Source organism: Mirounga leonina, unplaced genomic scaffold, assembly GCF_011800145.1.
Source record: "Mirounga leonina isolate KUSES-001 unplaced genomic scaffold, KU_Mleo_1.0 Mir_93, whole genome shotgun sequence".
Classification (NCBI taxonomy): domain Eukaryota; kingdom Metazoa; phylum Chordata; class Mammalia; order Carnivora; family Phocidae; genus Mirounga; species Mirounga leonina.
This window is the reverse complement of record NW_023270854.1, coordinates 12394524-12465415: the sequence shown is the minus strand read 5'-3', so window position 1 is coordinate 12465415 and position 70892 is coordinate 12394524. Positions and strand designations below refer to the sequence as shown.

The 70892-nt window shown below is 42.6% G+C and overlaps 3 protein-coding genes across 7 annotated transcripts; all 3 read left to right on the top strand.

Annotated features, from left to right (window-relative positions):
* The first annotated feature begins 118 nt into the window (after positions 1-118).
* SERPINB2 (serpin family B member 2) lies at positions 119-14935 on the top strand. Of its 2 annotated transcripts, none has more exons than XM_034995893.1 (8): positions 119-172; positions 4005-4181; positions 7124-7240; positions 8542-8670; positions 9193-9310; positions 12764-12906; positions 13514-13678; positions 14017-14935. In XM_034995893.1, exons 2-8 carry the CDS (start codon positions 4014-4016, stop codon positions 14425-14427), a joined length of 1251 nt encoding a protein of 416 aa, XP_034851784.1. In that variant the 5' UTR covers positions 119-172; positions 4005-4013; the 3' UTR covers positions 14428-14935. The 2 variants fall into 2 exon arrangements, with proteins under 2 accessions (XP_034851784.1, XP_034851785.1); XM_034995894.1 differs by lacking the exon at positions 119-172 and adding an exon at positions 3450-3568.
* Positions 14936-19319: 4384 nt separating this feature from the next.
* On the top strand, positions 19320-41071 carry SERPINB10 (serpin family B member 10). Its single transcript, XM_034995800.1, has 8 exons — positions 19320-19366; positions 23005-23181; positions 25282-25347; positions 25804-25941; positions 27831-27948; positions 35298-35440; positions 38474-38629; positions 40250-41071. Exons 2-8 carry the CDS (start codon positions 23014-23016, stop codon positions 40652-40654), a joined length of 1194 nt encoding a protein of 397 aa, XP_034851691.1. The 5' UTR covers positions 19320-19366; positions 23005-23013; the 3' UTR covers positions 40655-41071.
* Positions 41072-45865: 4794 nt separating this feature from the next.
* On the top strand, positions 45866-62076 carry LOC118004470 (serpin B8-like). 4 transcript variants are annotated; one of them, XM_034995822.1, is made up of 7 exons: positions 45866-45881; positions 52837-53014; positions 53993-54130; positions 56121-56238; positions 57978-58120; positions 59894-60046; positions 61554-62076. In XM_034995822.1, exons 2-7 carry the CDS (start codon positions 52847-52849, stop codon positions 61956-61958), a joined length of 1125 nt encoding a protein of 374 aa, XP_034851713.1. In that variant the 5' UTR covers positions 45866-45881; positions 52837-52846; the 3' UTR covers positions 61959-62076. The 4 variants fall into 4 exon arrangements, with proteins under 4 accessions (XP_034851713.1, XP_034851714.1, XP_034851711.1 ...); XM_034995823.1 differs by lacking the exon at positions 45866-45881 and adding an exon at positions 47280-47481; XM_034995820.1 differs by lacking the exon at positions 45866-45881 and adding an exon at positions 48043-48421.
* The last annotated feature ends 8816 nt before the right edge of the window (positions 62077-70892 follow it).

Here is a 70892-nt window from a genome sequence, read left to right as displayed (position 1 = left end):
TCTTTCTGAGTAAAATGTTGAATCACTCAAAGGATACAGATTAGAAAGAGAGCGAGAAAAAAAATGCTCTGTGGGAGGGGCAGAGCTTTATAAAACCAGTCTTCTTCCTGCATGCACTACGATAGTTCTCTGAGGAAGGTTTCTTGTCAGCAGCGCCTCCGGGAATAACCAGGTATTTCAGTGATTTCTGTGGCCATGGAAACAGGCTTTCATTTTTTTCCTCCTCTTCCTTTGTACTGGGATTATTGATAATGAAAATTAAGGTGTGGGATGTCTTTAGAAGATGAGTAAAAATGTCAAGGTGTTTTCTTGTTTAGATTTCTTTTAAGTGAAAATACTTTAGGTCAAGATTTGAATTAAATTTGTAGTAAGGCTTAATCTTGAATCTCAGAAGCCAGCAGATGCCCGTGTAACATTAGCTAAACTAAAGCGGCCAATCAAGTTGAGATGTTGATTTTATCGAACAGGTTAGAATATGTATATTCTTTACTAACTAGGGTTTTGACACTGAATTGGATGGAAATGGCTAGATCAATTAACAGACAGTAATTTAAGCAATGAAAGTAATCTATAGGTTGTATATAAATATAATAAAAATAAGAAAGATGAAAGTATCTAAAGCTATCAGAGATTACAGAAATTCAGCAGCAATCTGAGTTGGGTCTGTTCAACCCCACCTTATGTTTATTGAATTTAGTTCAATAATTGGTCAATTTAGTGGAAGAGAAAAATTTGCCAAACTAGTTGTTGGATTGACTGAAATTACTTCAGATTTACTTCAGGTTTAATAAATCATTTAATACCCATAAACAGACACTCATTCATTATGAAAATCATCAAATAACAGGAACTGCTTTTAATTTTGTTGGGGGAGAATGTGCTAAGTTTGGATGGGACGTTTCCTTGAAGGTACTATTTTCTCTTTGTTTTCATTGATTTTTGTGGTCAATTTCTAAATATTTGCACTATGTTGTCGCAAAAAGAAAAAATTGTTTTAAATGCCACAACAGACTCAAATCTAGCATCTAGCGCCAACAAGAAGAGGGCCGTAGTGGCCCCTGGGGGCACCTCCCAGCTTCCTGATGACATGTGCTGAGTTTTGGGGCACGTTTGTTAACTTGTGGGGCAGGAAGTGACAGATATCTTGGAGCCCAGCCCCACGTATGGTCTCCATTTATTCTTCCTCGTGATAATATTAAGCCTTAATTAGTAGCATGATATTCGGAAGTTAATGAAACAATTTTTAAAAATTTTAGTGGTAAGAAACTCACAACAGGTATCACCTGTTTTGGGCGATGATGCTATTTGACATCATTCTGTGACTTCAGTTGTACATTGTCTCAGGCAGATTCCCACCTAAAGGTAAGGCGTGGAGTTGTCTGAGAGGAAACTTGCCATATATGTGCCTTCATAGATTTCTAAGACTGCAAACTTCTCAGACCTCATGTGAAACTCACCAGACTTGGAATCAGAAAGCTGAGATTCAGTCTAAGCTCTGAAGCTAACTAGCTGTGCAATCTACATCTCCATATTTTTTGTAACAGGAAATTACTAGGTTTTCCTGGGCAGGTGATAACACAAATTAAACAAAAACAGTGCTGCTGAAGGAATTTGGTAACTGCAATATAGACATGAGATATTATTTTTCTATGTTGAATACAGTTATTTCACTGTATTTAAAGAATAAAAAGTAGACTATTTTTAAAAGAAGTAAACACATCTGGGACAATTTAATTCTGTCCTTATGTACTTTTTTCCTTTATAAAGTCACCAGAAATCTATCAAAAGCCTCTCTGATAGTTTGTTTTAACACTTACATTTTGTTAGAGTCAGGGTGACTGATATGCAGGATACTACTAAAGGATTCGGTCTAGGAGAAGCCTGCAGTTACTTTTCTGGTTCTGAGCCCTTATTTTCTTCACATGAGGATAGAGATATGTTTTATTTATGATATTGATTCTCAGTTTGTTTCCAAAATGTTACTGAGGTAATTTACAAAAATGATCTGCCCAGTAAGACTAATTAGTTTCAAGACCATTTTAAATCGGGAGAAGGAAGGGGAAACAAATGTGTGAACCATTAAAAACAAAACAAAACAAAACAAAACAAAAAAACCAAATGTGTGAGCCACCCAAGTTAACCTACTCTCAGTGATGAAGCGAGAAAAAAAAAAAAACACTAGCGGGGTTTATTTGTTTGTTTGTTTTCCTACTTAATACACCTTCTAGGAACATTACAGACTTGCTACCTTCCTATTTTTATTTCCTCTATCTAGCATTTCTCAAGCTAGTAAACTGCCTAAACTCTTACCCATAATAGTGAAGTTCACCACCAGCAGGAGAGGGAGTGTGAGGCAGTGTGGATTGAGTGGGTTCCTGAAGCAGACCTAGGCTCGAATCCCTGCACCACTGCATAGAAGCTCTGTGACCTTCTGCAAGTTACTTAACCTCTCTGAGTGTCAGGAGGTAACCTATAAAATGAAGACAACAGTATCTACTGCTTTAGATCCTGTGAGGATTGAATGAGAAGAGGTGATTTCAGGGACAAATTTTGCTTAATTTACAGTTTTGCATCAATAAAATACAATTGGGTGGTATTTCAAATGCGACATTTTGATACAAATTGCAATGATTTTCTTAAAAGAAGTGTTCATGAACCAAGTGTTCCCCTAAGACTGCCCTAGACTGGGGAGGGAAGGGAGTGCTGGCCCTTGCTGGAAGCCTGCTGAGCGAGCCAAGCCTACCGATGAGGACGTCCCTCACCTCGGGGCCTCCCTGCGCCCCTCCTCAGCTCTGGGAAGCCACTGTCACGAAGGTTCCTGTGGGATGAGCATCAGTGTCATTTGGTATATTTATGTATTTCGGTAATTATAGGGTGTGTTTTAAGCCACCCTGAAAGCATAACACACAGCCAGAAAAATGATCACTGGCCAGTACCAACAGATACCCGCACATACCTCGGGTGTGTCCATGCTTTCCACTTCACACGGAGACTTGGGTTATGGAAGGTGTGTCTGTCCTTTATCTTCAGGTGGTAATAGGGTGTGTGTGTGTGTCTGTTTTGTGTTCCTTGTACACAGTGCTACCTGAAATGGGTTTCCCTGCTGGGGGGTGGCGGGGCAGGAGAAGCAGGTGGCCATTCCAGCACCCGCCACGCGCCCCTCCCCCCGCCCCCGTACTGAACTCCTTAGCGTGGAAAGCTGTTTTATTGCAGGCTGTGGATGTAGGTGTGTGTGTAGGGGGAGAGGGGGTAAAGGAGGTAGGAGCTGGGTAAAAATACTAACCCTCAAATGATGAATCTAAGCCACTTCTAGAAATAGGGAATCTGAAAGAAGATGGACAATCTCAACTGGGGTCAAAAAGAATGTGTTTGAATATGCTTGTATTTGCCCATGTATGTGCTGGATATTTGCAGATGCAGCCCAGAGGTTGAAAACATGACCCTGGAGGCCACCCACCTGGCTTCCATGCCTTATAGTTGGGTGACACTGGTCACTTTCTTGATCCTCTGTGCTGTAGTTTCTTCCTTCATAAAACATGAATAACAATGCCTTTCTCATAGGGTTTTGGTAAGAATTAAATGGCTGGTAGGATGTTTAGAACAGCATCCATTATACAGTAAGAATCTAATAAATGCTATTCATTGTCATTGCTGTTATTATGATTATTATATGGAGCATCCCTACTCATCATTTAACTGTTTGTTGCATCTCAAGATCAGCTACAGGATCTAGTACAAAAGGAAAATGCAGGGCCCCTTGTTCAAAATTATTAAGAATTTTAAGTTGGTGACAGCAGAGCATCACTCGAAACCTGGAGCCCTGTGAGGCTGCACAGGTCACATGACCATGATGCCGTCTGGGCTCTAGTTCATGTTGTTCCATGAAGGAAGAACAGAGAGGGAATCCCTGTGCAGAGTATACCACGTACTACTCAGCCGACATCACCCAAAATGTTGAGTCATCTTTCAGAGCTGTTTTTCTTTCTTCCTCACTTTCCTTCCAGACTGAAACAATGGACGACCTTTATGTGGCCAACACAATCTTCGCCCTCAATTTTTTCAAGCATCTGGCAAATACTAGTGCCACCCCAAATCTCTTCTTCTCTCCATGGAGCATCTCGTCCACCATGGCCATGGTCTACCTGGGTGCTGGGGGCCACACTGCACATCAAATGGCCAAGGTGAGTGTCTGTTAAAACTCCAAACTAGGACTGGGTCCCTCCTGAATGGATTTATAGAATCACAATTTTATGCTTCAGGTAGCTTGACTTTACCAAGGTCAATAGTTGTCACATGCCATTACCACACAAGTTCCCCAGATTCAAATCTATAGAACAACTAAACCATGAAAACTCAACTGTAGACAGCGGAGAGTGTCATGAACAGCTGAGGTCACCACACTGCTGGTGATGTGAGGAGAGCGGTGTGACTTCGGAGGGCCTCAGCCGTATTATCACCCCCGTGAGTTCACGTCAACAAAATGGCGTCTGGCCTGATGGCCAGTTTTCAAAATCAGGGTGGACAGGGTGTGCGGGAGCATTGTGAGGTCTTTCTGTCAGGGCCCCTGGCTTCAGTCCTTGGTGAAGGGACACAAGGTCAGTCAGGGGACTCTTTCACTGAGCCTGGGGCCTTGGAAATCCACCATATACCACAGGGCTCCAGTGGGATGAATTCAACGCATTTAAAAAGCACCTGCTCCTGTTTTGTCCTAGGTCAGTGAGCTGGATGGGGTCATCATATAATTAAGATTCTTTCAGATTCACAGAGCCACAAATGTTGACATTGTATGCTTGAGCTACAGGCCCTGCTTTCTCACAAGCACGCACTGTGCTCTCAGTCACACCAAAATGCCTCCAGCTGCTTTGGGGTTTCCCAGGAGAGCCGCGCCTGAGCCTACAGATGTCCTTTGATGGTCCACGGTGACCCATTTACCGTGGGCCGGGTTTGAGGTGGTTCACAGGGAGGATTAGCCAATCTCAGTGCACGAGGTCAGGAGGTAAAAGGCATCCCTACCTGTGTGTGTGGCAGTTTAAACATCCAGGCTTACAACAAAACTCAGTTGCGCAACCCCGATACCAGCACTGTTTGGCAATTCTCCTTCCCCTTCCCTCTCTTCCCCTTGGGCAGGGGGAAACTTGAACTGCATGGCAAACTTCAGAAAACATCAGGGTCTTAACTTTTTAACTGTAAAGGGAGCAGAAGCAACATATTGTGAGGGAGAAGGAGAAATGAAGTACTCTAGGTTGTTAAAATTAAAAAAAAATAGATTTTCGACACCAGAGGCGAATGAACGTGCTGGTTGGTCACTCTGGGCACGGACAGCTTTTCTGTATCTAGAAAGCGCTTCAAGCATGTGGGTCTATGCAAAGATGTTATATTGTTTTCCTGTAACTCTGCTGCCTGTATTGATTTTACAGTTCGAAGGAAAAGGTGCTTAATTACCTACTAAAAAGAAGGAGAGGGGCTCTTTGGCTTGGAGGAAGAAGGGCAGACTTTGGGGACAGGCCAGGCTGGTGGAGTGGTGGCTTCGCCACTCTTCACTAGCTCTGTGAGGGAAGGCGCCAGAACTCTCGGAGCCTCAGCTTTCTCATCTCTACAATGGGAATGAAAACTGCCCAGCCTGGAGGACCCGTGTGAAGATTGGAGTTAACCCGCAGAGCGTCTGGGAGCTATATCTGTTCCAGCAGCTGGCGCTCCTCGGCACCTTAGCCAGGTGCCCTAGAGTGTTCTATGAATTTGCCCACATGCTGCACGACGCTATGAGCTGGGAGCTATGATTCCCATACTCATTTTACAGATGAGGAAGTGGGGCTGGGAGGAGGCCCCATGGCTGGGACTTGGTGTGACTGGTAAATTCACGGTGTTGTAGTGGGAAGGAAGGAAGACATGGAAGGCTCTTATGTTCAGGATGAAGCCCCAGGCCTGCCGGGGCTCCGCTGCCTGGCTGGGCAGTGTGCCTGCCTCTATTTACCCTGTGGCCTCCGCATGGCCCAGGGTCCCCTCCCATCCCCCATTTCTGTGGGGGCTTTTGCAGCGATTCAGCAAGTCTTTAGGGCTAGCCAGGAGACTCTTGATTTTTAAGGATCAACTTCCTTAGAAGGGACAAAAGCCAGTAAAGCTGTTTAAAGAAATATTCCTCCCTTCTGTGAGGGCAGAGTAGGGCCACTTCTTTTCAGAGTGTCAGATGGGACTTATGACATATAATCAGAAGAGCAGAGAAAGATCCCGTAGGCCCTAACACCTGTCCTGCCAACCCAGAAGCTCACGACCTGGCTGGACAAGCTTGCGTTTCCTTTGTCAGCAGAGTCCCCACTATCAATCCATTGACCAGATAAGTTCCTCCTCACCACGGGCCTCACAAGGGATATGACGCGGGCCCAACGGGACCCAAAGGATGTGGGAGGTTGGGGGGAGGCCTGGGTGCAGGGCCAGCCTGGGGGTGCTGAGACCGGAGAGGCCAGGCTAGAAAGCTGTCATGCTGGGAAGGATCCTGAGGCAGCTTCACAGGACCAGCCTTCACCTGCCAGGTTCACTGTGTTTTCTGGATCTGCCACTTACATCATCTGAACCCGGTCCCCTGTCTCCCACATGGATGTTGGTTTCTATGTGTAATGCAGCGTATGCCAATATTTTATGGGATCCCTGTTAATAGTGAGTAACCGTGTTTATGCTTAAACTAACTTGGACTTGTAGTTTTTGACAGATTAAAAGTGGATAATAGATAAGGCCATTGAAAAGACAGAGACATACAAGGTCGTGAATTAACCTTATTACTTTCTTCAAAATACTGGCATTTTTTTTTTATCAAGGCCATTTATGGGTTGGATGATAATTTAGATACTTTAGTGAAAAGGTTATAAATCATCTCATAATAACCAATTATTGTCAAAATGGCCAGGATATGGATTAGTATAAAATAACTCAAGCTGTTTCTTGTGAGGGAAATTTCAGTTGCAGACACTTACATATTATGTATAAAGAATATCTGTGCTTGATTCCAAGACACAAAGGCAGGGAAGTAGATAGGACCGCTAAGAGGTACCTGAGTGCCGTTGGTTTAAAGGTGAAGTAATCCAGCAGGAAAACATACTCATAAATATGTTCTCTCTAATTCCAAATGTAGGTGTTTCAGTTTGACAAAGTTGGAGCCCAGAAGATCCCAGTGACCCTGGAGAACCTCACAGGTTATGAACTCATGCAGCAGATCCAGAAGGGCACTTATCCTGAGGCTATTTTGCAGGTATCTGACTCACTGGTTCATCATTTCTTTTGCATTTTATTTCTAGAATCTTCTTGTCTAGTAGACAGGGAAGGAACCTAGTACAACTTCCCTCATTCATAGAAGGGAAACTAAGACTCAGAGCCCTTAAATAAATATCCTATGGGCACACAGATAAATATGGGCAGGGCCAGAATAGAATCTAGACTTCAGGACTTTTAGGTCAAAAACTGTTTCTAGATTTAATCATACCACTCTGTCATTAGTTGGGCATGTATAATTTATTCTGAAATCGTGGTAGCAACTCCTAGAATACACATGCATGGATGTAGATTTCTAGGTGGAAGAAGGTAAAGAGTGACAAGCAATTGAGGAATGGGGTAGGTCAGGCCCAATGACTTCATGAGAGACCACTGACCCTTAGATATCCCTCTCAACCCCTCTATTTATCTATTTATCACCTGTCCATGTATGTATGTATGTATGTATGTACATATCTATTCATCATCTATCTATCTCAGGTACTAATTACTATCTTTTCTCAGTATTTCCTTAAACATCAGCTCTCCAGCTAACTTATCGGATCTGGACATAGATGTAATCCTATTGATGAGCAACTTCCATAATACGCTCGTGGGTTAGGTAGGGGGAGATCTCCCATAGCTTCCTTCTTAGAATGCAGCTCCATCTGCCCGTTGCCCAGGGAATTATGGGCTGGAGGAGGTACAGAGGGCCCCATCAAGGTGGCGATCCAGCCAGGTCTCCTGTGACACCTGGAAGTCCATCTGCAGGGCTCTGTCCTCAGCTTCACCCGCTGCTGGCTGTTGCGTGACCGAGCCCTGTGTCTGTCATCATGCTTACAAACTCCGGGCTGAGGATTGGAATTCACCTACATTTTTCATGGCTTTCTAAAACCCAGATTCCCCACCATACAGATTACCCTTTAATGGGCACTTTCAGACATATGTTAACTTTTTCTAGAATATTTCTTTGGTAACGTTTTAATATAATAAAATCCCTTAGAGACCTTGAAGTTTAGGAAATTACAAAAGAAGCCTCACTTTCTTCTAGGACATTGGTTACTTCAAGGTTAAATACAATCTGTAGGTACAGCAAAATTTGAAACAAGTAAAACATTACCTTATGAGTTTAATGCACTAGATCAAAAGTATTTCCTCAGAGATTCCTCTAAAGTGTCCGAAAATTCTACGTGTGCATTAATACAGCATTTTATTGTTGCATTGAAAAAAATACATTTACTTGCGAAGTATGTTGTTTAGCCGTCCTGTGTTACATAAAGAGATCCCTCCTTTCTGTTTAAGGCACAAGCTGGAGCTGCAATCCATTCATCCTTCCGCTCTCTCAGCTCTGCGATCAATGCATCCACAGGGGAGTATTTATTGGAGAGCGTCAATAAGCTGTTTGGGGAGAAGTCTTCGAGATTCAAGGAAGTAAGTGAAACCTGCAGTTGAAATGGCAGGGCCCCCAGTGCGCAACGAGGTCGCCTTCAAAGCTTCTGTCTGTGACTCGCAAGGAGAGTCGGAATTCCACACCAGCTCCCTAAGGCTCCAAACGCCCTGGGTCACCGCTGCTGTTGCCCGTGGTCCTGTGGCTGGGAGCTCGCTCTCACGGCTGCAAAGGCCCCGTGTGCAGAGTGACTGCTAAAGCTGGGGGATCAGTGATTTCCAGAAACGCTACCCACGAGCCAGCTTTCACCCCCTACGCAGTGTCTATAATGCACAGTGCAGGAGGGCAAATGAGTGTGGGCAAGGGGATCAACGGAGCACTTTTAATCCACACTATTTCCTCTTTCAGCCTCCCAGCCCCCCATAGCCACCCTCCACCCCTTCCCCTACCTCAGCCCCTTAACACCCCCACCCCAAGTCTTGACAAGAAGCCCATGATTTACAATTACACCAAGTCTTTTTCAGTATATATTCTGTGTCACCTTTGGCCCGTTTCTTGCTTTAAAGGAATATATGCAACTCTCCAAGAAATACTACTCTACTGAACCCCAGGCCGTCGACTTCCTAGAATGTGCTGAAGAAACCAGAAAAAAGATTAATTCCTGGGTCAAGACTCAAACCAAAGGTAAAACCAAAGCAATATTTCCTGTTCTTCTCAGTTAGGAACACTTGATCTATTTTTTCAAAAAATCATTCCTGCACTTGGCCCTAACTCCCTTAAAATTCACCTCACCTTAATTATTTTGGTTAATGTAACCTGATTCTCGTTTAGCTGAGTGGTGTTTTAAGTGAGAAAAAATAGGTCTACTATAGGAAGACATGTGTTCAGTACTTAAATAATCTGATTTTGGATATTACCTTAGGATGGAAATATGAAAGCAGGCAGACCTGTCTTCCAATGTAGGAAATACCAGTATTGAAATAATTGTGCTCTGTATCCGCTGTGGACAAAAACAAAGAAAAAAGTCATGACCCTCCACTGAGTAACTGGAGTGAGACCCCTGGCAACAGAGAAGGAGGGATCAGAAACTTATTTTACCTGTTTTTCACCATTCCGAGCCTATCTGCTGTGAGGGTGTTTTGGTCCCTGCTAAACCACTTTCTACTATTGCAGCTCATGTCCCTAAATCTTTCATGGGCTCCTGCCTCGCTTTTGTTTTTTACCAGGACTCATACTTAACTAAATCATCCATTCACTGTTATTGAATTCAGTCCTTCAGTGAATAGTGGTTAATCCACCGTATATTTTGTGCCAGGCACTGTACACGTTCTGTAAATGAAACAGAACCGGACCCTGCCACCTAGAACTTACAGTATAGGGGAGGCGTTCAGTTCAGTTGGCGATGGCTGTCAGGTGGTCACAGGTGCTTTTATGGGGACATACAGGACACTGCATGGGAGCACGTGAGGAAGGCGCTTGCCTCTGGTGTCAGGATGGGAGGAGTCTCCCTGAAATAAGAAGTGTTTACATCATCATTAGGAGGATGGGCTGCAGCTGGGCAGGCTAAGGGCATGGTGCCTGGGGAGAGAGTTCTAGACACAGTGCACAGATGTGCCAAGATGCAGAGGTGAGAGAGCTTGGCCCCCTGGGGCAAGGAGTGCCGATTGGCTGGACTTGAGTGTAGAGCACAGGAGAGGGGATGAGACTGCAGAGGTGACTGAACTCACACACTTGTCCTGCTGTCCCCATGTCCCCACGTCCCCACACAGAAAGAGTGTCACTGCCCTCCAGCTGGCCTCTGCAGAAGATCTTACTCTTCGCTTTGACTTTTGAATTCTTAATAATCCAACAGACCGTGCTGGACGACTGCTGGCCCCTGAGCTCTCGGTTGCTACCTCCATAATTGCTTCTTATGCATTCCTTAATGTCAGAGTTTAATTTAAGGGGCAAACTGAAGTCCTAGCCTTTCCTAGAGGTATCTCCCAGCCACTCGTCTCTTCTCCACCCCTTTGGTGCTTTGTTAGCTTCATGACTCCTGTTAACGTTCACCTTATACAGCCTTCAACTGTGACTGAACTGATTTTATTTTGTTTGCTTTGCCATCCCATATAGACTAAAATTATTTGAGGATAGGGCCAATATGTCACCCTTCTCCTGGGTCCCCACAAAAATTAGCACAGTCTTTGGCTGATAATGAAAATCCTTCATTCTCCCAAATCTCCAGGTAGAATTATAGGTCGTAAATTGCTGGCTAGCAACATATAGATGGATTTCTAGGAAGAAAAACACAGAGATTATTACGAAGGTGAATTGTCCTGGTATTTCATAGATTTATGAGCTGTTAGGACCAGAAAGGTCCTTGGAGATAATTTATCCAAATTTGCCCCTTTATGGTTGTGGACTCGTGGTCCCTGAGGGGTTAACGACTTGTTCAAGATTCCACTACCAGTTAGTGGTGAAACTGGGGGTTCCTCTTCTTTGATCCTTAGTCTGAATTCTGAATTCTTTATTTGGGTGTTTAAAGAGTTTGTTTGATAATGTAGGCAAAAAGTAAATGCTCATGTAACTCCAATGTTTAGAACCTTGTTTCAAGGAATAGTTTGGTGTCTTATTTTCTTAGCTCCCATACTGGGAAAAAGCACACGAACCAAGTTCTGTAGAACTTATAAAATATTTTTGTTTCTCTGAAAATAGTTGTTCTACTTTTGTTCTTCATTTCTATAACCGATTTCGAAATTACTGTTCTAAAATACTGACAAGCCGCTGACACAGAGGAATCAGGGAAAGTGAAGTTTAACAGAAGTGAAAGTAAAAACTGACTGCAGAATTCAAGAGACATGTAGAAGTTCTGCTTTTCTGAGAACAGCACAAATTCGTTTTCTAAGCATTGTCTTCAGTGGCCGTGAATCAAGCAGTTGTGTTGCCAAAATGCCTTGTCGTCCTTTGGGCTGACTGCTTTACCAAATTTTGTAATAATTTGAGGGAATTGTCTGTTTTATTTATTATGATCACATGAATTCTGTCATTTACATCACAAAGTTAAGTAAAGCCGTAGCAATTTTCAATAGTAACCAAGAGTTTTAATTGCCTGGGGGATATATTGAATGGATATATGGAAGCTGGTCAGATTACAGTGACCTTTATATTAGTCCTGTGTCTGTCAGTAGGATACGGAGTGGGTGGAGGTTGACACAGAATCCTGACCATTTTACCACTTTGTGACCTTGAGGAGACTGCTAACCTTTCTCAGTGGGGGATCTTTTGGTGTAAAATGACACTAGGGATACCCCAATAGAATAGTTGTCAGGATTAAGAAAAATAATGTATTTGAGCAGTTGAAAAATTATAGAGCAGGTATTAACTGTAAATGGGCTATTTCTTAAGCCATTTTTTTTGTTAACTACCACATTTGGATGTTATAATTCCTGAGACCCTTTTTTTTTTTTTAAGATTTTATTTATTTATTCATGAGAGACAGAGAGAGAGAGGCAGAGGGAGAAGCAGGCTCCCAAGGAGCAGGGAGCCCGATGTGGGACCCGATCCCAGGACCCTGGGATCATGACCTGAGCCGAAGGCAGACGCTTAACCATCTGAGCCACCCAGGTGCCCTCCTGAGACCCTTCTTTCTCTGCACTGCCACAGTACTTTGCATTCTGCTACAGGATTTCTGACACATTGTTTCACTGCTGATTTTGAATACCTCTTCCAATATTCTCAGCCCGTCCAGGGCAGTTCTTCCTTTCTCCTACTGTAGGTCTAGCACGACTTAAAAAAAAAAGTTTTTGAATGAATCAGTGGGTCAGACCCATATATTGTCTGGATCAGATCTAGAAGGAGCGCAAAACTTTGAGAAAACAACACAAAAGGAGGTGAAAATCTTTCCATGTTTGATAGTCATTCTAAATTTTAAATGCATTACTTCTTCATTTTCTCTTGGACTTTGCAAACCTTCTGAGAAAGGTGGTCTGCTTTATTTATGCTTTAAATAAATTGTGAGAAGAACTCGAGCTTGAGATCATCACCTCTGCAGAATCTGACAAATGTAGATGCTGAGTTTGATGGTGACTCGAGATTCAAATCATAATAACATCACAGTTCTTGGTCACAAACCCTAAACATATGTCATGTTTTCTGTAGGCAAAATCCCAGACTTGTTACCTGAAGGTTCTGTAGATGGGGACACCAAGATGGTCCTGGTGAATGCTGTCTACTTCAAAGGAAAGTGGAAAACTCCATTTGAGAAGAAATTAAATAGGCTTTATCCTTTCCGTGTGAACGCGGTATGAGACAACAAGATGAATTTTCCTAGCATGTATTTTAGGACCTTGGCCAAGACAGAAGAAGAAAAGTTAGAGACCACTCATGTTCCTGCATGACTTGTTAGTCATAAATTATGCACATTGGACAGTTGGTTGACTCCTTCAAGCTACTGAGTATTGCTCAGTAATTTTCTGAGAGGCCATATGGGTGATGGTGAAGACCATGGCCTTTGTAATTACATAATTCTGGATGCAGTTGTAGGTTCTACCACTAAGGTTCTACTAGTAACCATCTATGACCTTATTTATCTTCTGGGAATTTCATTTTTTAATCAGTAAAACTTGGCTATTGTAAGGATTCAGTGAGATTTCACAGAGTTCTTGGCCCATGGCAGGTGCTGAACAAATATTCTCGTATTATTAAAATTATAATTGTTGTCCATCTTAATAGATGGAGTCATGATAAAGCTAATAAGAGCAACTGTAAGGTATAAATAATTTATTTTGTTGATTTTTAAGGACGTATTTCTTCAACACTAGAGCAGAATCTATTTCTCTTTTATGTCTAATTGTAAATCTCCTGACATCTTAGTATCAACTTTCATATTTTACTTCTTAATAATTTTAGACTCAGCACAAACCTGTACAGATGATGTACTTGCGTAAAGAGCTGAACATTGGGTACATAGGCGACCTAAAGACTCAGATTCTGGAACTCCCATATGCTGGAGGCGTCAGCATGTTCCTGTTGCTTCCGGATGAAATTGGTGATGTGTCCACTGGCTTGGAGTTGGTAAGCCATTCCAGCTTGGATTGTTTGAAACCTCTGGAGCTAAACTCACCTTTCATGATAAACATGTCTACAGGTCTAGAAAATGGCATGTAGCTCCTCACAGAAACATGTGAATTGGTTGATAATAAACGTTCATGTCTCACACTTGCAGAGCGTGAAAATATGTCACACATGCTACATTCTTGGAAATATTTTACCAGTGTATTACATTTTTATATCACCCACAATATGGCAAAGTTACAGTCATTGGTTGTTAACATGAGACTTATATGTTATTTGCCTTCTTTTCTGAGTACTTACGGGCTTTTTTTTTTTTTTTTTAAATTTTGGATTTGTAGTTGGAAAGTGAAATAACCTATGACAAGTTCATTAAGTGGACCAGTGAAGACATGCTAGCTGAAGATGATGTGGAGGTGTACCTCCCCCAGTTCAAATTAGAAGAGCGCTATGAACTCAGATCCATCCTCAGGAGCATGGGCATGGAGGAAGCCTTCAGCCAGAGCCAGGCTAACTTCTCAGGAATGTCTGACACCAATGACCTGTTTCTGTCCCAAGTGTTCCATCAAGCCACCGTGGACGTGAACGAGGAGGGCACGGAAGCAGCTGCCGGCACCGGGGCAGTTCTGTCGGGGAGGACTGGCCACGGAGGTCCACAGTTTGTGGCAGACCATCCTTTCCTCTTCTTTATCGTGCACAAAATCACCAAGAACATCCTCTTTTTTGGCCGGTTTATCTCACCCGAAAATTGACACAGGATTTCATAGTATGAGCTGTAAGCCTCCGTGAATTGCAATAAGTGCCAAAAATTTAGAGGCTTTTCCTACACATTTCTGCTTTTTTCTGAACAACTCCTACTACATACTAATGATAAGTACAGAAGTCACTAGACAGCTGTCCACCATAACGTTGCAAGCCTATTAATCATTTGGTCTCCTAAGCGGAATGATGCTCCAGTTAGGTCTTCCTTACTATCCGTTTATTGTATAGCATTTACTTTTACTGTATTATTTATTATTTTATAGAATGGCCTTAATTATTGTTCACTGTCAGTTTTATATAGCTGGTAGTTACAGAAGCAGATGATCAGTTATTTTTCTATCTAAAAAAGGGCATTTACTTGTTTGTATAATGAGGGATGAGTGGTTGTCCTTTCCATGCCCTTTTATAATAAATACCTAGAAGAAAGCATTGAACAACAGGAAAATGTTCTGTGCATTTCTAGCATTATGTATCACATAGATGTGTCTATAACTTATAAAATTATAAACTTATAAAATTACAACTACATAAAAAAAATAAACGTGTTTCCACACACCATTTGTTTGTTGTCATTCCATTGGGTCATTAGCTCATATGCCTTGTCATACCTTGATTCCCAGGGATCAGGCATCATGCCTCATTTTGTGGGGACCAAGAAAAAACAGAATAAAGGACATTAGAAGATATCTGCCCCTGCAGGGATCCCCAGTGTTGGGAGTGGGAGGGGGTTGTGTGTAAAATGGTTTGGAGTTGCCTTCTCATAGCAGGAAAAGGCATAGCAATTCGGAAAAGCTTGAGTCAAAGTCCTTTGGGGATCCTCATGGCTAAACCTCAAGGATATCAGGAATAAACACCAGGTCCAGTGGTTCAGACATAGAATCATGGTCAAGGTCATTGAGCTGAGGGTTCAGAAAGGGGAAGGTGGGCTGGGTGTAAGAGTAAGAGGGGAAACACAAATGTCTTCTTTCAGGGGTGTTTGCTTCAGATAGTGCTGAAAGCTTTGAGTGGGTCAGAGACAGAGCAGAACATAACTTAAGTCCTGAGAACTGAGGCTGGTCTTGTTTGGGGAGTCCGAGCTGGCTGCAGAGTCTGGCTGTAGGGGTGTGGCTGGACTCTGAGAATGTCTCCCAGGCAGCAGCCTCCCCTTGACGGAAGGCAGGGACAGATGACCCACTGGAATACGGTGGCTAAACAGGTAATATCAGGCCCTTGATTGTCAGCCCCTACAGCTCAGTTTTAGTCCTTATGAGTCATCTAACCATGGGCCAGGAAGGGTGCTTCTTTATGCTTCGGTTTTCAGTCTAGAAAAAGTAATGCTTTTCTCATAAGGTTGCCATGATGGTTAAATGAATTCATACATCATAAACAATTCAAAGAATGCTGAGCATGTACAGAGTTTAATAAGTACTAGTGCTGGTGTTTATTATCTTTGTCAGAAATAAAACTGTCTCACTGTCAGCTGGTCAAATGTAGAATCCTGGAAAATTACCAAAAAAATAGGTGTGTAAAGCTTGAATTGTGGTTTGTTTCCTCTACATCAGACATTCTTGAAAATTAAGTGTTCTTCTTGCATTCTCTTATGTTTAGATTCATTTTTCTATGAACTTCAATAATTTAGCAATTTGATAAGTGGCAGTGTTGGGAACAATTGAGTCTTTAGATATCCATATTTCTCACTCTCATTATTGAGTTAGAGGATGGGCATGGAATTTGAGGCTCAAAGCACTCTTCAAGACTTTAGTGGTATGATTTTATGGTCTTCTAGCACCAAAAATTGCTGATGGGAAAGTTGATGTCAGGATAATTCTTTCTCCTTGTAGTTTTCATGATTTTCTTTGTGTTCCTAATGATGTTTTTGATATTTCCTTGCATTAAGACTATTTTTTAGAAGTGTTCTGAAAAATTTGTCTTGCTCATCAGCAGATTTTTTCCATCTGGAAACTTGTATCTTGCTTCAGTTCTGGGAAACTCTCAGCCATTGCTGTGGACTGAATGTTTGTGTCCTTCTGCCCCATACGTATGTGAAAGCCCTCATTTCTTTTTTTTTTTTTTTAGCATTTTATTTATTTAGTTGTTTTTTTATTATTATGTTATGTTAATCACCACACATCATTAGTTTTTGATGTAGTGTTCCATGATTCGTTGTTTGTGTATAACACCCAGTGCTCCATGCAGAATGTGCCCTCTTTAATACCCATCACCAGGCTAACCCATCCTCCCACCCCCTCCCCTCTAGAACCCTCAGTTTTTCAGAGTCCATCGTCTCTCATGGTTCATCTCCCCCTCTGATTTCTCCCCCTTCATTCTTCCCCTCCTGCTATCTTCTTCTTCTTCTTTTTTTTTTTTTAACATATAATGTATTATTTGTTTCAGAGGTACAGATCTGTGATTCAACAGTCTTGCACAATTCACAGCGCTCACCATAGCACTACTGGGTATTTACCCCAAAGATACAAAAGTAGGGATCCGAAGGGGTACATGCACCCCAATATTTATAGCAGCAATGTCCACAATAGCCAAACTGTGGAAAGAGCCAAGATGTCCATCGACAGATGAATGGATAAAGAAGATGTGGAGATACACACACACACACACACACACACACGGAATATTATGCAGCCATCAAAAGGAATGAGGTCTTGCCATTTGCAACGACGTGGATGAAACTGGAGGGTGTCATGCTGAGCAAAATAAGTCAATCAGAGAAAGACAGGTATCATATGACCTCACTGATATGAGGAATTCTTAATCTCAGGAAACAAACTAAGGGTTGCTGGAGTGGTGGGGGGTGGGAGGGACGGGGTGGCTGGGTATGTGCTATGGAAAGCCCTCATTTCTAATGTGATGGTATTTGGAAATGGGGCCTTTGGGCAGTGGTTAGGGTTAGATTAAGTCATGAGGGTGGGGTCTTCATGATGTAATTGGTGCCCTGAGGAGGAGATAAGGAATCAGAGCTTCCTCTCTCCACCATATGAGGACACAGAGAGTAGGCAGCCTACTGTGAACCACGAAGAGAGCCCTCACCCAAAACCCAACCAGCCTGGCACCCTGATCTCAGATTTCCAGCCTCTAGAACTGTGAAAAAAATGTTTGTTGTTTAAACCACCCAGTCTCTGGTATTCTCTTATAGCAACCCATAGGAATAGGGCAACCATTATCTGCTCGTTGTCTCTTCCCACTCAATTTATACTCTTCTTCTGAATTCCTATGAGAATATTATTGATGCATCTAGAGTTCTCTCTGTCTTGGAAATTTTTGGAATACCTAATAAATTCATGTGGTCTAAACATCAATATCATAAAAAAGGCCAGAGCAAAAACTATCCCTCCCACCCCTGTTCCCCATTCATATAGTTCCTATCCCTATAGCCCTATTAGTAATGTCTGTACATATTGCCACATACACATAGGGCAGGCCATAAATGATGACAACAAACAAAACTGTATTGATAAAATTATGTTGTTAACTTAGGATACTAATACCTCTTTTTCTTTCCCTGCCCACCCTCAAACAGGCATCAAAATAATGCACAACCATGATTTTATCAACATAGGTAGTGTATCTATAAGAATTTTAATCAAGAGGTATGTGGGAAAGGAATCTGGAGAAGGTTCAGGGGAAACCAATGGGTAAAACTTAGTTTGTGACTTTAGAGAAGATGAAACCATTTCTTGGCCAGTTTGGCAGTTTCTGCATTGATGCATTTAATGCAATATAAATAACTGGAGCGTCACCATGCTGTGTATTGATGTAGCCCAAGTCACTTTCTGGTGAACTACTGCCAGTCAAGATGAACGGTCCCTCTATCTACATCCTCCATGTGATACTTTCAGCTAATAACAGTCTGGAGGCACCAGTAGATACTACTATCTGCTCAGCACACGGCAGGCAGGAGCAATAGAATTTCTTACACAAGTCACATTCCCTAGTGAAATCCAGAGAAACACTCTGCTCTGGGTTCCGCACTAACCTTCAAATGTTAAACTCTGAGCCAGTTTACCAGAAGACAAGTATGCCCCATGAAAGAGAAAAATGCAAAGTGCATGAAGAACATTCCAAATCTGCTATAAGTAGAGAGGCTCCTTCTCTCCCTCAATCTCTCTGGAATGTTCTCAATTCCATCCCTCTCCCCCCACGCCCCTCACCACTCCACCACGCACAGGCACTCAGCTGTAGAAAATAAAACAATAACTGTGGTTTTTCCTGTTGAAGAAGTCTGGGGGAGTGAGGGAACATTCATAGGAAGAAATAAAAGGAAAATTTAAAAATGATGAACTGGCATCTGACTCAGCAACTGTGTCTAAAACATTGGTCCAGACCCCTTGTTCCTGGGGTGGGAGAATGGACATGGGACTGGATGGAGTGGTTTCCTGGGTTCCATACCAACCCATCAAGGGAGAAGAGCACCAACATTTGTTGGATGCCTCTAGCACACGGCACCTTAAGAGCGGCTTTAACAATTTAACAGCAAATATTTCACCCATAATATTTTCTATTTTACTGCCCATTATTATTCCACTAATTTAGAGCTTTCTATTTTTTTTTTTTTTTAAGAAATACTACTGGGGAAAACTACTAGAATTGCTTCCGATTGGCAGACTACAGAAGAGTAAGCAAGGAAAGTGTGAGTTGTTAGAATGTGTCAGAGCTCAGGTTTCTACCTGTAGACAGACATGGAAAGTGTGGGTAATTAAGTCATTCAGGCAAAAAAAATTGTTGATCTCTGTCTTTTGATTTGAACTCCTGGCCAAGAGAAACATGAAAGGAAGAGTGCATGGGCTTGTAAAAGTGAATCAGAGGGTGGGGCCGAGAAAAGGGAGGTGCTAGAATTTTTAAAGATGATTCCTACAGTTAAAAGTTACTTAACTCAACCACAATCTCTTATTAAAGGAACCGGTTGCCAATTCTGCTCCAGCAGAAGAAAATAAGGTATCGTAAACATTTTTTTTGTTTAAAAATGTTTATTTATGCTTTCCTTCTTTATTGAAGTGTCTAGCTGAATAACAAATGATCAAGAGCTCCCAAAGACAGAAATAATAGGTAGAGCTTCATCTCCCCAAGAATTCTGTACAAGTCAGACAGATTTAACCCCAAGCTGGTTCAAAGTTCGTATGGGAAAGAGGGCAAAGGGGGAGAGAGAGCATTCATTTAAAGGGAGCTAGAGAAATGGTTTTACCAGGAATTGTGAAGTTGTGAATGGCATCTCCTCCAGCCACATTTCTAGATTGGCCACCTCTGTATCTGTCAACATAGGCAAAGAGAAATAGAATATTCTCTGAATAACTGAGGCCACCCCCTTCTGACCCTTCAGAAGAGCGGGCTTGGGAATATGAATTTGATTCCCATCATTAATGTGTGGAATTAATGGTTCGGCTCTCTTTCGCTGTCCCCACCCAACGTGGCCACCACTCCATGGGCTGTTAGGTTTCTTCTCTTCCATCGAGTAGCCTAAGCCCCAGCCTTCCACTATGTGCTCATTGTAAAACACCCCAAACTATTGCTTACCTCAGAAAATGGCTTTAGGTAAGTATAGAAGTGCTGAGGGGCGATGTCATCCTCTGGTAGACGCAGCTCCAAGAAGTAGGCACTATCATTAGTATGATAGTCATGGAGCCTTGGGTATCTTTTTATGGAAAACAGGGTGAGGTTCCTTCCCACTTCCTCCTCCTCCATACCATCCTCCCTCCTTTCTTCCTCCTCCTGTTCACCTTCTTTCCTCACCCAATTCCTCCATTTTACCATTAAAATCTTGAAGATAATGAGATGCAATGACAAAGGCGATTGTATTCAGAGTCCGGAGAATATGATTGCAGTGATAACTTCGCTCTTAGCTAGCTGTGCACCATTGGGCAGCACATTTAAACTCTCTGGGCCTTAGTTTCCTAGTAGATAAAACAAGGCAATTGGACTAGAGGGGACTCCAAGCTTCTTTGGGACTATGTGTGTCTATGATGTGACATTTTGATGAATGACAGTATCCTTTTATTACTTTCATAGTTCTCCAGTTTTTCCCCTAAGCCGTTGAGAGATTGAAATTTTACATATTTTACATATATATATATTTGTAGTATTACGTATATATATATATAAACTGACACATCTGTAACTCCTGAGAACTGCAAAGGACAATTTATTCTGAAAATGGCATAGTAGGTTTCTGATCTAGACATTTATAATCTTCTCTGAAAAAAAGCATTTCTAACTCTTGTATGGATAAATTATTTCCTGTAAAACATCATCCTAAAATTCTGCATCCTTCAGAAAGCACTTTTCACTCTTGGATTAAATTTTACCAATGGGTTAGCACTTCTATACATTTTTTGTAAAAAAAAAAAAAAAGGGCAGGAATTGTTCTTTTAAGTTCTGGGCAATACCTCATATATTAATGATGATATTAACAAGACAATGAAGCTGAAGATAACTGGATATTAACTTTCCACAAGTAATTAGCTCTTCCATTAGATAAAACTCTTGTTTTCAGGAATTTGTTATAAGTAATTAAACTCTAGAATAACCATAAACCATAGGTAGAAAGATAAAAATCTCAGGCCCTAAGATATTACTTTCTCCTCCCTTCATGGTTAGTGTGGTTTTGAGGAGCCAGGCATTTTCCATATGAATGCAATTCATGAATTCTAAAGAGATAAAGTTTAATATATAGGCAGTAAACAAGCATCATTTGAATGAATATAGCTGTAAAGAGATTAAGGAGGTTATTTCCAAGATGGCACTGGATCTATCAAGAAAAAATACATACTGGCAAGTTTCGAACATTTTGTGAGGGTGTAGACTGACTACAAAACTAGAGTTGTTTTTTCTTTAGTCAAATAATATTAGCCTAGGATTATCATCATCTTCAGCAATAGGCAGTAACTACAACTGAAGCAGGACTTAAAGGGGGAAGGTCTTTGACTAAGTGCAAGCCTATGGTTAGGAGGGATTTCAGCAGGATCACTGTTAATCCAGTTCATAATGAAACCAAAACTTGGGGGTGCCTGGGTGGCTCAGATGGTTAAGCGTCTGCCTTCGGCTCAGGTCATGATCCCGGGACCCTGGGATGGAGTCTGGCATCAGGCTTCCTGCTCAGCGGGGAACCTGCTTCTCCCTCTGCCTCTGCCTCTCTCTTTCTGTCTCTCATGAATAAATAAATAAAATCTTAAAAAAGAAAGAAACCAAAACTTGGCCTACACATGCCTCTCCCTTGATTCAACTATTTGACTAGAGAGAACTCCTGACCTTTCTAAAGCTCTGAGGGCCAGGTGATATCAGTATAAGATGAAGTTCTATACAACATTGGCACTAATGGGAAATTCTAGGTCTAGGAAGTTGATTTATTTTTAATCATTTAACCAGTCTGAGAGTTTATTTGGTGATATAAGGACATCAGTTTAAAGTAGTTATTTCTTTGATAGTAGTTACTTCTTTGATTTCTTTGATAGTAGTTATTTCTTTCTTCTATTGAAGTAGTTATTTCTTAAAAGACTGAAAATGTTGGGTAATTAGAGGTGAAATTTAGAGGTTGAATATAATTTTTTAAAATGAGTAAAACTGAGTTTTTTTGTTCAAGAAGACCAGTTTCAGAGGGTCCCAAGTGAGCGAGAATAAGGGCAAAGAGCCTTGACTTCCCTACTTCTCTATGAGCATTTCCCACTAAATTGTGTATGGTTTTAAGTTTAAGTAAATAAAAAATGGCAGCTGGAGCCCAAACAATGAACATTGTAAAAAAGCAATAAACAAGTATTTATAAGCATACATTTTGTGTAAAGTCCTGAACGAGGTGTTGTTGGAGATACAGAAAATTTTACTATCAAGAAACTTACCCTGGAGTTGGAAAGATATAAGCATATGAAGACAGACCTAGCAGTGGGATAAATGTAAATAGGGGGCAAAAATGATATTGTGGGACTTACTCCTCTGCACATAAGAGATCAGGAAAAGCTCCTAGAGAAAAACAGAAACTTGCACAGAATTGGATTTCAATAGAGTAAAGGAGGATCAAAGCATTCCAGGAACAAAGAATATCATAGCTAAAGGCATGAATGAATAAATAAGGTTAAAAAGTACAAAAATATGGGTGATAGATAAGTGAGAAAAAGCACAACGTTTCTTGAAAAAATGTCTAGTGATTTCTCATCTACTGTATAAACTCAGCAGTGCATTGAGAAGCACAGGGCTGACCTTGACGAGACCTGGTTCCACTGCCATGTTTATTGTGATTTTCTCAACAAGGAGCTGCCAACTGACTATCACCCAATTGTTCTCTGCTGTGCCTTATCACTAAAATTTGAGCAATTTCCTTAAACTCTCTGGACTTCAGTTTTCTAATATGTAAACTAATAATGTTGGTGTGGAATTTTCCCACAGTCTATTTGGCTGTTATGAATAGGTACACATATAAGGATGAATGGAAATATATACATTACATATATGCTATAAAATCGGATTAGATGATATAAATTTTGGTCATTTCAAGAAGGGGTGATTAAAGAAGATAGTTGTATCAGCCAAAAGTAAAATAAGTGGAAAGGATTATTAACAAGTTTCCATCTCTGCTTTATTTTTCTTAGGTTTTCCCAATGGACCCTCTAGCCAAATCAATCAACCAATTTGCCTTGGACTTCAGCAAAAAGCTGGCTGAATCGGCTGAGGGCAAAAATATTTTCTTTTCTCCCTGGGGCATCTCGACCTCGTTGGCTATGGTGTATTTGGGCACCGGAGGTACCACGGCCTCCCAGATGGCCCAGGTGAGCGGGAGAGGTCAAGCGTCTTCTGTGGCCTTTAAACAGAGGGCTCTCTTTAACTGTTAGTATCATTTGCTTCCTGAAGTCTGCATAGCTTACATTTTACAGCCATATCCTTCAAAACAAAAAATACACTTAAACATTTTTTTAGGCCATAAAAAGACGTCTGGGAAAGAGAATCAACTGGAAAAATCGCTGCTTAAAAAACCACCTAAGAGCCCATGTTCCCTAGCAAGATCAAATGGAGAGAAGATAAGGTTATCAAGTTTGGTTCAGCACCAAAAAAAAAAATTTAGTTTGATTATTAATACATCTCAAGAAGTAATGGCTCATACTTCATTTTATTTTTAAATTTTAATTCCAGTGAAGTTAACATACAGTGTTATATTAGTTTCAGGTGTACAATACAATGATTCAACACTTCTGTGGTTTACTCAGAGCTCATCACGATAAGTGAGCTCTTAATCCCCTTCATCTATTTCCCCCATCCCTCCACCCACCGCCCTTCTGGCTTCCCTCTCTTTGTTCTCTCTAGTCAAGAGTCCGCTTTTTCCCTTGCCTCGTTTTTCTTTGTTCATTTGTTTTGCTTCTTAAATTCCATGTATGAGTGATATCATATCGTTTTTGAATGGCTCATACTTTAAATAATAATTAGTCATCGTCTTTCCAATCTCAGAAGGATTTTCTTGAAGACACAAATAGAAAAATCAAGTGAATCCTGTTCTTTGTGCTTTCTGTGTTGTTTCTGTGTTCAATCTCTGGCTGTCTGGATGAATGTAAAGAACCCATTGAAAGCATTAAAATAACAAAACAATAGTACTGTATAAGCAATTATTGATTTGCTGTAAGCATCTTCAAAGCATTGTGCGTGTGCGTGCACACGCCCACGTGCACGTGAAAGTAGAACCATAGATAGCAAAATTATAGTCTAAAAAGCCATGTGTGTATGTGTGCATGTGTGCACACATATAAATGTATGTGTGTCTGTTTTAAAATAGAAATAGAAAAGAGTAAATCCAGCCCTAAATCATGCAATAATCAAAAGGCCAAGTATTAGAATTTCCACTCAAGGTGGTGCCCTTTGGGCAAAATACAGAAAACAGCACAGCCAGTAGTTCTGAATGAAATAGGCAGAATTTATCTTCTGTCAGCTTGGGCCTAGGATGTCACCCTTATTCTTTTAGTTCACAAGATATTGTATAGTTTCAAACAACAACAAAATCCTGGTTCACCCCTAGTTAATAACTGGTTAATTATAAAAGGCTTAACTGCTAATGTGATAGACAATCTTAGATGGATTCCAACTTGGGTCCATTTCATATAAATATATTGCTGTGTGTTCCTTGCCCTTGCTTTATTTAAATGCTATTTACATATCAATAGCAACACTGTGCAATGGAGACTGAGTTGCTCATGTACCCCTGTCTGTCACTGGGTGTCAGTCAGGACAAGCTTTGGTAAACCAGACTTTATTCCTCATTGTGAGGTGGGTCCAGGCTGTGGGAGATGGGATTATCACCTCATTTTCTACTGTTGCACAATTCAGGGGAAGCAAGCATGTCCACATCCTTCTTGTTAACTTCCAAATGAAATGCTGGGGTGAACACAAAGAATGTGTCTTTAACTGTCAAGTGGGGTAGACAATGAGACGTGAAACACTTAACTAGAATAAACAACTAAAATCCCTGAATTTTCTAGATAATTGGAGCAATAGTGGCTTATGCTTAAATCGTCTAAATGATGCTCTCAATTGAACACCTAGTTTTCAAAACAACCGTAGATAAAAAAAAAATAATACATGGAATACAAGAGATTTTTACCTCTAAGGATCTTCCCAACATCATCTCAAATGTCCTATAAAGAGTATAAGAATAAAGAGACCAGCTACTTAAACAGGAACTTAAAAAATTTATTTAAAGGTTGCTGTCAACTTACTCAATCCATCCAGTTAACACATCATTTAAGTGAAATCAGAACCCCTCTGGTAATTAATTATATGCTCTGTAGTGAAGTGAACAACTGACTTGTATTTGCTGATGAGTATTTCAGATGGTTACGTCTTCACAAAGTATGTTCACATATTGCCTTTTATTGAAATGACAGGTGCTTCAGTTTAGCAGAGACCAGCACATCAAATCTTGTCCTGAAAGTGAGAAGAAAAGAAAGACGGTATGTCTAATTTTGAATACACATTTGATAAGGAGAAAACACTTGCAGTATATGTATTTTAGTGGCTGATTTAAGCAAACTTTGATAGGGAACGTCTCTGAGAAAAAATATCATCAAACTATAGAAAATTTTTCAAAATACAAAAATGTGTATGCTTTTTGGAAGGGTCGTATTCTTTCCCTTTATCTCTCTCCATCTTTTCCTTCCCCTTCAAAACTGCCCCACCTTCAAACTTGTTCTTGCCTTTACAAACTAAATGTGAAGAAAACGATGCCCTAACAACTTGTAGATTCTTGCGCTGCTAACATTAAAGAAAACAGTTTTTGTCTACCATGCAATGGATTTCAGCTCTTGTTTGCAGTACACCAATCATTTCACTGAGATACAGGTTGTTCATTTATAGCTAGTTCTTGTTCAGTGTTTTTATTTGACTGACTAATCCCTTTTCTTTCAAAGGAATTCAGTTTGGGCAAGGTTGAAGAAATACACTCTCACTTCCAGACACTTATCTCAGAAATCAACAATCCCGGCAAGGCTTACATACTTAAAACAGCCAACAGGATATATGGAGAGAAAACCTACCCATTTCACACTGTAAGTGCAAACATGTCGTGTTAAGCTGATGGGAAAGAAAGAGGCATGTGAGACCAATCAGTAAACTCTTTGTACATTTCTCTAGAGATCCCAGGGACAATGTTCATGTATGGGGTCACCATTTCTGGTAAACAATCATTTAGACCACCAATAGGTGTCTAGTAAAGGAAACCAACAATGGGTCTCAAGCCAGACCTAGTGATCAGATCTTTATGCTCAGAATAAAGGGGTCCACCTCAGCCGGTAAACAGGTACAGACATGTGGTTTGCGTAGTCTCTGGGTTAGCATTTGTTTCACGGGGAATGGAGCAGAAGATGCAGAGTAACTCAGTAGGGTCAACGTGCAGGAGCAGGGGGCAGAGCTGGTCCTGTGAGTGCAGCTGGAGACTTGTACTCAAGAGCAAACCTGACTTTGGGATCAGACGAGTCATCTCACAGCATGACTTTAGAGACTTTAGGAAAGACCCTTAACATGGGATAATATCACCTTCTCCCCTTCTCGGATGGCTAAGACCCCACAATGCAGACCATGCTTTCATCCTCAGTTCAGATTCAAGGGCTCCTCAGAGTGGTCCACCCTGAACCAAGCCAAGCATTGACTTTCCCGTTAGTCCATCACATCTCATGTCATAAGAGAGCAGGAGGACCCAAGTGCCCAGTGGGCAAAGAGCAAGGAAATTGGATAGGGTAGAGGGACAGCCATAGAAAAGATAACGCTATCTTATGATATCAAGCAGTGCTGTCCCTGCCCATAGCCAGTGAATTTGGGGAGTTCAGGACTTGGGCTTGGCTATGACTAAAGGCAGAAAAGCATCCAAATGAGGCCTTAAAGACATTTCTATTACTGGTAGTCTTGTGCATTTGGGTTTGGTCCGGAAGTAGGAGGTATTTGAGTGGGGCGGGCACTTAGAGATGAGAAGGACACAGAGGTAGAAAATGAGACATCTTTTAAAATGTCCACAAGCCCTGAGAAGCCCTGGCTGTGCTCGGAGAGGTTGATCAGAACCCATGAGTCAACCCAGGGAATGGTGCCTGATGAATCTTTAAGCCTTCCTTTTTCACTGGATTATAATCTCTACAGAGCTTAGACTTCCTAGTCTTCAAACCACTGCCTGGAGGCTGAATTAACTCACCACGTTTTACTGCACACAATTCCTCCAGCAAGTAATAAACCGAAGGAGTACGACAGCTGTCCTGAGGGCGGCAGGTGCCCTCACAAGCCCACTTCTGATGACTGCCACCAGGAGGGACATCAAAGGGCTGGAGGACGAGGCCAGCTTTCTTCCCTCCGACAGCCATGCTTAGCAATCAGTTTTCAGGGCAGCGTATAGCTCTCCTCAGGGGCCCTCCACAGGTTCTTGGGTGCTTAGAGTCCACAGCAGGTGTCTCCTGGACCCATAGGCTTCACTTTGGTTCCAGCTCTGCTGGAGAAAGCCAAGTGCAACTGCCAACACATCTTAGTCACTGGAGACAGTCCTGGGACTCCTAGAGTTCTCTCCCTTTTCATTCCAGCCCCATTTCACAGGCATGAATAAACATAGGAGAGAGTAGGGGTGTTTGGGTGGCTCAGTCCATTCAGTGTCTGAGTCTTGGTCTCGGGGTTGTGAGTTCAAGCCCCGCTGGGTGTAGAGCCTACTTAAAAAAAATAGGGGAGGGTGTGGGAGCCCCAGAACTGTGGGAGACAGGCCTTCCTCCACACTTGGACTTCTGCACGGCTAGTCTGTGCCCAGTTAACTTTAAAGAGGGGAGTGTTTCATTTTTGACCAAAATGGGAGTATGAAAAAAACAGAAGGGGGCAACGGGGTGGGGGTTTGCAACTGTCCATCGATAGACTTGATTTCTCAGTTTTGGACACTCTACAAAAGGAGATTTTTACCTATATCTTCCAGAAATATTTAGAAGACACGAAAACATACTTTGGTGCAGAACCGCAGTCTGTTAACTTTGCGGGAGCTTCTGGACAAATCCGAAAGGAGATCAACTCTTGGGTTGAAAGTCAGACTGAGGGTAAGCTTTCACCAAGGTTCTCGGCAGAGTGTCTTCTCCAAGCATTGCTGTATTTTTTTGAATTTGCGTTGTATGTAAGTATGTGTATTTCTTAACTAGAACTATGGACACCTTCTAAATATTCAGAACATTTCTTTCTGTTCATGCTGATGATTTTCAGATCCACAGCTTTCCCAATAAGTCTTATCTAAAACATACAAGTCAAGATACCCACTTTACTAAGTGGACAAGAAAATTCTTATATCCCAATAATTCTAAAGAGGAGCCCAGGGGAAAAAAAGCAGGAAAGTGCAAAAGGAAAAGTTGAAATACTGCTACATTTGTGATTTCCAAAGAAAAATAGCTAGTAATTAATAACAAAATTGTGGCATTAAATGTGTTATATAATCTTAAGTAATTTTCAAAATCAGGTCAGGTATGAGAGTAGGGGGCTAAGCTGCCGTAGCAGAGAGACCTGGAATACAGTGGCTTGACGATAGGGTAGAAGTTTATTTTTTTCACATAATAGTCAAAAGGCAGATAAGCATTCTGTTTGCTGAGGCAATCCAGAGACCCAGACTGGTGGGCCAGCTCCGCCACCCTCAAAACATGGTTTTCGTATTTAAGTCTAAGATGATTCTTGCATGTGTCATTTTTAAAGTCACCAGAAAATGGGGAAGAGAAAGCCTCTTTGCATTTAAAGAGATGACCTGAAAGTTTCACACATCAATTGCACCCATATCCCAAACTCAGCTACATGGTGTGCTTTAGGCTCCAGGGACACACTTGTCGTGATTTACTTGGGACTTGCCTGGATTTTCCACCTGAAGGCCTCTCAGTCCCAGGCAAACCAGGATAGTTGGTCACCTGGACTTGCTGTAATAATGATCTATAAGATGCAGTTTGTAGTTACGTAGCCACACACTCACCTAAAAGTTGAGTGTTCTATTTCTTTTAAAATTTTTTTATTTTAATTTTTTTATTTTTTATTTAAATTCCAATTAACATATAGTGTAATATTAGTTTCAGGTTAAAATTTAGTGATTCAACACTAAAATTTACTGATTCAACCCGGTGCTCATCACAAGTCCCCTCAATCCTCATCACTTGTTTAGCCCATCCCCCTGCTCACCTCCCCTCTGGTGACCCTCAGTGTGTTCTCCGTAGTAAAGAGTCTGTTTCTTGGTTTTCCTCTCTCTTTTTTCCCCTATGATCATTTGTTTTGTTCTTAAATTCCACATGAGTGAAATCATATGCTATTTGTCTTTCTCTGACTGCCTTATTTCACTTAACATAATACCCTCTAGTTCCGTCCACATCATTGCAAATGGCAAGATTTCATTCTTTTTTATGACTGAGTAATATTCCACTGTATATATACACCACATCTTTTTTATCCCTTTATCAGTCGATGGACACTTGGGCTGTTTCCATAACTTGGCTATTGTTGGTAATGCTGCTATAAACTTCAGGGTACATGTATCCCTTCGAATTCGTATTTTTGTACCTTTGGGGAAATATCTACTAGTACAATTGCTGGGTGGTAGGGTACTTCTATTTTTAACTTTTCAAGGAACCTCCATACTGTTTTCCAGAGTGGCTGCACCAGTTTGCGTTCCCACCAAGAGTGCAAGAGGGTTCCCCTTTCTCCGCATTCTCGCCAGCACCTGTTGCTTCTTGTGTTGTTGATTTTAGCCATTCTAACAGTTGTGAGGTCATATCTCATTGTAGTTTTGATTTGCATTTCCCTGATGATCAGTGATGTTGAGCATCTTCTCATGTGTCTGTTGGCCATGTGGATGTCTTCTTTGGAAAAATGTCTATTCATGGCTTCTGCCCATTTCTTAAGTGGATTATTCATTTTGGGGATGTTGAATTTTGTAAGTTTTTTATTTATTTTGGATACTAACCCTTTATCAGATATGTCATTTGCAAATATCTTCTCCCATTCCATAGGCTGCCTTTTAGTTCTGTTGATTGTTTCCTTTGCAGTGCAGAAGCTTTTTATCTTGATGAAGTCCCAATAGTTTATTTCTGCCTCTCTCTTTGCTCACACAGCACTCAGTGTGAAAGTTCACTTTGACTTGCACCGCACTGTTATTGAAGTTAACTGCTGAAGCCTCCCCTACTAGACTCAAGAGCCCAAGGGCAATGATGCTGCCTGATGTGAGTTTCAGCTTTGAATCACTAACACACAGCAGGCCTGCTAATTGTCGTTGTTCAGAACATTAACGTTTACTGAAGTGCCCTAAGGAAGTTGGCAGCCCTGAATTCTCAGTTCCTTTTTCATTGAACTAGTGACTCAGCAGCCATGGTGAGGCAAGAGTGACCATTTTACTTAACTTACACCTGATTTGGATTCATTCAAAAGCAAGCCTGTTTTTAGAACCATAGATTAGCTAGCATTTACTGAGCACTTGTATGGTTTCAGTTAGCAGGAGGACCAAATGGGATTGTAAAGGCAAAAGTGTGTTGTAATATCCAACACAAATTCAACATGGCAGATGTAGCTGTAAGAATAGTCTGGGGCTGAACTAAATCTGAGGTCTCAAATTCCTGACCCAGTGTCTGCTGTGTTTTCTAGAAGAGAAGGGGGAGCCCTACAGATAGGGAAGAAAGAGTAGACTTCAGATTATAGTTACTATAGGGTCAAAATAAAGGATAGACACACTTGGATAAATCCTCCATTGTCACACTACTCGTGAAATGAGAGTTCCTCCAAAATAAACTAACCCAGGGCACGGTCAGAATCTTTTATTAAGCCCCTGTTGCCTGCATCCCATGACTTCATTGCTCCAGCTGGCAAGGCTGGCTCTATTTCTTAGAAGTGGAATCTTCTAAAGAGGAAGAAAGCTGTCGTTTCTGTATTTTCTCTTCACGTACTGAACACAAATATTGGCTATTTGAGGGCTATTCAACACCAAATAAGGTAAAGAATGAATCAGCTATTTAGGAACTTTGACTTTGTCAAGGCAGAGTTCTGCACATCCTTAAGGGAAGTTGCTAGAAACTCTTCAGCATGACTACGTTCCATCTGAACCACCTAAAAGAAGCTTCTTTCCTTCAGGTTTCAAATAGACCTTCTTTCAAGTAGCCATGTGGACTACTTGGACATACAGCATTCAGAGTCAAAGTCTCAATGATAGTGTCAGTTACATGTTCCAAATTTTTTTCTGGTTTGTCTTCTTTATAGTCTATAAGCTACTTAAAAGTGGGTGTTGGGGAAGGTTATTGTCTACATGTTCGTAATCTCAAAATCTATCATGTGCTTGGCACACTGGGCACTCTAGTGTCACATTAATAACTCTGTGCTCAGCAGGACTTACCCTGAATATCTTCGAAGATTGTCCTTCCCATGACCTCAAACTACCAAGGATGTATGCAATGAACCAGCCAGTAGGTGGCACTTTAGCTCTAAAGAGTATAGCAAAATCATGGTCGAATTTGGCTCTGTTAATTTGAAGTTGTATTTGACTACACTTTGTACATCCTTTATAAAATAATTATATTTTACATATCTTAACACAGCTGTGGGTTCAAGAGGCTGGTTTCTCTGAAAACATATGAACCCAGAGAATAATGCGACACAACTTCAATCATCTGGATCTCAACCAACTTGAGATAAGTCTGTGCAGAACTCAATCCTCGATATGTTCTCTATGTGCATATACAACTCTATCAAATGATAGAATACTTGATTAAAAATGACACAGAGCTTTTAAAGAATAAAACTTCTGTGCAAAAATAAAGATTAAAAAAATGATGTAGACGGCCTCGCCATGGTGAATCACCAAAGAAATTGTAAATTAAGTTGAACACACTGTCTTTAATAAGATACAAAAATGCATACTAAAATGATTTAGAAAGTTCTGATGTCAGCATTTAAAATCAAATTCAAATTTAATTGTTAAAACCAAAATGTTTGTTTCATAGGTGAGGGAGGGTTGTTTTGAATAGACACGTCCAAGTCATACCTCAGATCCACTGGAATCTCTAGAAGTGCTGCCCCCAGAACTTTTTAAAAAGCTGCCCAGCTGCTTCTGATGGGGTGAGGACAACTGCAGGCGGGCTGTGCCCTCGTGCAGTCAGGCTCAGGGAGCCCGTTGGCTGTGCGTGCGCGTGTCTTCCCAACCCCCCTTTCAGAGACTTCCGTGTTGGTAGCTTGAAATCAATATGGCGAAAATATTTACACCTCAGAAATAGGCTACAAATCAGGAGTCTCCCTTCTCCCCCACCCCTACCTGGAGCCAGTTTACCAGCAAACCCCTAGAAATGGAAAGCCAGGGCTCTGGATTTCATTTAATTGTTGTTTTATTATAGTTCACTTACCTACTATTGTTTTCCAAACCTACTTTTTGTTTGTAACAATAAAGGGAAATCGAGAAGTTAAATAGACCTAACTGTAGTTGTTCTTAATTATTTTTAAAAAGTTTTATTACGTGTGTTTATTACCCCACTGTGTCCTGACCCCATTGTGGCATGAGTGTCCTTGCTCAATGCAATAACCTGCAAGCGGACATATTTGCTACCCATTGTTGGCCCACAGAGGGGTATAAAGACCATTAGAGGGACGCCTGGGTGGCTCAGGCGGTTGAGTGGCTGCCTTCGGCTCAGGTCATGATCCCAGAGTTCTGGGATCGAGTCCCGCATCGGGCTCCCTGCTTGGCAGGAGGCCTGCTCTCCCTCTCCCACTCCGGCTGCTTGTGCTCCTGCTCTCACTATCTCTGTCTCTGTCAAATAAATAAATAAAGTCTTTTTTTTTTTAAAGATTTTATTTATTTATTTGAGAGAGAGAGAATGAGAGACAGAGAGCATGAGAGGGAGGGGGGTCAGAGGGAGAAGCAGACTCCCTGCTGAGCTGGGAGCCCGATGCGGGACTCGATCCCGGGACTCCAGGATCATGACCTGAGCCGAAGGCAGTTGCTTAACCGACTGAGCCACCCAGGCGCCCTAAATAAGTAAAGCCTTAAAAAAAAAAAAAGACCATTAGACCAAATGACTCCAAACCAGTGGCTCTCAGTCCTTGCTACACATGAAGCGAAGTTTACTAATTCCCAAGTCCAACCCCAGATGAATTAAACCCCAGATGAATTAATTCATATCTCTCAGAGTGAGGCTCAGGCATCAGTATTTCTAAATCCTCAGGTGATTCTAATTGATAGTCAGGGCTAAGAATAATTGCTGTAAATGGAATAATTCCCTCAATCCATTGACACGCCCCATTTCCAAGCTCCATTGTCATGGCCTTTGAGGTTCCAACTCCCTGGTAACACTTGGACTTGCTCAACAGTCCTCTGGTGTGTGTGTGTGTTCACGCTATGGTTTCACCTATCAGTCTAATCCATCTGTATTTTCTCTTCAAAATGTCTTTCAATAGCAACTTTTCTTGGTTTACGTTCCTGTTTCAGAATTATTCTTTTCAACAAATATTTGTTCTAGAAAAACAATATTTTAATTATATACTCTAAGACTTTAAAAAGAAAACTGTACACAAAGTTATCAAATTTGCTTTTCATAGGAGAATGGGTTAGCCCTTCTGAAACTATTTTATGTATATTCTAGGACTGAGCAAATAAGTAAATACATTGGAAATAATAAGGGCCAGGTTTTTCACTGACAGAGAAAGGAATTGACAATAAGGAAAAGCAGAGGTGAACATGAACCCCATGGTGCTGGATTGGAATAGGAGATACCAATATGACTTCCTCATCTTTAATATATAAGCAGACAGAGAATTAGATAGATATCGGAAATATTTACAGATGTGTGTATAATACATGTATTTTCTAGCTTTCTCTGCTGAGCAATGACACACCAGTAATAATGTGCATAGCTAACATCCACATCTTGATTTCTAAAAGCCATCCTTCAAAAAAAATAAAAATAAAAATAAACAGGGTTCCTAGAAGAAGAAATGCCAATTCTAGGGCTGGGACATGGAAAGCACCAGATAAACCTTAGGATACATTTTGGTACCAGAAAGTAGAGAAATGCTCAAAATATTTGAGAACATGTCAGAAGGACATAGGGGCCAACTTGAGGAGGTTTCCAATAACCAAATTTGGGACAATTTGAGCAGCAAAATAGATAATGATAGTAATAAATTATAACCCATAGGGTAAACAAATATCCATGAGTCTATACTGATATAAATTATTGAATACTTAAATGAAAGGAAGAGATGGGAAAGTTCTTCCTCATAGTAGAATTCAAGTTCATAAATGTAGAAGGAATAGTGGAAATTGAAAATCACCATTTGGCAAACACTACAGTCAACATCGCTTCAAGCAAGATCATCAATGAATGCTAAAATTGGTGGGCAAAAATTTGATGAGAAACAGGAACTTTATGTGGTCACCAAGTAGCTCCCCACATGATACTTATGAATTACAAAGGGAAAAGTCATCATTTTACAGTGAGAAGCCTATGGGAACCAAATCATCAAAGTTAACATCACCCATGGTGGGAAATAGGAACATAATTTATTTCCTAGTATGATTCATTGAGAGGCACGTAACAATGCTTCTGTGGTTGCATTGGTGGCCTAGGGCTGCCATGACAAATTACCACAAAGTGGGTGGGTTCAAACAATAGAAATGTATTCTCCCACAGTTCCAGAGGCTTCGAGTCTGAAATCAAGATATGAGCAGGGCCACGCTTCCTCTAAATGCTCTAGGGAAGGCACTGTTCCATGCCTCCCTCCTTCCTTCTGGTGTTGTTGGCAATCCTTGACATTCCTTGGCTTATGGACACTTCAGTCTCTGCCTCTGATGGCCCATAATCTTCTTTACAACTGTCCTATGTCTGTGTTTTCACATAGTCCTGTCCTCTCTGTGTGTCTATGTTCAAATTTTCCTCCTCTTGTAAGGACATCAGTTATTAGATTAGAGCTACCCTAATCCAGGATGACCTCATCTTAACTTGATTAGATCTGCAGAGACCCTATTTCCAAATAAGAGCACATTCACAGGAACTGGTAGTGAGGGCCTAACATACCTTTCTGGGGGGATACAATTGAGGAAATAGACAAATCTGAACTGAGAATTGAGGGAGCAAAGTGTCAAAGTCATGAAAGCCAAAGAGGGAATGAGGAACTATCCCAGATTCAAAGGCACTAAGATGAATTGACACTTAAACACAACTTGAGATTTTGAGATCTTGGATTGATTTCTGGTCCAGAAGAAGGACTTTATTGGAACAGTAGATGAAATTTAAATAGGACCTGTTAGTAATATTCTATTAATGCTAACTATCATTGGTGGATATAAGATATTATCACTTAGCAGTATTTCATAATTATCATTTTTATAAGTGTGGCGTATTCCAGGATGTAACTCTACCATTTGTAATCTGTCCTTTTGTTCTTGTAGGAAAAATCCAAAATCTCCTACCTGATGATGCTGTGGATTTTGCAACGAGAATGGTTCTGGTGAACGCCCTTTACTTTAAAGGAATCTGGGAACATCAGTTTTTAGTCCAAAACACCACAGAAAAGCCTTTCAGAATAAACAAGGTAAAAACCTTTTAATAATCAGCATGGGTTTTTACATGGCATTGTAAAGGAGGTTCTATTTGAAATTCATTCTTCTTTCTGAATATATGTTCCTGGAAAGTCTGGCTATTACCAGGGCAGGGATGGCTGAGCTAAAAGCCAGGTGCATCCCACCTGGGAATTCCTCTTTCATTGTTTCTTCTCTGAAAATAGACTATTCACATATTTTATCACTTAGTCCCCCCTACGACTATGGTAGAATAGATAAGGTAGTTATTATATTTATTTTCCAGCTGTCAAAGTGACTGGAGCCATGACTAAGTTAGAAATCTACCAGAACTGTAACCCCCAACTCTTCACTATTAGTTCTGTTCTTGTTCTACTAGATCAATACTCTTCTACCAAATTCTTATCTTTCCATAAGTGAAAGAAATACACCTTTAAAATCTCATCTCGTCCATTGTTTTCTCTTTGTGTTAGGACACAACACACTTGTTTTTGTGATAGGAACCCTCTACAGCAAGAAGGGAGACTAATATAAGGTGACAGATCCCCTAGAATCTAAGGGCTGGAATGTGGCTGGGTCTTGGAACTTGAGTGGAAACAAGGATTCAAATGTAGTCAAGATTCAGTCTTTATCTTTTCAACTCTGTTTCTCCCACCGTTCTTCCCTCAGGCTGAAGTCTAACTTCCTCTTCTTCCCAGTTCACACTGGCAGAACATGGCTACTCACAACACTGCCTCTGTTTTAGAGACCAGTGTAATAGATCTCATTTTAAATTCCTAGGAAAGGAATTGATTAGCCAACATTTGTTAAAGCTGTTTAGTCCTGCGGTGGGTCTTCTCACATAAATAGTGCTGCCAAGGACCTACCACAGTAGGTGGGTGGTACAGTAGGATGATTACCACCCACAGTAATCGTGTGGATGTGTGCAATAGGCAGTTCTCAATCAGTGGGATAAAAATGGGGAAAGGACCAAACATATAATCGAATAGGCTAACCAGAAATGAGCTGGAGAGTTACCTGGCCTAGTATATCCACAAGGAATTTTCAGTTGCAAGTGATAAAATAGCATTCCAAAATGGGCCAGTAAAATGGGAATTATATTAGCATTCATTACGTAACTAAGAGGAACTGAGATGTCCAGGGAGTCTCAAGACATAATCTCACTTCTCTGTCTCTCTCTACCCCCACTCCCACCACCTCCACTCCCTCTGGTTGTTGCCTTCATTCTCTAATACTGAAGATACAATTTCTCTATATGACCAGGGAATATGTTTGCCCCCTTGTCAGCCTTCGAGGTTCACAACCCTGGTAGATAGTCTTTGCTGCTAGCTCTAACAGAATGCTCCCAAAGGAGGACTCTGTGTTGTGCCATTCGTGTGCTCATCCCTGAAAAATCACTGTATCATGAAGTATCCTGAATGAACAGCCCTAGTCATATGACCACTACATTAGCAGATGGGTGGGACTTTGTGATTAACAGCTCCCTATAGAATGGATAAGTAACATATGTCTACAACATCTGAATTGCAGGGTTTTGTTTTTGTATTACCATTGGCTTTACTATAAATAAACTTTTTTAAAGAGCATTTTTAGGTTTGCAGCAAAAATGAGAGGAAAGTAGAGTTCCCATATATCACCCCCCACATAGTTTCCCTTATTATTAACATTTTGCAGTAATGTGGTGCCTTTGTTACAGTTAATGAGCCAATACTGATACATTTTTATTAGCTGAAGTCTATAGTTCACTAGGGTTCACTTTTGGTCTTGTATAGTTCTACGGGCTTTGACTAACGCATAGTTATGTATCCGCCATTCTGGTATCATACGGAATAGTTTAACTGCCCTAAAAAAATGCCCTGTACTCCACCCATTCATCCCTCCTCCTAAATACCTGGCAACCACTGATCTTTTTACTGTCTCTATTGTTTTGCTTTTTCTGGAGCGTCATGGAGTTGAAATTATATAGTATGTAGACTTTTCAGATGGGCTTCTTCCACTAAGCAATAGGCAATAGATTTAAGCTTTCTCCCTGTCTTTCCCTGGCTTGATAGATCATTTTACTTTACTGTTGAATAATATTCCATTATCTGGACGTATTGCAGTTTGTTTAGCCATTCACCTATTGAAGGACATCTTGGCTGCTTCCAATTTTTGGCAATTAGGAATAAAGGTGCTATAAATATCTATGTGCAAGATTTTGTGTGGACATAAGTTTTTAACTCATTCTGGTAAATACTCAGAAGCACACTTGCTGGATCATATGGTAATACTATGTTTAGCTTTGTAAGAACCTGCCAAACTGTCTCTGGAAGTGGCTTCCACTTTGCATTCCCATGGTCAGGGAACAATAGTTCCTGTTTCTCCATACCTTTGTCAGCAGTTGATATTGTCAGTGTTTTGGACTTTCAGCCACGCTAAAAGGTCTGTAGTGCTATCTCATTGTTCTAATTTGCAATTCCCTAATGACATATGATTGAGCATCTCTTCATATGCTGCATGTGTTCCTTTGGCGAGGTATCATAGCTTTTACCCATTTTTAAAATTGGGTTCTTTTATTATCATTGAGTTTTTAAAAGTTCTTTATATATTTTGATACCGGTCCTTTATCAGATATGTGTTTTGCAAGTATTTCCTCCTAGCCTATTGTCTTTTTATTCTTGTAGTAAATGTCAATGTTTATGATACTAAAATACTTTCTCAAATGTTTGCATGTGAAATACACCTTATTCAGTTTCTGAATCATTGACATTGGCATAGTTTGCCTAAGATTAGATATTTTTTAAAGTGTTCAGTGGGATCCAGCTTGCTATGATTTATAGAGGTTGCCACGATAGCATTATAAAAAGAAACCTTCATATCACTTATTGTTAATGTTATCCAGTAGAACACCTATTTCAGAAAGCAAGATCTGAATAACTTAGTCAGCATTTTGCAGAGAATCACCAATTTTGCCAGTGTCCCAGACTACTGGGAACCAATTATGGTAAAATAAAATTAAGGATTTGGTGGAGCATTTCCTCAGTGATTTTGCTACTTCCTTCCCATAGAGTACAAGCAAGCCAGTGCTAATGATGTCCATGAAAGAAAAACTTCAAGTTTTTCACATTGAAAAGCCACAAGCCATGGGCCTTCAACTCTACTATGAGAGCCGTGATCTCAGCCTGCTCATACTGCTGCCAGAAGATATCGATGGGCTGGATCAGGTACTGTCTGTCGGCTGCGAAGGTGGTTCTGGTGTTTACTCCTCTGGGGAGAAACATAAGACGTGGTCTCCCTGTTTGTTCTTTGATTCCTATAGAGGAAGACAACCAACATACCTTGAGCCCTCAGGACTTTACCTTCACAGTATCATTTAAATTTTATAAAACTCTGTAAGTTGGGTATCACTATTCCTCAGAAAGTTTAAGTAATCTAGAGGCTCTAGCATGGGGTAGCTAAATAAACAGCCACAGGAGCATCGGATACATATATTCTTTGCCAGAGCTGACCTCAGTCTAGGTCTTTCTTCTCCTTCTGGTAGGGCTTACCTAATTGGAGGTTAATTTTTTAATCATTTGCATTAATCTAGCTTGAGATATACATTTTTAAACAAGACTCTGACTTCCAAAACTTGAAAAAAAAATCCATTTTAATTAAATAAAGTCTTCAGGAGAAAAAGGCTATATCAGTACTAAGTATCAGTACTACCTTCAATTATTTCCTTATCAGCTAAATTTCTATGAAGCCTGATATAACTTTGGTCACACCATGTTTTTGAGCAATTTGTATATTTAAATTGAACATTAGTTTCTCATGCAATGGGTGGCCTGGCTTTCTTTGCACTGTGTATAATTTTTCATGTGTTCTAGATTCTTTATACTTCTAAGTTTCCACAGCCCTGCTAGAATGTAGAAGAGATTTCCAAATGGTATCATAAAATTTGTGAAACTGGAAAGAATGGTAAAAGTAAGACAAATGGTGGACACTAAACTATTAGCATCACACCCTTATAAGATAAGCCTTTCTTCCTAAAAGTGCAGTTTCCTGAGCTGAATATGTTGTCAGATTACTAATGTACACCATCTACAAGTATGTCATTGACAGCAATACTTGGGTCTAGAAAACTCTCAAAGTAGCAAAAGCATGCGTCTTGAAACAAACATTTATTTAAAAAAAAATCAAGCACATTTTTTCTCATATATACTTATGCATATGGGTGTATACATCCACATATATTTATTATTTAGATAATTTAAAATATAAACAGGAGAAAAATATTCTCAAAAACTATACTAAAAAATAGGCATTACCCTTAAGATTTGGAGATTTTCCTTTCTTTACTTTTCCTTCGCTTTTTTCTTGGCATAGCTTATAGTTACTAATTTCATATTGTTGTGATTAAATAGACATTTTTATTTTATCTCAGATTTTGTTTTCAAAGAGCTGTGTCCCATGTGAATATAACAGATACTTTTTGGACCCTGGCACATAATTTATTCTAAAGTTTATGCTTTTGTGTAGACAGCACCTAAATGCATATTTATGTTGACTCATTTCCGTGTGTAGTTGATGTTTTGCATGTTGGCATAGAACTATGCCATTTTGAATCAAGGTCTAATTCTCCTGTATCCTGGCAACTACTCAGGTCCAAAACAAAGATTCTGTAGGGTAACAGTGTGAGGAATCTCATTACACAAAGAATTTCCAAATGTGTGTGCTTTGTTACCCTGGGTAATGGGAGTGATGGTAATTCATGTATGTAATATCTTGAGGTCTCATCCCACCACTATTTCTCACTCCACTCTGGAATTACTGACTCTCTCCTCCTCGTTCCACACCTGCAGCTGGAAAAGGCCATCACCTATGAGAAGCTGAGTGAGTGGACCAGCGCAGACATGATGGAATTGTATCAGGTGCAGGTGCAGCTCCCCAAGTTCAGGCTGGAAGAGACTTACGATCTCAAGTCAACCCTGAGCAATATGGGGATGAGCGATGCCTTTAACCAGAGCAGAGCTGATTTCTCAGGAATGTCTATGGACAGAAAGTTATTTCTGTCCAATGTTTTCCACAAGTCTTTTGTAGAAATAAATGAACAAGGTACAGAGGCTGCAGCTGGTACTGGGAGTGGGGTGAGCGTTCGAACTCAACTTCCCTCCATTGAATTTAATGCAAACCACCCATTCCTCTTCTTCATCAGGCACAACAAAACTGGGAGCATTCTCTTTTACGGGAGATTCTGCTCCCCCTAGACCATGTATCTTTCTCATCAAACAAGACCATCTTCCGGTGTGAAAAGTGCACCAAAAGATGGAAAAACACAATTATAATAAAAACCAGTTTGCAGCTTGTATGTTTTTCACATTTGAATGTTAGCAAATAAACCTTGAAAGAATGCATTCTAGTGACTTTATCGTATCTACCTAGCTAGAGAGAATGGCAAATTTTATTTTTATCACTTAACATTTTGTCTTAATGTGACTTTTATTTACATTTCAGAAGTATTATGTTATTCAACTGAATGCCTTACAATTGTTGAACTACTTGGTCACTGTATTATCATTGTCACTTATATTTCACATGCCGCACTGAGTGAAGAAAAATCTTTACAAAGGTGATGTATAGATTCTTAGTTTGAACAAATGTATAAAGGTAATGTTAGATGTTAGCGCTGGGGAAAAGGTGTTAGGAGTATACAGAATTCCCTGGATTATCTTTGCAACTTTTCTGTGAATCTAAAACTTTTCAAAAATAAACATTTTATTAAAAATAATTATTGTGTAAAAGTGTAGTCATACTAACACCCCTGCTTTTAAAAATCTTATCAAGTAGAAGAACAAATTTCTTTTTTTAAAAAGATTTTATTTATTTATTTGAGAGAGAGCACGAGCAAGCATGAGCGGGGGAGGGGAAAAGGGAGAGGGAGAAGCAGACTCCCCACTGAGCAGGGAGCACCAAGACTATGGACACTGGGCTCCATCACAAGACCCTGAGATTATGACCTGAGCCAAAGGCAGATGCTTAATTGCTTGAGTGACCCAAGTGCCCCTGTTATTCTAATTTCAGAGATTGATTATATACTCTAGGTTATTTTTTGATATTCATCTAATAAAAGGAAAGACTAGATCTGACATGAACAGTGTATAAATGAGTATAAGAAAATGTGTTTTCTGTACTGAATCTTGGCTCAGTATTATAGGAGAAAAAAAATGCCTTAGCTCCAAAGATAGGAAATTGTAATATATATGACATTTTATCATATCTATGTCTTAGCTCCAAAGATAGAAATTGTAATATATGTAACATTTTATCACATCTCTATGAAACATTTTGCCTCCATTCCTAATATCTCACACTAGCTAGCAGTGAAACAAATCCTTTGTGTCTGTGTTCTAGTAAATTATAAGTTCTTAAATATTATAAAAGAAGACCACTGTAATACTCTTAGAGACTGACAAACAGAAGCGTTAAACACAATACTTTTCAAACAAACAAGAAAGGAAAAAGGATGATACTAGAAACTTCAGATGAGTAAGAATGAGATTAGTAAGAGAAGTCTTACAATCACTGTTCTATTTTGTGTATTTTTTTTAAGAGGCTTGAGTCTTAGGAGAGTCTAATTCACTAGACTGGTAAGTCTGGATTTATTGGACTTACGGAAATTCAAATGTTTGCAAAGGTGTGTTTGTGAACTTTGTAAGTTTGCCCTTAAAGGTGTTCAAAGCTTTTAAAAAATCTGACAGGTTGTGTAATCAATGCCTAAACATTTAAGGAAAAAAATAACTTATTTGCTGTTTAAGCAGTGTGCTTTAACGTTCTAGAAAAAAATTATTTTTACTCGACTGACAAATAGTAAACTGCCTGTTAACTAAGGTATACCAGTAGGTGTAACAGTAGTTGTTCCCTGCTTGTGAAATTACACTGTGGGAAGGAAAACCCCACAAACTTTAAAGAACCTTGCCTTTACCAGCAGGGTGGCAGACTAGGAGAGGAGAAATGGGATTGATGGGTTTCTCATATGGGAGAGCTCATGCGAAAGAATATTGAAAGGTTTGCCTGGTCTGTAGAACACTTGGGGGCACATTTGCCATCAACACACAGGAAACTGAAGAAATGGGGAAGAAGGCAGTAGGAACATAAGGAAAAACAGTAGTAGAAGAAAAAACGAATGCATTCCCATAGTACACTTGTTAACTCAGTTACGAATATTATTTAGTTGTAATCAAGTTAACACCTAGGGCAAGTGCGATAGTGTGAGTGGTGTGAGAAGACCGAATCCTCAGCCCCTAAATTAGGAAGGCAATAGATAATGTCTAAAGTTGTTAGGTCAAAAATGTTAATATAGCTATGTTATTTGGAAATCTGGAGGCAGATACGAGAAGAAAGAGTGACTGCTTCTGGGGAGGTGGAAGGAGTGGATAGGAACCCGTCCTTTTCAAGTATCTCCTCGAGCATTATCTGATTTTTCAGCTAAGTGTGTGCACATTAATTTCATAAAAGGAAAAATTTTAAAAACCCTCAGAAAAAAACATAAATAACATAAACATTACCTGTCGTTCAGAAACTCGTGATGTACAGAATTTATTTCCTTCGAATCTATCTATAGATTATGCTCACATGCAACTTTATTCCTAATTTACACTTAATAGCCCATGCTCCCATGGCAATATTGTCTTGTTCTACTAATATTTACATTAGTTTCCTATCATGGGTGTGATAGAATCTGACCTGTTCTCTGTTGTTGGGCATTTGTTGATTTTCTCTGGGCACACGAAATAAAAGATGAGGTGGTCATCATTCCACATAATATTTAATCCATGTTTGTGTTTTACTCTCAGTGAAATTCCTTGAAATGTAATTTTTGATTTCATGGCAATTTCTTTTCTTATTTCTTATTCCACCCATCTTTCTTCTCTCCTCTCCTCCCCTCTCCTCCCCTCCCCTCCCCTCTCCTCCCCTCTCCTCTCCTCTCCTCTCCTCCCCTCCCCTCCCCTTTCTTTTCTTTTCAACACAGTTCTGGAAGTAAGTGGCACCCAATTTACAGCACTGCTTATGGAGAATAAGAAGTCATGCCCATCTTACCTTACCAGCATCAGAGACCCATAGTCTTTATACTTGCAAATTTTATGTTTTAAAATGATAACTTTAATGTGCTCTCCACCACTTCTTTCTTTTGGGGAGGCCATGGTGTGGCATAGGGATTAAAACAGCGAACTTCAGGGTCACACAGACCTGGTTTCCAATCCTCTGTTCCTTATAGCAGTGCAACGTTGGGGACCAGAAACTTAAAGAACTAAGGTTCAATGCTTTTCCTAGATATTTGCAGCACCCACTTCACACAGTTGTCCAGATTAAATGAGGTCTTGCAAGAGAAGCTCTGGTATGGGATCTAGCACATAGTATATACTCAAAAAATATTTATTATTTTTCTTTGAGGTTAACACTTTTTCATATAATGATTAGCCATTGCTTTTAATTTCCTTTTTTAAACTGTTAATTTTAAAATGTGAGTATAGTTGACACACTCTGTTACATTAGTTTCAGGTGTACAATAGCCATTGCTTTTCTTTGTTGCAAATTTGCTAATGCCCTTTGCACATGTTTCTACTGCGGTCGGTTTTTTAAATCAACTTTTCTCGAGCTATTTAAGTGACATTTAAAGATTTTTTTCAAATATTTTCTTGTCATTCATCTTTTAATTTTATGGTACCTTTTTGACATATGGAATCAAATATGTTTACTCAAATGTACTGAACTTTTGTGATTGTTTTCAGATGACTCATTGTGAGTATGTTAGGATGTCTTACTGGTAAAATGTTAATTTTGTGAATAGTTAGAAAAGATGTCCGAGCAGAGGAGTACTGCTCCCCACAGAGCTCACCTATTTCCCTCCCAGGATTCCTCTATTGCATTTACAGACTTTCAGACTAATTGGGCCTTTTAACTTACCTCTTGTTCTCATTCAGATTCCTCCGTACCTACTCGGCTCTTCCTAAAGTAAGGGCTTTTCTTTTCTTTTTTTCTTTAAATTTTTATTTTATTATGTTATGTTAATCACCATACATTACATCATTAGTTTTTGATGTAGTGTTCCGTGTTCATTGTTTGTGCATAACACCCAGTGCTCCATTCAGTACGTGCCCTCTTTAACACCCATCACCAGGCTAACCCATCCCCCCCCCCCTAGAACCCTCAGTTTGTTTCTCAGAGTCCATAGTCTCTCATGATTCGTCTCCCCCTCTGATTTCCCCCACTTCATTTTTCCCCTCCTGCTATCTTTTTTTTTTTAACATATAATGTATTATTTGTTTCAGAGGTACAGATCTGTGATTCAAGTCTTGCACAATTCACAGCGCTTACCATAGCACAAACCCTCCCCAATGTCTATCACCCAGCCACCCCACCCCTCCCACCCCCCACCATTCCAGCAATCCTCCTTTTGTTTCCTGAGATTAAGAATTCCTCATATCAGTGAGATCATATGATACATGTCTTTCTCTGATTGACTTATTTCGCTTAGCATAATACCCTCTAGTTCCATCCACGTGGTTGCAAATGGCAAGATTTCGTTTTTGTTTTTGTTTTGATGGCTGCATAATATTCCATTGGATATATACACCACATCTTCTTTATCTATTCATCTGTTGATGGACATCTTGGCTCTTTCCATAGTTTGGCTATTGTGGACATTGCAGCTATAAACATTGGGGTACACGTACCCCTTTGGATCCCTACATTTGCATCTTTGGGGTAAACACCCAGTAGTACAATTGCTGGGTCGTACGGTAGCTCTATTTTCAGCTTTTTGAGGAACCTCCATACTGTTTTGCAGAGTGGCTGCACCAGCTTGCATTCCCACCAACAGTGTAGGAGGGTTCCCCTTTATCTGCATCCCCGCCAACATCTGCCGTTTCCTGACTTGTTAATTTTAGCCATTCTGACTGGTGTGAGGTGGTAACTCATTGAGGTTTTGATTTGGATTTCCCTGATGCCGAGCGGTGTTGAGCGCTTTTTCATGTGTCTATTGGCCATTTGGATGCCTTCTTTGGAAAAATGGCTGTTCATGTCTTCTGCCCATTTCTTGATTGGATTCTTTGTTCTTTGGGTGTTGAGTTTGAGAAGTTTTTTATAGATTTTGGATACTAGCCCTTTATCTCATATGTCATTTGCAAATATCTTCTCCCATTCTGTCGGTTGCCTTTTGGTTTTATCGACTGTTTCCTTTGCTGTGCAAAAGCTTTTTATCTTGATGACGTCCCAAGAGTTCATTTTTGCCCTTGCTTCCCTTGCCTTTGGTGATGTTTCTAGGAAGAAGTTGCTGCAGCTGAATGAAACTGGACCATTTCCTTACACCACACACAAAAATAGACTCCAAATGGATGAAAGACCTAAATGTGAGACAGGAGTCCATCAACATCCTAGAGGAGAACACAGGCAGCAACCTCTTTGACCTCAGCTGCAGCAACTTCTTCCTAGAAAGTAAGGGCTTTTGAGCAGTGGTGACAACACAGGGGACCTGTGTGAGGTTAATTATCAGTTAATTAATATTAATTAATTAATATTAGTTAATTATTATTCTTAATTATTTTCTTTTAAAAAAGACCCATGTTCCAAATGTGCTGACCTTTTCTGTGATGCTAAGTGGCTGATATTGGTAGCACCCCTAGCAAGTATTTTTTTTTTTAAATGCCCAGTTGACTGATTGCCTTCAGGTAAAGGTGTGTTTTTTATCTATGAATGTGCAATCAACTGATTTTGAAGGATTGTAAAGTGATCATTTGAGAACACCCACTGGCATGTTTTTCCATCTTCATATGATTTCATTACTAGAAAAAGATGTTAAAACTCTCACATTTGGGCACTTAAAAAACTTGCAAATATAATTTTCCTAAACTTCACAAAAATCTTCCAAAAAGAAAAGATTTGGTGGGTTTCTAACTTTTCAAGCTGAAAGTACACATTGAAAAATCTGGGTTTGCAAAAGCCAATGATTTTCAAGAGGATAAATAGATTTTGAGTATTTAGATTTCAACCAGAAATCTTTGTACACTTAGTATGTGAATGAAAATCAAGTGTCAGGGTTTAGTCAGTAGAACCAATGATGATGACTTTACTCTATTTTATTTATTTTTTTTTTAAAGATTTATTTATTTGACAGAGAGAGACACAGCAAGAGAGGGAACACAAGCAGGGGGAGGGGGAGAGGGAGAAGCAGGCTTTTCCCACTGAGCAGGGAGCCCGATGCGGGGCTCGATTCCAGGACCCTGGGATCATGACCTGAGCCGAAGGCAGACGCTTAACCACTGAGCCACCCAGGCGCACCACTTTATTCTATTTTAATCAACCCATTTCCTGGGAAGCATTTCCTTGTGACAGCTATCAATCCAAGTTTAGAAATAAACCGAGCTTAAAAACAGGTCTTTAAATTACTGTATTTCAAAGCATTAAATTAAGGTTAAAGCAAACATATTCCATCACGTTGATCTCATTAAGTTTCGAAATAATTGAGTGCAAAAAATGTGTATTTCGAATCAATTTTTTTCTCATTCTTGGAAATTTTTATGTTTTTATAGCGTTTATCGTATGTTAGTATTTAGCATATTAGCACCTCTAAATATGAATACTGATACCAGAGATCATGCTCAACAATCGTTTGGATGGGTGTCCTACCAAAACAGCTGGGAAGCCACTAGCTTTAAGAACCTGGAACCTCTGCTCTTGCTTTTACTTAATTTCCAAAGTGAAGTCCCAATTTTGAAACCTCCTTGCACACGCACACACACCAAACGAGAATACTGCGCGCACTAACCAGGAAACAAGCCAGTCGCCGGCGGGAGGCATTCCGCCGACACCCTCAGAGGTCCGCGGCCCCAGCCTCCCCCACGAGCCACGCGCACGCAGGCCGGGGCAGGAGGGCTGCGGGGGAGGCTCGGGCTCCTCCCGCGGGCACACACGGGTGCCGAGCGATCCCCGACGGCTCTGAGTCAGCCGCCGGAGGCCTCGCCCGGGATCGCAGCTGCGGGCAAGCAGGCAGCGAGCTGGAGGACCAGCCGCCGCCGCAGGAGCAGGAATCTCCCGGGTACCGGGGCTGGGAAGCGCGCGGGTCGCCAGCTACTCGGGGCGGGCGCCCCCCGCCGGGAGCGCGGCGGCGCGCGGGACGCGGGCGGGGAGGGAGGCCGGCAGGAGGCGGCCGACAGGGAGGAAGAGAGGACGGCGGGGGGGGCTGTTGGCTGGGGGGTGATCGGACCGGGCAGCGGCGGGGGGCTCTAAGGTGGGGGCTGGCGGGGTCAGCCGAGGCAGCCAGCGCCGGAGCGCGGGGCGCAGACTCGCCCTGGGGCCGCGGGGGAGGGACGCGGCGGCCCGCCGACGCCACCGCGCCGCGATCTGCGAGCCGGAGGGACAGGCCGGTCACCCAAGCCCGGGCTGCTGTTGCCGGAGACTGCCGGGCGGCAGCTCTGGGGAGGGCGCGTGGGAGCAGCCGCGGGTGCAGCAGGGAGGCCGGCGCGCCCCGAGCAGCCGCGCCTGCAAGGTCCCCGGCGCCTTGGGCAAGTTCCGGGGAGGTGCTGGGTCAGCGCCCCCTCCCGGGGGGAGGCCGGTACGCTCCGAGGCCCCTCCCTCTGCCTCCTCCCTCTCTCCCTCCCAGGCTTCCCCTTCCTTCCCGTATCCTGTTTTTCTTCCATAGTCTTTGCCTTTCTTTCTTTCTTCTTTCTTTCGCATCTTTCACCTGCCCTTCATTGGCTGCTTTTCCTGAGCTTGAGAAAATGCTTCCTGGCCTGTTTCCACCTCGTCCGCGGCCACAGTAATTAATTTAATGGACTCCCCACTTCCCAGATTCTCTTCAGCTCCTGCTCCCGCCCCTTGGCCAGGCTGTTTCGGGGCGCGGGGGGGGGGGTTGCTGCTTGCCGCCGCCGCCGGTGCTCCCCGCCAGTCCTCCTCCTCCAGCCTCGGGCTGCCCTGGGGTCCTGCCCTTGTCTTCTTCCTCTTCCTACCTGCAAATACTGGGAATTCTTAAAAACTAGGTGAGTTTCTCTTCTTACGCCTCTATGTACCTTGTAATCATCCCGTTTGCCTAGGATCTCCCGCAGTCTGGGTGCTAAGGGCCCCCAATCTCTTGCTCTGGGACTTGTGCCCGACTCAGTAACCTGCCTGTGTTTCCAAACATCGCTTGGCTGCCTTGTTACAGGGACCCAGGGACCATACCATAGTCTGCACATCTCAAATGGAATGTATCACTTCCTCATTCCATCTGGCTCCTCATAGAAACTTCCAATGGGTCACACCTGCCCCAGGCATCAGTGAGCTAGGAGTCTGTTAAGAGGTAAACTGAGGCATATTAAAAAGTTCAGTTCATCGGAGCACAGATGAATTCGAATGGGGCAGCGTCCAGTCTAGCAGGCAGAAAGGAGCTCCGAGGAGCTGTACAGAAGCAAAGACTTCTAAGCAGAAGGGAGTGGTAACAAGGAAGCTCTACTGGCCAAACAGAGGGTTGGTTGTTGCAAAGTTACTTCCCTTTGGTGGATGGCAGGGGTCTGGCAGGCGGTTGACCTCACTAGGGCTGGTCAGGCCGTTCCTGATTGACTGGTTTAAGATTCCATTTCGGGGAGAGCCGAAACTGTCACTCAGTTAAGGCTCTGCATCTGGGGCTGAGCATAAGCAACTCCCATCTGGGGCCTGGTGTCTTGTTTTTAACCAGCCTCCGCGTCCTCCCTGACTCTCCTTGCTCCCTGTCCCTCCTGTGATGGGTCACCCCGCCGCCGGGCAATGCCACCTTGCACTCGGTTCCTGCTTCCCCCCTGTCTGGCAGCCGCCGAGCTATGGCGGCCAGCAGGCTCCCCGGCCTTTTTCCAACCTTTTTCCAGGCTCCGTGGAGAGCCACTGCGTTTCCTAAAACCCAGTGTGCTCCTATAGAACATTTTGTTTAAAAATCATAGCTGCCTTTCCGGACCATAGCTCAAGTTCAGACTTCTTGTCCAAGTGCACCCGTGTCACCCAAGCACAGAGACCCAGCCCCTCCGCCCCACACAGACCTGCGCCACCTGCCACGGTAGGTCTGTCTCCTGCCAATCCCACCACTGCCCCAGGGCACTCACCTCCCCTTTCACCGCCTCACACACACTCCTGCCCAATGCGTGAAAGCCAGCTCGCCCCTCACCTTCTCCTGAGCTTCCAGAGAGAATTTATTCCGTTTCTCTGGGGGCTTCCTTAGCACTTTGTAAATTATCCGGTTACAGAGGGTAACTGGGAGCCCTCTGGAAGTGTCTCTGGCGGTGGTTTCTTCCAGCTTGCTGGAGGAGGGAGTGCCCCGTCAGGAATTATGGCCTTTGTTGTTCATTTCTTCTCTAACCCATGTAAGGAAAGTTCTATAATAAATGCTCTTTGTATAAGTTCACTTCTGGAGGTGTCCGTGGGAAGGCAGAGTGGAGCGGGGAGGCCACAGGCATTCGGGGGCCCCAGGAGGAGCAGTGTCTCATCCTTGGAAGCACAAGGCTTCTGCTTCAAGACTGCTGCTCTTACTATGAGACCCGAGGACAGGCTTTCATTGTCCTGACCTCATTCACCAGTAAAAGAAAAACTAGCGTAATGCCAATTCATTTTATAGGCTGGAAATCAAACCTTTCCACGTTGTTGTGTTTTTATGACACAGTGGAATGGTGCCCTGGTACCCAGATGTATTGTTTCGTATTATATTGAAATTCAGTGCTTTTATTTTTATTTATTTTATTTTTTAAAGATTTTATTTATTTGAGATGGAGCAAGCCAGACAAAGCGAGAGAGAGCACAAGCAGGGGGGAGGCGGAGGGAGAGGGAGAAGCAGACTCTCTGCTGAGCAGGGAACCCGACGCACGGCCAGGACCCTGGGATCTGAGCCGAAGGCAGACGCTTAACTGACTGAGCCACCCGGGCGCCCCGAAATTCATTTCTTTTTAGATTTATTGGGCAAGTTCCACTTTGTTTCAAGTACAACCCTCTCAAAAGCTTAATGTACACGTGAGATTGGGGCACCAAGCAGAAGTGGGGGAAAGAGAGTCATTCGGTTATCCTGTTCAGCTCCTTTGTGTTCACGGGTGTGACTTGGGACACACCCCCGAGGTGCCGGAGTGGTGAGTGTGTGCCAGGGTGTCCTTGCTAGGGGGCAGACGCTGGTGGGAAATGCCGTGACCAGCACCTGCCCATGTGGAAATGAATTGAAGGAAGAGGAAAGGTGGAAGAAACCAGAAGTAGGCATTTGACATTAAGAGCAGTTAAAATGTAAAGTTGGAATTGATGTGATATTCCAGTACACTCCTTTGCAAAACACACACACACACACACACACACACACACTGAACAGCCTACACGTAGGCTCAGGTAGGATCAAATCCAGATGTGTGTGTGTCCCTCCCTCCCCTCCAGGTTAGTGAATTCTCTCCTCCTCTGGGTCTCTTTGGTGCCACCTTGTGGTAGGCCGAGTGCCGTGCAGATTGCGTCTCCCCCTGGCTCCTCGTTTGTTTTCTGAACAGTCCTCCACTGCAAGGCAAGGAGGTGTGGGGGGCAATGTGGGGCCGGAGGTGGCCTGCAGACGGGCTGGATGCTGCTCTCTCTCGTGGGACTTGTCCACTGCAGACGCATCGGCTGCCCCTCACCTGCAGCTCTTGGGTTCAAGCCCTGCAGTGGAAGGCTCTGGCGAGGCTTCTGTGGGTGAGGACAGTGAGAAACTTTCTTTTTTGTCCTCTAAGAAATAACCTGTCGAGTACAGCATCCTGCTGTGCGAGCTTTGTCACCATTGTATTCTCTTGTTTAATGTATGTTTGTTTGTTTGTTTATTTTTAAAAGATGTACCCATTTATTTGAGAGAGAAAGAGAGCATGAGCAGGGGAAGGGGCAGAAGGAGAGGGAGAGAGAGAATCCAGAAGCAGACTCACTTCTGAGCAGAGCCTGACATGACCACGTGGGGCTCAATCCCAGCACCCCGAGATCATGACCTGGGCTGAAACCAAGAGTCTGCTGCTTAACCTACTGAGCCCTCACGTGCCCCTTGGTTGATGTTTTATTTTTATTTTTATTTATTTATTTATTTATTTTTAAAGATTTTATTTATTTATTTGACAGAGACACAGTGAGAGCAGGATCACAAGCAGGGGGAATGGGAGGGGAGAAGCAGGCTTCCCGCCGAGCAGGGAGCCCGATGCGGGGCTCGATCCCAGGACCCTGGGACCATGACCTGAGCCGAAGGCAGACGCTTAACGACTGAGCCACCCAGGCGCCCCTTGGTTGATGTTTTAAATCATTTCTTTTAAACCTGAATTTGCACTGGTTGTAGCTGTTGGAGAATCTGTATTTAGAGTGCAGCCTTTATACTTGTTTGACATCACACTTTTTTTTTCTTCCTAAATCAGAGACATCTTATGTCTTCTGTTGAAAAAAATATCTCAGGAAGGAGCTTTCAAGGAACCAGTCAACCGTTGGGAGAGGCTCTGGTTGAGTTGTCTCCCTGTCCTCTTCCCACCCACTGAGCTCCTCTTTCCTCTCCTGCCCCTGAGAAATCCGGGAGCCACTCCCCCCCGCCCCCACCCCGCCAGGCTAATGAGATACAGTTGCAAGAAGGCTGCAGGAGGTGCTGCTAGTCTTCTGCGAAACTGACAGAAGAAGTATCACCTGATGATCCACTGATTGATAAAAATGAACATAATGCATGATGACCCTTATTCTAGGCGAAGATTCCAGTACTTTTGGTATTGCTTATTTGCTGATTTTCCAAACTGGAATCTGTTTTTCTTGTGTAGCTTCAAAATTTTTGAGTTAAAAATATATTTTAAAGGATAGCTTGCAGGGTCATGGGATTATGGGTGACTATTTGTCCTTTTATTTTCTAGAATGTTTTCGAGGGGAGCAGCACAGAGACTCAGGGAAACCAGTGTCTTAGTTCCCTGTTGCTGCTGTAGCATCTTACTGCAAATTGAGTGCCCGAACACAGTAAAAATGTATTATCTTATGGTTCTGGAGGTCAAAAGTCCAAAGTAGGTGTTGCACAGTTGCATGTTTTTCTGGAGGCTTTAGGGCAGAATCTGTTTCCTTGCCTTTTGCAGCTCCCAGAGGCTGTCTGCATTCCTTGGTCCATGGCCTTGCATCATTTTGACCTTTCCTTCTCTTGTCACATCTCCTTCTCTGACTCTGAGCCTCCTGCCTTCCTCTTATAAGGACCCAGTGATTACACTGAGCCCACCTGGATACTGCAGGAAATCTCCCCATCTCAAGATCCTTAATTCAGTCAGTCACATCTGCAAGGTCCCTGATGCCGAGCAAGATAACGGAGGTTTGGGAGATTCAACGTGGGTGTCTGGGGGGGAGCAGTTATTCTTGTGAGCACCCCCGGCATCCACCGACGGGTGCTCATGGCCAGATGACGTGACAGTGGGCGTGGCTAATGTGCCTCCGTGTTGTGCTTTCCATACAGACCTTCCCTGATGGAGGATCTCCATGAAGCAAATGGCAGGTTTGCCATCAACTTATTAAAAATGTTGGGTGAAGAGGACAGCTCCCGAAATGTGTTCTTCTCCCCTCTGAGCATCTCTTCTGCCCTGGCCATGGTCTTCATGGGGGCCAAAGGAAACACCGCCACCCAGATGTCCCAGGTATGCATGCTAGCATTCTGTCCCACAAGAAGTCCCCAAATTTCACCTTTGTTACATTTTAAGTTTTGGCTAACGTTATATATCAAATTGAAATGCAGCTGTTTGAATGGACTTGCTGTTAAATGGGTTCTTTCTAGTGTATGATTATGCACTAGAAGAAAGCAGCACAAGTGTGGACTTCGGTCTCTGGAATTATTGAGAGGGAATGTATAATCTGATTGATCTGAAACGGGTTCTGTGGGACCTGAGCTACAAACGAAGTAGTGACAAATACTTTAGGGAAGTTGTCTTTAACCTCTTTGTTATCTTAAGTTTCTTTGACAGTCTTGTGAGTGTCCCAGGACATTGCCAATGCACATGACCTCCCCATCGATAGCAGGGGTGCGTGGGAGCCCTCTGGAAGTGCCTCTGGCGGTGGTTTCTTCCAGCTTGCTGGAGGAGGGAGGCTTTGGACTGGGGCCATTGGGAGACAGAGGAACAACCTTAATTTCCGCTCCGACTTGACATGGAAGTCCCAGTCTGGTCTGCAGAACTTCTATGAAATTGCTGCTGAAGTATTTTCGGTTGATTTCTGCTCAGTCTCGTATTCCCTAGGTTGTGTTAGATTCATTCCAGCTACCTCTTTGCTCTGTTCTGTCTCTCTCCTGAGTTCTCACACCCGCCTTTCTCAGTGGGTTTACACCTGGGGGCGACATTGGCCACTGTCCCCACAGCTTGGTTGTCTGAGAGGTGCTACTGACATCTAGTGGGCAGAGGCCAGAAATGCTGCAAAATGTCTTAGAAGGCGCGGACTAGCCCCGGCCGCCAAGTGGCCCCAGATGTCAACTGTGTCCCGTGGAAAGGCGCTGTGGGAGGGTTAAACCAAAAGCCTTTCAAGATGGGATCCTTAGTGATTTTTCAGCACAGGGGTCGTTGGAGATAGCTCTTTGTGGGAGCAAGATGGCAGTGTTACAAGTCCGTGTCCTTGTCTGTTACCAGGTGCTTTGTTTGAACAGAGGCGGAGATATTCACCAAGGTTTCCGGTCACTTCTCACGGAGGTTAACAAATCTGGCACTCAGTACTTGCTCAGAACTGCCAACAGGCTCTTTGGAGAGAAGACGTGTGATTTCCTTCCCGTAAGTGGAACTCGCGCGTGGATGTTAAAAAAATGGCAAATAAGGTTGAAACTGCAGAAGAACAGAGATAAAGTATAATTCTGTTGCCTTGAAAATGTACTTAGAGTTGTACTTCTGTAATTATGATTTTGAATTTTATGATTGCCTCTGAATTATGTCCTTTTTAAAGCTGGTTTTTGTTTTTTTTTTTTTTTAAGATTTTATTTATTTGAGACAGAGAGAGAGAGCGCACAAGTGGGGAGGAGGGCCAGAGGGAGAGGGAGAAGCAGATTCCCCGCCAAGCAGGGAGCCCGATGTGGGGCTCGATCCCAGGACCCTGAGATCATGACCTGAGCCCAAGACCGACGCTTAACTGACTGAGCCACCCAGGCGCCCTTAAAGTTGTTTTTGATAGATCCCTCCCAGATATCAATCTCAGTATGTCCTTCTTCCTGCACCCAGACCTGCCTCTCCCCCTTGATCCGCTGTGCCTCAGTGACCACATCGTCCCATGTGTGTACATGGCTGTCCCCAGGCTCACCTCTGTTTGTTGGGCGGTTCCTGCAGAGCCCGTCTCTCAAGGCCTCTTAAATTTGTCCCCTCTTCTGAATCACCACCACCACTGCCTGGGTCCACACTCTCACCGGATCTTCTGCACCATTCTTTTAATTCTTTCCTGATGGATCTCTCCAGGTCCAGCCAGGTTCTTGCACACTACTGGCAGAATAGTCTCTGGAAAATTAAACTTGGGCCATAAAACTGAGGTTTTAAATCTGTGCACTTCCTATGTACTGAAGCATATAATTCTCAAGGTCCCCAGTCCAGTAAAAGCCTGCCGTCACGCAACGAGCGAGGGCCGAAAAAGTATGTCGCACACCATGCAGAGTGTTGCTAGCTCAGATTAATGAAGGGATCTGGGCAAACCCGGCCATCTTCCTGGCTGGCAGTTCCAAGGATTTTTCTGTGAGATGCAGATACATCCCTCCCCTGGCTGCTGTTGGGTGTGACCCCCTGGAGGTCGCCTGCTCTGGGCTTGAGTATCACTGGAGATAATTCTGGGTCTTCTAGGATGAGCACCAGTGGTCCCAGGAATCTTCCGGTTAACTGATGTTCATTTTTGAACATCAGCCTGATCTTTGAGGTTGGCCATTGGGGGGGTACTGGGGACACAAGGAGCCACCTTCCCATTTTCTCAGTTGCTTGGCTCCTCTTTCTGTCTACATTTTCTCTCTGCTGTAGAAGCTAAAATATTTGAGAACAGGAGATGGGCGGAGGATGGGAGCCAATTGCCAGGCACATTATATCTGACACCAAGTGTTTGTGAGGTGAGTTATCTTTGGGTTTTCATGTATTGGGTGCAGGCACTTCCTGACTGGACCCCAGCTGACATTCCAAGGCTCACCCGTTCCACTGTTTTCCCTGATCCGCGCCCCCCCCAGGACAGCGCCCCCAGGCCTGTCACATTCCCCTCCTGGGGGGACGCGTAGGATTTCTGGATCATCTGGTTCCACTAGGGAGCCTCTCGCTCATTCACAAAGCTCAGACACTGGGGTTGGTGGTGGTGGTACAAAAACGGGTCAAAGCGGAGTCCCTGGCACACAGACAGACCGTCAGACGGAAAATCAACCAGGAAGTCAGCGCGGAGCGGAAGTGTTCGACAGGGAGGCCCGGGGCGGTTCTGCGCATGCCCGGCAGCCACGGGCCGCGTTCCGGAAGCTGGCAGCTCTCGGCTCCCTGCGCGGCTTCTCGCGGCTTCTCCGCAGACCGTGACGCAGACCGTGACGCAGACCGTGACGCAAACCGTGACGCAGACCGTGAGCGGCCTCGGGCCGGCGGCGCGGGGTCGCCCCCGGGCTGCGGGCCGTGCGGTTTTTGTCCGTTGCGCGGATGCGTCTTCAAGTGCAGGAGGCCCCGTGCGGGCAGAGGTCGCGCTGGGAATGGTTCAGAGGGAAAGAAGGTGTTTCTCACGGGTGCGAACTTCGAGCGCACGCTCGGTCTCTTGTGTCCGTAGGCCTTTAGGGAATCCTGCCAGAAGTTCTACGAGGCCGAGCTGGAAGAGCTGCCCTTTGCTGCAGACACGGAAGGATGCCGGAGACGCATAAACGACTGGGTGACGCAGAGGACGGAGGGTGAGGCGTGTTCACTGCCTGGACTCGGCCCGTGGAAGGGGGGACAGCGGGGGGACAGCCGAGGCCGCGGGGGCGTGGCCTCCCGCGTGTCCCTCGGGCCCTGTAGCCAGTGGCCTGTTGGTGTGTGTTTGCTGGATTTCTAGGCCAGCAGCGCAATTCGCTTCCTTTTCTCGGGCTTACGAGGTCGCCGAGTGGTGATTTCTAAAAACCCCATAAACCTAGCGTAAGGATCTCAGACCCACTCCCCTCCCGACTGTGCTGGAAAGTCCCCGAAAAAGGCGTGCTGTTTGGGGGCCCATCAGTCTTCTATCTGAGGGGAGGGGTCGGGGTGGGGGAGCCCTCATCATTCAGTTTAGCTGCGGCCGACTGAGACACTGGGCAGCAGTTCCCCTTATCTCCCTGTATAAGTGGTGATGAGGGCAGCTGGTTTTATCTGCAGGCCTCTCCCTCCTTTGTCCTGGGGCTGAGGCTGAGTTTGCGTTCAGAGCGTGATCTTTGCCGCGGAGTCTGGAAATGCAGTTCCCGCGGAGCCTAAGGCCTCCCCTGTCCAGACCACGCTCTGTCTTACCAGGAATATTTCCGCCAGTGCTTGACTAGAGTACAGAGAAGGGCGTGCTTTCAAGCACTCGGAGTACCTAACACAATTGAGAGACTTCCAGAAGTATGTGGGGGTGGGGGGCAGGGAGGGCGTTAAATGACTTATTTCTTCTGTGCCCACCCAGCGCGCGTTAGGGTGCACCTGCTGTGTGTCCGGCAGCGGCAGGGCCCACGATTGTACTGAAAGCCAATAAAATAATGGCTGTTGGCAGGGCAGAGCCTTCCACGTTTTCCTACGTCGTATGTGCAGTGGTCTCTTGTTCTCCAGTCGATCCAGCAGTACTGGGTCACTCAGGGAAGCCAGAAGCTTCTCTCTACATCACCCTCCCTACATCACTCACTTCCTCTTCATCAGATTGACTGCCAGCATGTTTCCCCCAAATATCAGAGCCGTAGGGAATATTGGGGACCACCTTGTCGCCAGTCTCATTGGAGAACTCAGTCTGGGTCCCTTTATTGTACCCCTGAATTCCTTCCCCCATTCTCTGCCTTCAGGAGGACTGCCTTACCCGTTTACAGGTGCATATTCCTTCATCCTTCAGAAGCTTCTCCTCACCTAAATGAGATCTGAAGGTTGGCGTGGAGCAATGATTCTCCGCCAGAATCAGCCCCTAGGTGACATTTGCCAATGGCTGAAGACGTTTTGGTTGTCCCAGCTGGGGAGATGCTACTGGTGGGACATCCTACAATGCACAGGACGTTCCCCACAGCAAAGAATGATCTGGCGGGAAATGCCAGCAGCAGCGTGGTTGAAAAATCATGGCACCAAGGTTGGGCAGTTTACAATGAGAAGCAAGACTCTTGTCTCAGTTCAGCCACTTGGAACCTATGTGACCTTGGCGAAATGTCAGCCAAATGCTCTGACCTAAATTTCTACATCTATAAATTGAGGGCAAAATGAGAGTTGACCTGCCCGCTTCAAGATTGCTGTGTAGGGACGAGCAGGGTGGATATGCCACAGGGTGTGAGTGCTCGGCATTGCATCCCATCACCCTGTTCCTCAGGCCTCCGGGAAGACCGGATTCCAGCCTGGTTCAGCCATGCCGAGCTTCAGATGTCAGGAGCGTTGTTGTTGTAAAAGAATGTTTATTCCTCTCCCCTCTTCCCCAGATGGCTATAAACTTCTCTGATATGCTTGGCAGGTAAGATTTCAGAGATCCTGGGTGCTGGGACAGTTGATCCGCTGACTAAGCTGGTTCTCGTGAATGCCATCTATTTCAACGGAAAGTGGAATGAACAGTTTGACAGAAAGCACACAAGGGGTATGCCCTTCAAAATCAACCAGGTAGGGAAATATTTTTCGGGGGTACTGCTAACTTTCTTAAGAAAGTAATGTGCTGGGAAAGATTGTGAATGAATGGAAAAAATAATGTATTTCATACTATATTTCTCAATGAATTTCACACCCCTTCTATATCTTTTATTGGAGAGGGGAAGAGAGAAGCTAAAATCATTTTTATATTGATAGTTTTGTGTTTGCATCCTATGTCAAACTGATTCTTCTCCCTTTGGCCATATTATTTGGATTGAAAGAAAATTTCTTCTAACCCTTGGTATTATGTTTGTGTTGACACTCTGTGTTTACCCAGACACGTTCTTACAATGTCAGTGCCAACTATGCCTGTAGATTGCCTTATAACTCCTAGCTATATAGTTCTGAACACAAGAAAAAAAAGGGTTAGCAGATGTTCAGGCTAACTTTGTCTTTATTTTTGGATCTTTTTAAATAATTGTATATAAGGTGTGTGAGATGATGATTGGATATAATTCACATAGGGAAATAATTGCTTTGGTCGAGCCAGTTAGCATACACTTTCCTCACGTGGTTATCGTGTTACTTTTGTGATGAGAGCACCTGAAATCTACTCTCTTAGCAAATTTCCAGTATTCACTACAGTATTCGTAACTGTGGTCATCATGCTGGGTGTCAGACCTCTAGACTTAAAGCCTGACTTTAACAACACTTTTGTCCCTTCACTTTTGGGTATGATGATGGTTGGCATCAGTAGCAATTAGCTTGAAATTTGGCTTCCATCAGCTTGATGATAGCATATCGCACACAGATTTATTTATTTATTTATTTAAAAGATTTTATTTATTTGACACAGAGAGAGCGACAGCGAGAGAGGGAACACAAGCCGGGGGAGTGGGAGAGGGAGAAGCAGGCCTCCCGCAGAGCAGGGAGCCCGATGCGGGGCTCGATCCCAGGACCCTGGGATCATGACCTGAGCCAAAGGCAGATGCTTAACCACTGAGCCACCCAGGCGCCCCTCGCACACAGATTTAAAAGTCTAGAATACATTTGATGCAAGCTTTAGAAATGGTGGACATTACAAATCCTGTCAAGGTCCTCTCTCCAAGAAAACCAAAGCCATGAAGCCAGTTATATAATTGAGCAACTTTTCAGAATAAAAATATAAGTCTCTATGGTCTATCCATCTTTTCCAACCGCATCCTTCAGCCTCCAAACCTGAATATTGGTTAATTCTCCCCTTAACTTGGATAAATAAACTTTAATTATAAGGTCCCTGGGAGTACTCTTCTCTAATGCATCTTCTCAGAAGTGAAAAACACAACTTCTTCCAAAAATAATGTAGGGTTTTATGTCTACGTTCGTCAGTTTTATTCTCTCCCACCTGATAATAGTTGATCTGCTGGGACAAGAGCATGTGGTATTCAATAGTAATATGTAGGGGCGCCTGGGTGGCTCAGTTGTTAAGCGTCTGCCTTCGGCTCAGGTCATGATCCCAGGGTCCTGGGATCGAGCCCTGCATCGGGCTCCCTGCTCTGCGGGAAGCCTGCTTCTCCCTCTCCCACTCCCCCTGCTTGTGTTCCCTCGCTCGCTGTCTCTCTCTCTCTCTCCCTTTGTGTCATATAATAAAATCTTAAAAAAAAATACTAATATATAATAATGAGGTTTGGCATCTATCAGCATAATGCGCAGAAATAGCAATTCTCTTCCATGGACCTAGAGGTTCTGCAGATGAGATTTATCTCCTTTTTCCTAAGCCCTGCTCATTTTTCAGTGATCTGCTTTTAATTCCGTATTTTTCATTAGGAGAAAAAGACCGTGCAGATGATGTTTAAGCTCGCTAAATTTAACCTGGGGTATGTGGATGAGGTGCACGCTCAGGTACTGGAGCTGCCGTACGTGGGGCAGGAGCTGAGCATGGTCATCGTCCTTCCGGATGACAACGCCGATCTCGCCTTGGTAAGCCTTGGCCAGTGCGTCTGAGCGTCTGTGGAGACGGCCTGAGCGCATTTCTCTGTGTCCGTCTGTCAGGTAGCACATGAGGAATTTCCAGTTGAGGGTTGTTAGGAGTCCTGGGCGAACAGCATCTCCTGTCTGGAGTGACCTTGTGTTTGCTTTTCTGCTGAGCATGTATCCAGGAGTGGATTTGGTGGTGAGGACCCATTCTCAGGAAGCGAGGTGAGGCTTCCAAAATTATCAGAACACTCTGCTTTACTCTGAAAGAGGGGCTAGTCGAGTCCCAGGAATTATTGAACAAAAAAGTACTAGGCAAGGAGAGTACTTGCCATATTGAGAAACAGTAACATGCGTAGGAATCCGCTGGGTGGCTTGTTAAAAGGCAGTTTTTGATTCAGGGGGCGATGGCCTGAGAGTTTGCATTTCTGATGAGATTCCAGGTGATGCAGATGCTGCTGGTCAGGGACCACACTTTGGGTAGCAGGTGTCTCAAGGACAGGTGAAGAATTTTTCTTGGACAGGAGGAGAGGGCCTTCTTCCCATGACAGAAAAGGAACAAAGTTCAGGGTGGGAGAAAGTAAATTTGTAAGGAGGTCAGGACGAGTAGTGGGCTTGTTACCCAGCTGTCTGGGGGTGGGGAACAACTCATTTCTGGCGTCTGGCTGAGTTCAGGCGACTGAGGGTTTAACAGTGGACTCTTGCCAGAGATAGAGTCCAGCTCCAGTACACCTGTGTGCAGGACGCTGAGGGTGGGGCTGCCTGGTGTCCCTGGTTTCTCCGTGGAACCGGAAAGCTATTGGCCTAAGTCAAAGGTGAGCTCTGTCATGGCTACTCAAGAAGAAGATGAGGAGAGTCTGGGAATTCGAGCTAATGTCCACACAGCCGTCGCTGGAGAGGAACATTCGCCTGGGCTCCAGGTGGCGAAGAAAAGAGGGAGAAGCAGTGGAAGCTTCTTCCTTTTTTTCACTGTGGACACACAGACCGAGTGATGGGTCTTGGAGGCTTTGAGGCGAACGCCAGGGCAGGCGGAAGATGAACAAGAATGCCAGAAGCCACAGTGTTGTCGAATTCTCCATTTCTGTGCTCCCCTCCCCGGAAGCCATGTCTTCCTTCCTGTTTGGAGGATCCCTGATTTTCCTGCTCTCGCCCATCAGAGTTCTGAGCCATGCTCTCTTTTTTGTCAAACAGTCTGTGATTCATACTAATGTGCATCACATGGATACAATCACTTGGTTATGAGAACTTTCCAAACTAAAAAACATTTGAAATGAGTTTGGTATAGATAGTTTAAAAAAAAAAAGCATCTCCCCTCTCTAAGTGTTTTTTAGCTATTTTTCCTCTTATATCCATAAAACAGTGGAAAAGATGAGAATTTGAGGGAAAATGTTGGTGTGGTACAGGAAATCTCTGTAGATTTTCTTGGACAGTGTCATGGAGGGGAGAGGGGCTGAGTGGGCAGGAGAGCACCAGGCTGTTGTCCATTTTAAGATTCGACTCCTCCTTATTTCAGGTGGAAAAAGCCCTAACATACGAGAAGTTCAGAGCCTGGACAAATCCAGAAAAGATGACTAAGGATAAAGTTCACGTTTTCCTTCCCCGATTGAAGCTGGAGGAGAGTTACGACTTGGAGTCTTTTCTCCGAAGTTTAGGTATGACTGATGCGTTTGAGGAAGCCAAGGCAGACTTTTCTGGAATGTCGGCGAAGAAGAACGTGCCCATGTCCAAGGTGGCGCACAAGTGCTTTGTAGAAGTGAACGAAGAGGGCACGGAGGCGGCGGGGGCCACAGCCGTGGTCAGGAACGCTCGAAGCAGCAGACCCGAACCAAGGTTTTGCGCAGACCACCCCTTCCTTTTCTTCATCACACACCACAGCACCAAGAGCATTTTGTTCTGTGGCAGGTTCTGCTCCCCATAAGGAGGTGCACTTGCTGTAAACACTCCTTTCGCTTCTGCCCACCTGCCTTAATGCAGATTCCTGTGACCAAACTGGTAGGATGCTTTGAATGCCCAAATAAAGCGTGTGCTCCTGGGAAGTCTGTGTGAATGTCCTGACCGAATATTCCACGGCCACTGAGAGACGCATCACACGTGCACAGTTTGGGGCCGAGAAGGCTGTGCTTGTTCGGGGGCTTCGGTCAGCTCCTCTTTCTCATCGACTCTGCTCTCACCTGCCTATCAGAGGACGGCCTGCTCCTCACTGTCTGTTCTTACTGTTTGCGGGCGTCTTGCGGAGCATGTCTGGGATTCACAGACCAGCCCTCCCTGCGCGTTCCCATCCTGCAGTGACCTCAGGGCTCTGCCCACTTCCCCTCCCGGGTTCCCGGGGAGAGGCTAGAGCCCAACCCCACTGCACACACAGCCAGAGGCGAACACCACGGGGGAAAGCCTGCAGCCACCCAGGCTCACAGCCGAGATGAAGTGTCTCTGCCCCGGCAGGATCACACAGACCGCCCTGCGGGTCCCACGTCTCACACAGGCCCCCAGGAAGACGACTCCTTCACATCCTCTTGCCATAAACCTTCAGGCCTGCGCTAGGAGGCCGAGCTCTGAACGTGCCACGTAGTCCCCTCCATTCCCTTTTCATCGGAAGCTGCCCCCGCCCCCCACCCCGGGACCTTCATGTGAAGCAGCTGTCAGGACAGCGTCCCTCTACTTAACCACATACGCCCACGTTGTGCTTACGCACGGCCCTCCCTGCAGTATTTTTTTGACTTAGAAAAGGATTTGTATTGTGGTGGCAACTTGGAAACTATTGAAAAGTACTAGAGAACACTGAAGTCACCCACAATTTTACCACTATGAAATCACTATTTTTTTTTTTAAAGATTTTATTTATATGACAGAGCACAAGCAGGGGGAGAAGCAGGCTCCCCACTGAGCAGGGAGCCCGATGCAGGACTCGATCCCAGGACCCCCAGATCATGACCTGAGCCTAAGGCAGATGCTTAACAACTGAGCCACCCAGGCGCCCCTGAAATCCCTATCAATGATGTATATCCTTCCCAATTCTATGTATGCAAATACAAACATATTTTAGCACAAGTTAATCATAGACTTCTGTAGCTATTTCTACCCTTACTTGCCATAAACTCTCCTCAAGGTAGTTATCTATGTCATCAATTTGATGTGTCAAATTGTATGGCTCTCTATATTTTCTACTATTAGATCTACTTTTAGACAATTTAGGTAATTAAAATTACATACTATACTCTTATGAATGTACTAAATATTTGCTCACATCCTGCATATTTTAAAAGAAATACTCCTAATAATTGTACTGTCAAGATAAAAGTTGGGCACATTTTGAGACTTCTTCCAAATTGGTCTCCAGAAAGTTGTCCTGGTTTATAACCTCCCCCCACCAAAATACATGACTATTTACATTACCGCTAACTGCTGCTGGCCATTTTTTTTTTTTTTAATGAGTGGTTATTCCTGACTCTGTTTTGGATTCACAGTTCACAGTTACTTGAACCATTCATATTCAAGTTCTTACTTAAAGTTCATCAAGCTAGAATATGTTTTCTGTTAGGCCATATTCATTTCAGGGACCCTACTTTCTGAAGAAGACTTGGCCAAAAGTGAATCCACAGGGCTAGAAAGCCTGCATCTTTTAGTTTTAATCTCATATCCACCTCTTACTTAAAAAAAGTCTACACCTTTATTGAGGTATAATTTATACAGAATAAACTTTACATATTTAACATGTACAGTTTGGTAAATTTTGACACATGCATACCCATGAAACCAAACCAAGGAACCAGTGGGCAGGTACCAGGCCATGGGAGGTCGGTCAGACAGCCCTCTGCAGTCTGAACACTGACCATGAGCTAAGGACACCTGTCAACCTTTACTCAGACCTCTTGGCTTTCCAAATAAAGGAGACTGGGGTTCAGGCTGAGATCTCTCTGTCCCCGGAGGGGACCAGAAGCAGTATGTCAAGGTCAGGGTTCAGTGATCTCAAAATCTCTGGGCCGGGGGTAGCTCAGGAGTTCTCTAGTGAAGTAGAAATGTTCTATACAGCTGAAACCTGGCCCAGATGGGGGTCTCAAAACTGCAAAGGTCCTAGGAGGGCCCCTCTGCATCCCAGGCCATAACACCCGAGGAACTAATACGAAAGTGATTATGATAACAGGACCCACTTCATAGAGTTGTTGAGAGGACTTAATGGGTACATAAAGAGGTTGGAACAATGCCTGGTGTAGCAGTACCCAGCATGTAATTGGTTAACTATCATTTTAGACAAGGCTCAATTGCATTTTCATACATTTAAAAAGCAATAGCTAGAAAACGTAGTTAATTTTGAATTAAAAAATATAATGTTCTCAGTAACAATAACTTGAGATAAGCAAGCCTGTTGTGTTGAAAATTAAGAAATGCTATTGAAAGTCATTAAACATGGCCAAAGGAAAGGGAGATATTTCATATCATGAATAGAGAGACCTGGAGTTGAAAAGTCATCAGTTTTCCCTTACCTGTCCTATAGATGTAATGTAATTCCAATCCAAATTCCAGCGATGTTTTCTGTGGAACTTGACAAGTATATTCATTTAAAAATTTATAGGAATAAGCAAAGGGCCAGAAATACCCAGCACACTTCTAAAGAAAAAAATCATGTTGCAGAGTTCTGCTCTACCAGATATTGAAGCTTATTATAAAGTTTTAATAATATAGTGTGGTGTTTTCACAGGGATAGACCAACAGATTAATGGTACCAAAGAGAGCCCAGAAGCGTACTCATTCATATATTAAAATGGGAAATGGGACAGAACTGGCATTAGAGGTCATTAGGGAAATGATAACCTAATACAGTATGCTGAGACAACTTCCTTATAGAAAAGGAAACAGTTAATTACTGAGAGATTAAATACCAAAATATGAAAATCAAATTTTATAAGTTTTACAAGAAAATATAGCAGAATATTTTGTGACTTTAGGGAAGGGAAAGATATCTTAATATATAAAAAGCAAAATAAGGCAAACAATTGACAAAATCAACTACATTAAAATACATGCACTTTAAAATACATTTAAAATATACCATAAAAATTATAAAAATATAAGCTCAAGCCAGGAGATGAGGATTTAACACATTTAACCATTAAAAGATAAATATCCAAAACAAAGTATTTTCATCAAAGAGTCTGTAAGAAAATGGCAAGCCAATGGAAAAATGGGTAAAGACTTGAAGAGCTACTTCACAAAGAAGAAAACAGAAAAGGTCAATAAATATATGAAAAGATGCTCAATATCATTAATGAAAGAAAGCAAATTAAAGTAGAAATAAGAGCTCAGAGGGAAGTGCAACCATGGATGAAGGGCGGAGCAATGTTGTTGGTTTTGGAAGATGGAGGAAAAGGGCCTGAGCCAAGGAATGTGAATGGAGAAGCTGAAGAAGGCAGGGAAATGGATTCTGCCCTAGAGTCTCCAGAGAGGAGCATGGCCCCGTGGGCACCCTGATTCTAGTCCACTGAGACCTGCCTTGGACTTCTGACCAGCAGAGCTCTGACATCATGAACTCATGCTTAGAGCTTATAATAATTCGTTACAGCATCGACAAGAAACTAATAAAGTAATTCAGCACAGATGCTTTTCTTCTGCAAATGATAGAAACACATTTCTGTCTAACTTAAGAAAAAAGCAATTTATTATCTCGTCTCAAGCTTAAAAAAGTACCTGAGGAATAACTAGGACCGTAGACTCAAGTGTCTTAGGCTCACTCTCCATTTCCAGCTTTGTTGTTTCTCTGAGTGTTAGCTTCCTTCTCTTTCCCCACAGAACTTGAGGTGGATCTCCACCCCTTTACCCATCAACCATTGTCTTGGATTGACCCTTTTGTCATTTAGTTATCATAGAACAAACAACAAGGACAAAGGAGCTAGGACGGACTGACATCCTAGCTCCTTGCAAAACTGTACGGATGAACGAAAGGAACTTATAATATGAAGCTTGGAAGAGCGTCAGGTGTCTGTTTTCTATCAACCTGCTTTGGCCTTAATTGAGCAGTGATAAGTCTTAGTTCTTGGCTTCCTTCCATCAAAGACAAACACAACTAGAAAAAATTAATTTAAAATACATTGATCTGGTTATTTAAAAGCATTTGGACCAACAAAATTATCACAAGCAAAGCTCACCTACTCTGTTGGTTTTCTCTTGTTGCCTTGATGGGTTACCCGTGACTCAGAGGCTTGAGCAACGTGATTTGTTGTCTCCCAATTCACGGTTCAGTAGGTCAGTAGACTTGGCTGTGCCCAGTCTTACAAGGTCAAAGTCAGAGCGCCAGCAGGGCTGCCTCCCTCCTTTGAGGCGGCTCTGAGGTAGACTCCATTTCATGGACATTCAAGTTACTGGCAGCATTGAGCTCTACATGGTTGTAGGTACAAAGTTCCTGTTTCCTTCTTAGCGGTCACTGGGGTCTTTCTCCTTCTTCCATTTTCCAAGCCAGCGATAGAAGTCCAGTCCATCTTATGCTTTTGTAGGGTAGGAAAACTTGACCTCCACCCATCTTAGGTTTTCACTGAGACTCTTTAACAAAAAGACAGATTAGCAAGAGAAAAACAGCTCACTAATGCATGCATTTGTATATACTATGACCAGATATCCCACTCCTGCTTCGCTACTAGAGAAACGAAATGTTCAAAAGACATGTGAAATAATGCTCAGAGCAATATTGTTTCTCATGGCAAGAAAAAACGTTGAAAAAACCCCCTAGGAAAAATGCTGAATTATTAAAATGAATAAATTATGTTGTATTCATACAATGGAATCAGGGTCATCACCTTGCTTAGCTCTGGGGCACTTTTCACATTGTTAGCACCTTTCATATAGATTGTAATGTACTGGTGTCTTTCGGAGGTTGTACAAATTTGTATGGAATACCATATATTGGGAAAAATGAATTAATCACAGCTATCAGCATAAAATATAATGCAGAGCAAAAATAAAAGGTGTCAGTTGCATTTGCACAAAGTTAAACAGTAAGCAAACTGATCATGATGCTGTTAAGATATATATACATCTACATGTATATATAAAGCTATAAAAATACAGGAATTTTTAATGCAAAATACAGGATACTATTAAATTCAGGGCAGGGAAAGAATGTGATCAGTTAGGTCAACAGGAAGCTTCAAAGTTATTCATGATACTCAGTTTCTTAAGCCAAATAGTGGATATTAGATGTTTATTAAATTTACTATTAACCTTTAAATATATCCATTGGTATCTCTGTTGGGTTGTATGCATGATACATTTCACAGTAAAAAGAAATTTAACCAAAGAATGGAGAAATCATGGTATAATATAGTGTGATAAAAATGCAGTTAGCTAAGAAAATAGGACTAACTGTTAAGTTTAATAATCAAACTAAATGTAACTTCCCTATTAAAAGACAAAAATCTTTCAGATTGAACATAAAGAACAGTATTTTGCAAAATGTGGTTTTCAATAATCATATCTCAAATAAAGTGACGTAAAATGAGCAAAGATATATCAGGCAAATTTAAACAAAAGGACAGTAGGTGTCAAGCTATCAATCTCAGAAAAACTAGACTTTAAGGAAATGAATTGAAAGGAAGAAATGCTGTCATTTGATACAGAAAAGGAAACAATTCACAGTGAAGATAAATTTAAACTTCAACGTGCCTCTTTCAATACTGGACAAATGAACACAGAAAAACAAATAATAAAAACTAGACGAAAAAGCTCAATATTACACTGTACTTCACACGAAGAGCCAGTTTTGTACATCTTTACATTTCCGAAAGTAAGATGTGTCTGGATGTCATTATCATTCTGTACCTGTTTTTAGTCGTAGTTTTTATCTTTTTCACGTCAAGTTATTGGTGCTATATGTGTTGCATATAGTTGCCATTAATTTTTGAAGATTATGTTACTACTTGGCACGAAAAAATTACTGTGAATGCCAAAAATTATTAAAGTGGAACTGTGATGTGAAATCTGATTTTAGAGAAGTGATTCCTTATGTTTGGTGGAATGAGTAAAAATCCCCTATTCTGTTGCAAAGCAGTGACCACAATTTATAAAACCTAAGGAAGGGCAAGTAGAAGAAGCTGTGCTATAGGATTACCCATCAGCTGCTGACATCGAAGCTTGCAGAAAGGGTGTCAGCAGCCCGGAAGAGAATCCTAAAGACACTAGCTAGTGCTCTGTCTGCTCACGGTTGGTGGGGTTTGGTAATGGCCACATACCAAAGTTTCTGATGGCGCAATAAACAACACCGTGACAAAAGACCACGAACATCTATGCTTTTAAGCCCCATAACTATTTAAAGAGTCAAATTCTGAACAGGCTTCAAGGTTATTTTGTAATTTATTTTGCAAATATCTGATTTTATGTTTGAACAAGAAATAATAAAATACACATCTAAATACACCTAAAAGAACTCTCAACATTGTTGTAAAATAAAAATTCAAGTGAAATAAGTTATTGTATCCTAATGCGATTGGCACAGCCTTTATTTCCTTAGCAATACATGAAATAATAATGCATTTTAGAGCTGAGATCATTTTGGAATTGATGAATTGTGGTACAATTGATGTGATTATTTCTTCCTTTCCTATCTTCCTGTCTAGAGGACATCAACATCTAGTGTTGAACTCTCTGAATTGATCACGGACAGCTCAACTTTTCTGTTTTCCATTCTTAAAACCAGAGAGATTTCCTGAATATTTTATCCTAGTCCCTCTATTGATTTTTTTTGGGTAATTATGTTTTAAATTTCACAAACGTTCTAGCCTTTTGATAACTTCTTTTTCATATGGGTCTGTGTGTGTGTGCGCGCATGCGAGTCTGCGTGATGAATTCTTGAATTAGCGAACAATACTAATTGGAATTTGTAATATTCTTGTCTAAATTGTTTCCTCCTGTTCTTTCTATATTAAACCAAGGATATTCTTTAAAGCTCGTTGTAAAGTTTGTCCATTCCTATCCAGCAATGTATAATTTTGATTATTGGCAACTCATTTCAGTCATCTCTACTGTTATATGTGTCTAGGTAAATCTATTTCCTCAGTAGCCCTCCCTTTAAAAAGTGTGCTTAGTTGAGAGGCCTCATGTTTGTGGAAAAGTGTCCCAACTTGCATCTGTCCCAGAGAACATACAGGCAGAGAAGCCTGGCCTGGCTGCCCCGTTTCCCACCGACTCCACTCTCCTGCCTCCTACCTTAACTCTCAAAGTTCAGAATCAGACGAGTTCTCTTGGACTCTAGGGTCCATATTAAAATCTCTCTCAGGCCAGATTTTCAACATTTCTTTACAAAGAAGTTCACACTATTCTGTATGCCCCAGAGAGCAGTTCTAGAATGCCCATCACTTCGTAGCAGGAAAGTGGGGGACAGCTGCAACCCCTGGAGCTCCGTCTCCCTCGGCCGCCTCTCCCTCATTATCCGCTGACTCACATACCGAGCCTGTCTGGGCTAGTCTGTATGTGGCTCATGAGCACAGTGCAGAGTGGATCAAAGACAGCGAGGCCCATTCGAGGTCCCAGCATCTGGTGACCTTGACCTTCAGCCCGGATCGGGGCCACCTCAATAACTGGGCAAAGATGGCTTTGCAGAGCGAAGACTCCAGAGATTGGCTCCATGGATGGAGAGGAAACATTGCCAACAGTTCAGAAGTTACTAACGAATTATATGACCTTGAGCAAGTTATTTAGAGTCCTCTGAGTTCAGTCTCCTCCTTTGTAACGGGAAAGGGTTTGCCCAGACGATCCCTAAGTACCTTCCACCTCTAATGTTGTCTAATAAGCACGCAGCCCAAGACTACTCGGGGCCATGCGCTTTACTTTCTTCATTGAGATTTTTCATTACTTTGTAAGCTTTTGTTATTTCAAAGATGACTCTCGTTGTTAGAAATCTAAGTTGGCTCTAGTGTGCTTGTTATATCGACACATTTTTCATTTCACTTAAAGACCTTGATGACAGTTTTCTAGAGAGAGCATGGCAAAATAAAACCATGTTTTCTGTTCTAACATTTGTTTCATCTTCATCTTTTGTCAGCGGAAATATTGCTATTTGTCATTTCAACATTTTCCAGTGACACTTCTTTCCTCATCTGGGGCCTTTGAAGTTTCTCTCAACAGGATGAAGGCCTTTGCTGACAGTTCTCCAAGCCTGCTCCTAACAGAGAAAGGGGTTCCGGCAAGCCTGCTCATGTGCTAATCAAGGTCTCTGGGCAGTCTCCCACTCTTTCTGATAAATAGAGACGCATTCAATTAGAGGACCAGGGCTTGGAGGAGAAAAACTGCCTGGGGCTTAGTCTCCTGTTGCTTTAGTGTTGCTGTTTGGAAGTAAGCTTATTTATATTCGACAGACCCTAAATGCATCTTCCCCAGGAGAGGCTTGGGGGTCCTGGGCCTGGAGGCAGAAGGGACAGCCGACCTGGTTATCGCTTCCTGACAAGCACAGCTGGTGAGCGAAGCAGGCCATTAGAGTCCTTCAGCATCAGGACGCCTTGCTGATCCAATGGGTCACAAAGTGTTCCAGAAGGTGCACAGAGAAAGCTTTCTAGCTGCTTCCACTTAGGTCATCTCTCCCCAGATGCTGAACTGGGGCAACTGTATTTTCTGAGTAACAGGTTTGAAATCAGGTTTTTTTCCTGGTTTGAACTCAGGAGTGTTCTGGTTGAAATCAGGTTTGTTCGGTTTGAAATCAAGTTTGTTCTAGAACACCCAGAACCTCCGATACTTCTGCTTTCAAGGGGAGATTGAAGTAAGGATAATTTTCTTACCTTTCGGTAGAGAGCAGAGAGAAAGGGGTAAACAAATTTTGTTATTGGTAAGGGTGACAAGTGATTAAGAAGTGATTTATTAGAAAGTCAGAGAGAGGTCG

Bases quoted from the DNA above. Each gene is read 5' to 3' on its own strand.
- SERPINB2 (XM_034995893.1), top strand. From the start codon at position 4,014: ATGGACGACCTTTATGTGGCCAACACAATCTTCGCCCTCAATTTTTTC. The intron at 7,241-8,541 runs GTATCTGACTCA...TTTCTGTTTAAG, and splicing joins ATCCTGAGGCTATTTTGCAG to GCACAAGCTGGAGCTGCAAT. The intron at 13,679-14,016 runs GTAAGCCATTCC...TTGGATTTGTAG, and splicing joins TGTCCACTGGCTTGGAGTTG to TTGGAAAGTGAAATAACCTA.
- SERPINB10 (XM_034995800.1), top strand. From the start codon at position 23,014: ATGGACCCTCTAGCCAAATCAATCAACCAATTTGCCTTGGACTTCAGC. The intron at 25,348-25,803 runs GTATGTCTAATT...TTTCTTTCAAAG, and splicing joins GTGAGAAGAAAAGAAAGACG to GAATTCAGTTTGGGCAAGGT. The intron at 35,441-38,473 runs GTAAAAACCTTT...TCCTTCCCATAG, and splicing joins AGCCTTTCAGAATAAACAAG to AGTACAAGCAAGCCAGTGCT.
- LOC118004470 (XM_034995822.1), top strand. From the start codon at position 52,847: ATGGAGGATCTCCATGAAGCAAATGGCAGGTTTGCCATCAACTTATTA. The intron at 54,131-56,120 runs GTAAGTGGAACT...TTGTGTCCGTAG, and splicing joins AGACGTGTGATTTCCTTCCC to GCCTTTAGGGAATCCTGCCA. The intron at 60,047-61,553 runs GTAAGCCTTGGC...TCCTTATTTCAG, and splicing joins ACAACGCCGATCTCGCCTTG to GTGGAAAAAGCCCTAACATA.